Source organism: Malus sylvestris, chromosome 17, assembly GCF_916048215.2.
Source record: "Malus sylvestris chromosome 17, drMalSylv7.2, whole genome shotgun sequence".
Classification (NCBI taxonomy): Eukaryota; Viridiplantae; Streptophyta; class Magnoliopsida; order Rosales; family Rosaceae; genus Malus; species Malus sylvestris.
In genome coordinates, this window is record NC_062276.1 from 15,193,059 (window position 1) to 15,243,847 (window position 50,789).

Genomic DNA, 50,789 nt, shown 5'->3' on the forward strand with positions numbered 1-50,789 from the left:
TAAAACCTGATGGGACAATAGAGAGGTACAAAACACAGCTGGTTGCGAAGGATTATAGCTAGATATAAGGGGTTGATTACAGGGAAACCTTTGCCCTCATGGCCAAATTGACCACTATCTGTGTGCTTCTTAGTGTGGTAGCCTTGCGAGGATGGCACTTGCATCAACTAGACGTCAACAATGCCTTTTTACATGGTGACCTAGACGAGGAAGTTTACATGATCTTGCCTCCTGGATTCGGATGAAAGGGGGAGACTCGAGTATGTAAATTAAACAAATCCCTATACGGTCTAAAACAAGCTTCGTGGCAATGGTTTCTTAAACTATCCAATGCACTCAAGGCTGCTGGGTTTCACTAGTCATGGTCTAACTACTCACCGTTTGTCCGCCGTCATCAAGGTAATTTTATCGCCTTTTTGGTTTATGTTGATGATGTAATACTAGCAGGCAATAATTTGCAAGAAATCGAAGAGACCAAGTAGTTCCTTTCCAAACGTTTTAAACTGAAGGACTTGGGTAAGCTCAAATATTTCTTAGGGATAGAGGTTGCACGATCAAAACATGGGATCTTTCTATGCCAATAGAAATATGCATTAGACATATTGGATGATGTTGGGTTCTTAGGTGCCAAACCTTCACGATTTTTGGTTGATCAAAACATCTCTCTAACACAAACGGAAAAGAAGCTACTCAGTGATGCATCTCCATACAAACGGCTTGTAGGTAGACTAATCTACCTAACCATAACAAGGCCTGACCTAGCCTATGTGGTTCATATGTTAAGTCAATTCATGGAAAAACCTCGACAACCACACCTTAAGGCAGCATATAAGGTCCTTAAATACATCAAAAATGCACCTAAGCAAGGTATCCTCCTGCCTTCTATGGGCACATTACAATTGAAGGCATTTTGCGATGCCGACTGGGCTAGATGCAAGGATACCAGAAGGTCGATAACAGATTATTATGTTCTTCTTGGTCAAGCATCGATTTCCTGGAAAACAAAGAAACAAACTACCGTATCTCGCTCCAATGCAGAGGTTGAATATCGTTCTATGGCCACTACATGTTGCGAGATTACATGGTTGAAGAATATCTTGAACGATATGAGGGTGAGTCACCCACAACCAGTCATGTCGTTTTGTGAAAATCAAGCGGCACTACATATTGCTTCGAATCCCATATTTCATGAACGCACAAAGCATATAGAGATCGATTATCACCTAGTAACAGAGAAAGTCCGAGGAGGGATGATATGTGCAGCTTACATACGAACAATTGATAAGGTAATTGACATATTCACAAAGCCATTGAGTTGGACATAGTTTGAGACATTACTCAGCAAGTTGGGTGTCAATAACATACACTCCCACTTGAGGGGGAGTGCTAAGGAAGTTATCTCAGATTGGTTATGTCAATATTGTAATTTGATATATAGTTATTCGCTTACTTATTTAGTCTGATTTCCCTTGTTTATAGGCATTAGTATAGGATTATGATTGTATAGCCTCCTTATATATTTGTAACCCTCGAAATCTGCGTGGTTTCTTCTGCTATATCTCTTTAGCTAGTTATCTGCAATATACGTGCACGCCATACATTTCTTAATTTTTTCGCTATATTACCAACTAGCTATTAGCGTATTTTTCCTGCTATCAACTTACGTGCACATTTCTACTTTTCGTTTTCTCCATATATAGTTGCACAAGTATTTTGTTGTCTTCAAACTAGCACATTTCTGGGTTTTGTGCTTTCATGACTCTCCATACTTGCTCCTACATCTTTCTTACTACACAATTAAGCATACAATTGAGTTTCATTAATTACTGGCTTAAGTGGTTGAACAATAGAGAAAGTTTGATTTGGACATACTACGTCACCATGGCCATCAATTGTTAACTGGTTCTTTATCCATGACATTGACAAAATAACAAATGAATTTTTTTTTTCATTTTTTTATTAGCATTCTGCTTATTGTTTGATACACTCCATATAAAAATTAATTATTCCAACTTATTTAGCCTAAGACGTATTTAAGCCATATTATTATAACTAATTCATTGTGTAGCTTAGCTCAATCCCTCATTCATTAGTGTAAATAATATCGTTGTATTACAACCAAATGACTTATATATCTCAATATAAAATGATAACTTAAGCCCCACAAAACTTACAAAAATAAAATTATATTTATAAACGCAACCCAAATTATGTTCAATGTATCTTATTTTTCTTCAAGCTCTACTTCTTGTTACATAGTTGTCTAGTCAATGCTGACCCAACGGAAAAATGCAATTACCAAATCTGCATTTTGAAAGCCAACCAATTCGACACCTTCAACACAAATAAATCATGGCAACCGACATCTTTGATTGAATCATGTCTACCCAACAACATTTAAGTGACGTTGGCGACTTGGCATAGTTCATACATCAATACTAAAACCCCTAATTAACAGAAACCCCCAAATTGAACACTAGACGCAAACCTAGGTTTACAGAAAAATCTAAGAATTATTTAGGCTAATGATATGGAAATTGAATAGAAATGGGAAGAAAATTTCGTTTCTCTTGTGATGAGATGTTTCATATTCATGTTTGGGATTATTCATCCGTATTCGTTAGATGTTTGATTAGTGTTCCTGTATTTACTTAATACTCGTATTGACTAGTTCTTTATAACTAGTTTTTATTATAGTACATGACAATGACTAATTGATAAAGTCATGTGTTTGGTTAGTACTAGTGTTTATGCATTTACTTAATACACAAATTATTTAATAGTTATATGTACTTAAATAGGATATATTCTTTGTTTTTTGGTTGCATACTTAATTGTTAGATGTTAAATATATTAAATAAATGTCACTTAGTATTACGGTTTAGTGATATTTCTCTTCACTTGTAAATGAGAGATCTTAGGTTCGATTCTCGCCAAAGGCGAATTTGAACCATATTATTGCTAGCTCATTGTGAGGCTAAGTTCACCCCCTCTCCTTAGTGTGTGTGTGTGTGTGTATATATATATATTAGATAAATGTGTGTACCATAGTTAGTCCCATATTGTTGTCTCTCTATTTCCAAAGAAAACAAAAGGTTGAAACGAAGAGGTGGAAATATGATGAGGGACCATTTGCACCAAATCTTTTTTCATTTTGGTTGTATTCTTTTTGTTTATTTTCCGAGTATAGTTTGACTTTAACAAAAAAAAATACAAGTTGTCTTTTTGGTTTTTTCCACCATAAGACCAACTCCACCCCTTAGAGTAAAACCTATAATTTCCTTTATATTCCCCCTCCCAATCCTTTCCAACCCTAGTTCTAATTTGAAGTTAGAAGCTAAAACCGGAAAAAAATACCAGATTCCGGCCAAGAAATAGCCCAAAGAAATGTGTGGGGTCCACCAGTGAGAGTGGAAATGGGCGCTTGAATGCCAGACGCAAAGGTCGGACGCTCACATGGGAGCAACGCGCCAAGGGCAGGCAACGGCATGGCCCAACCCACATGGGCATGTCAGCCACTTGCGTCAGCAAGTAACAACTACTTTTTTTATCGAACAGCTTGAATCAATTGGGCCTTTGGATCAATTTTTTTTTTCAGTTTTATATTTATATATTTATTGAATCCAACAACTACTTTTTTTACCCAGTTTCCGACGAGTTTTTCAGTTTTGCCACTGACCAGTTACCTTTCAAGCTATTTTCCGGCAACCATTGGGCTTCCAACAGGTATATCTTGTTCTACACTTTCCTATCTTTATTTTGATATATTATGGGTTGAATTTGGTTCAGAAACGATTGAGTTACGAAGCTTTGAAAATTGCCCAAACTTCCGGCCAAGAGCTCTGGGACACTTAACGGAGGTTTTAACGGAATGAACATAATAATGGATGGTGGATAAACTCAGGGACCATTTCTACTGATTTTCAATCTCAGGGACCAAAGTGATGTGTTATGCAAATCTCAAGGACTATTTTAGCTAAAAGCCTAAAAAAAATTATTTAACTCAAAATTCATCTAAAAACTCTATAAATACCTATGTATTTATTCAAACATTCACACAAAACTCACTTTTCTCCTACAATTCTTCCAATTTTCTTTCTACCATTTCTTTGCATTTTCAAAATTTTCAAGGTGGCAAAAGATCATATTAGAGGTCGTAATTGGACCTTTAAGGAAGATGTTGCTTTATGCTTGGCATCAGTTTCTATTAGCGAAGATAGTGCCGTTAGCACAAATCAAAATAAAAAGGTTTTGTGGGGTAAATCATTGATAAGTTCAATGAAAACTCCAACGCTGGCCGAATGGAAGGTGGTGGCGTTTACGATCAGTGGAAGGTTATCAACAAAGCGTGCACTTTATGGAAGAGAAGCTTGAAGAGAGCCGTGGTTGACATGGCTAGTGGAAGGAGTGCCACAGAAGTTGTGAGTTTCTTTGTTGAAATTTTATTTATCATGTACATAATATTATTTTGCAACTAATTGTTTTTATGTATTTCTTGCATAGGGTGACAAAGCAATGACAATTTACAAGATAAGAACTACACCAAAAAAATCAAGCTTTTAAGTTGCATCATGCTTGGAACATTCTCAAGGATTGTCCGAGGTAGGGAATTGATGCGGACCAACAATGGAGAAAATTATTTGGTAGTGAAGCTGCACAGACAAATTATGTCAATATTAGCTTTAGGTGGCGGATATTAGAAACATCATATCGGATAAATTATATTCGACACATCATTTAATTAGTGGCGGATATTAGAAAAATCCTGTCGGTTATATCCGACATAAATTCCTAGCGGATATTTATTGGCGGATATCAAAAATATCTTGTCGATTATATCTGACACTATTTTTTAATCCTTTTTTTTTTAATATTTTTGACAGACTCTGATGGTTTTTAAGTTAATGGTAGCGGTTATAACCGACAAAATTTGACTATTTTATTATTTTACTTTCTGGCGGTTATTATTTTAGTATTATGGCGGTTATAACCGACAGAAATAAAAATTTTATTATTTTAAAATATTATATTGATTATAAATAAATAAATAAACACATTTTTAAAATAATTTTTTTTTTCACTCATGACTCTATAGTCTAATGAACCCAATTCCCACAAGCCATAAACTTTATGAGAGAATAATAACAACATACTACAATCTGAAGCTCTACCATTTTTGTAATAAGGATTATGCTCCTCTCATAGGCAAGCAAGATACGAAGAAATTCAAACAATTTTTTTCAATCCGTCATAAAGCACATTGTCTGGCACATAAACATACATGAACATCTAGTGTACTCTACCATGTCTGATTGTATTATTTTAAAATGTTATGTTGATTAAAAATAAATAAATAAACACATGTTTTAAATATTTTTTTTTCACTCATGGCCCTATCGAATATAACCGACATGAACAAAGCAAAATTTTGGACGGTTCTCTGAATGTTATTTTTTTGCGATTTTTTACACATGCTATCTCGGAGTATATACAAATATATTTAACAGTTGGATCGTTGAAAGAATGCATAACCTGTCAAATTGATAGATTTAACAAACATTTAAGAGTTAATGTTATACTTCCATGAAGTATAAAATTTTTAAATTGAAGATGAAATTCATTCATTGCATTCTTATAGGGTCGAAGAGTGTAGCTATAAAAAATGATCAAAATCAGAGCTAAAATAATCGTTAAATTGTGATTTTTCGTTTATAACCATGGAAAACTTTTGTTCCGTTACCTAATATCTGAATGTTTGTTTTTTGCGATTTTGTACATATGCGATCTCGGAGTGTGTACAAACAAGTTTGACGGTTGGATCGTTGAAAAACGTTTTGTAGCATGCGTATCACATCAAAACAATAGATTAAACAAACACGAGTTAATGTTATACTTCCCCATCAAGTATAAAATAAGATTTTGTGGTATCCACTAGTTTAAATATTTTAAATTAAAGATCAAATTTATTCATTACATTCTTATAGGGTCGAGGAGTGTAGCTGTAAAAAATCATCACAATCGGAGCTAAAATAACCATTAAATTGTGGTTTTTCATTTTTAACCGTCGAAATTTTTTGTTCCGTTACGTAATCTTTGAATGCTTGTTTTTTACGTATGTAATCTCGGAGTGTGTATAAATAAGTTTGACGGTTGGATCGTTGAAAAAAGTTTCGTAGAATGCATATTGCGTCAAAACAGTAGATTAAACAAACACTTAAGAGTTAATATTATACTTCTATTAAGTATAAAATAAGATTTTGTGGTATCCACTAGTGTAAATATTTTAAATTAAAGATCAAATTTATTCATTACATTCTTATAGGGTAGAGGAGTGTAGCTGTAAAAAATCATCAAAATCAGAGCTAAAATAATTGTTAAATTGTGATTTTTCGTTTATAACCATCGAAAACTTTTGTTCCGTTACGTAATATCTGAATGTTTGTTTTTTACAATTTTTTACGTATGTAATCTTGGAGTGTGTACAAATAAGTTTGACGGTTTGATCAGTAGTTTCGGGATTGGTCAAGTATGGTACAAACAGTGGTCCCCTAAGTTCCCGAGTGAGGGAAGCTCATCGGTTGGGGACTTGCAAGATCCAAGCCATTGAGTAATCACGAAACTTCTAAGTACTGAAGTGTGGTATCATTTTTACTTACCTTATCTGTCTCATACGGTAGATGTGGTATCTTCTCTGGAAGTACTTTTCCTCCATCCATGGGTGGTATCTTTAATCGATGAAGATGCACAAGGTAATGTATCAATTTTACTTGAAGCTTACTTGTAGTTTCGGGCTTGGTCAAGTGCGATACAAAACCCTATAGTAGGAGTCCCCCAAGTCGCCGAGCTAGGAGATTTGCCGAAAGAGGTAACAGACAAGGTAAGCAATCAGACTTCCAAGCAAGCAACCTGGATCGGAGGTTTGACTTCGGCTTCCGGTTGATTGTTCTCTTTCTCATTGTGTCGTAAACAGCAACAAGGATAAGGAGAAGCAAATGGAGAAGAGATGATATGAGATACTTTTGCTTTTGAAGAAGTAACTTTCCACAGGCTTATTCTTGAATTGGGCTGGAGGGTTTTCTGGTTTCCTCCAGAGTATAAGGCCGACTCAAGAATTTGAGGGTCAAAACAAGTCCATCAAATCAAGAGTGCGTTCAACCTTGATGATATGGGATACTTTTGTTGTTGACGAAGTAATAAATGAATCGGCATGTGTTCTGTTGTGCTTGTCTCCACATGCTTCCTTGTATCCTTCTCACTCGCCCTATCTGTTCCTCAGACATATGTGGTATCTTTTCTGGAAGCATAAGATGTTGAAGATGAGTACTCGAGAGCAATGCCAGGTAAGTAATTAGGCAAGGGGTTCCAGGCAGTCAGTTCTTGACTGGAAGCTTGATTCCAAGTGCTGACTGATTGCTCTTTTTCTCCTTGTCTTGCAGGTAAGAATAAGGGCAAAGGAAAAGACAGGGAGAAAGCATGATATGGGATACTTTTACTTTTGACCCTGATGATATGAGATACTCTTGCTCTTGTGTGGCTGGTTTGCATAGGTATTATTAGGAGGGAAGAAAGCTGAGTATTTTGAGAGGCTTCATTGGGAGTGCCCTCTCAGATATGAGGAAGGGTTGAGCATTTTTGCAAGTTTGCCTGTCCGTGGAGGATGGAGGTCGACATATATAGGAGTCTCCCTAACAACAAGTAGTAATGCTATTCCTTTACCCTTCTTGGTCGTAGAAATGTAGTGGGAGCTGCAAGCTTCACGTGTTTTAACTTTATTAGAGCACTTTGAAAAAGTGTGGTATCTGGAAAGATGATGTTGCATGTGAAGATTGCAGACAAGCTTTATCCAAGGAAATCTGGCTCTCGAAGTTCGGAGAGCGATGCCTCTTCGGTTTTCAAACAAGCAATCTTGTCGGGGATCTGGCTCTCTAGATTCGGTGGGCGGTGCCTCTTCGATTTTTGAGAAAGCAATCATGTTGGAAGTCTGGCTCTTGAGATTCAAAAAGCGGTGCCTCTTCGATTTTTGAGAAAGTAATCTTGTTGGGAGTCTGGCTCTCGAGATTCGGAGGGCGGTGCCTCTTCGATTTTTTAGCATGTAATAATGCTATTCCTTTACCCTTCTTGGTCATAGTAATGTAGTGAGAGCTGCAAGCTTCACATGTTTTAACTTTGTCAGAGCGCTTTGAAAAAGTGGTCTGTGGTATCTGGAAAGCTGATGTTGCGTGTGAAGATTGCAGACAAGCTTTATCCAAGGAAATCTGGCTCTCGAAGTTTGGAAAGCGGTGCCTCTTCGATTTTTGAGAAAGCAATCCTGTTGGGAGTCTGACTCTTGAGATTCGGAGAGCAGTGTCTCTTCGATTTTTGAGAAAGTAATCCTGTTGGGGATCTGGCTCTCGTGATTCGGAGGGCGGTGCCTTTTCAATTTTTGAGCAAGCAATCTTGTTAGGAGTGTTTTCTCGAATGTAAGTAAAGGTTGGGCATTTTTGCCAGTCTGCCTTGCCACGGAGCACGGAGGTTGACACACATTGAGACTTTCTAGTTATCAAGCAGTGGTGCTGTTCCTTTACCCTTATGGGTAATAGTAAGGTAATTGGACCTTCAAAATTTATGTGTCTAAACTTTGTCAGAGATCTTTGGCAAATTTATCTGTGGTTCCCGATGAGGTGATGTTGTGTGTGGAAAGTGGTGTCTCTTCGAAATCCGGAGAGTGGTGCCTCTTCGATTTTTGAACCAACGGCCCTGTTGCCCTTTCTTTTATAAGGGTACCAATTGTGTGCAAAGAGTACATTCAGAGAGTTATTGCTTGTAGGAATTTTCCCCCTTAAAGATTTATTGCACCTCATTTCTCCTTCATCATTTATGAGAATGTCTGGCCCATCCGACCGTCGTTTTGACTTGAACTTTGGTGAAGAGGCAGCCATGCCTTCTCAAGACAACATATGGCGCCCATCCTTCTTATCCCCTACTGGTCCTCTTACCGTTGGGGACTCTGTGATGAAGAATGATATGACCGCTGCGGTGGTGGCCAGGAACCTTCTTACTCCCAAAGATAACAGACCACTTTCCAAACGGTCTGATGAGTTGGCTGTTAAGGATTCTCTGGCTCTCAGTGTTCAGTGTGCAGGTTCTGTGTCTAATATGGCCCAACGCCTATTTGCTCGTACCTGCTAAGTTGAATCATTGGCGGCTGAAGTGATAAGTCTCAAATAGGAGATCAGAGGGCTCAAGCATGAGAATAAACAGTTGCACAGGCTCGCACATGGCTATGCTACAAATATGAAGATGAAGCTCGACCAGCTACAGGAATCTGATGGTCCGATTTTACTTGATCATCAGAGGTTTGTGGGTTTGTTCCCAAGGCATTTATTACCTTCGTCTTCTGGGGCTGTTCCGCATAATGAAGCTTCAAATGATCAACCTTCGGTGCCTCCTCCTTCTGGGGTTCTGCCTAGTACTGAGGCTTCGAATAATCACCCTCTGGTGTCTCCTCTTTCTAGGGCTTTGCTGACTGCTGAGACTTCTCCTGAGCAACCTTTGTGAAGGCTCCATCTTGTTTGTTTATTTTGATTCATGTACATGTACATATTTGTAACTTATCGAAGATATCAATAAGCAAGCTTTGCTTCATTTCAACGTATTGTGTTAAATACACCAAGGCCTTCTTCACTAAGTTCTTTGAATTTTTCCTTTTGTTGAAGCTTGTATGTTGAAGCTTTGTGAGTGAAGCATGTAGGTTGAGGTAGTGCTCCCTTAATTTCCCGAGTGTGTAAAACTTCTCGTTTGAAGACTTGAAAAATCCAAGTCACTGAGTGGTCATGTGACTTCCAAGTATCAAGGTGCAGTAGCATATGGTAGGAGTCCCCCAAATCTCCGGTCGAGGGAGTTGACGAATGAGGCATTTCCTTTCTAAGTGGTAGCCCAAAACTCCTTCTTCATATATTTGTTATGAAAGCTGTTAGGCCCAAAGAAGAGGAGGCCTAGGCAATTTTTTTTTTTTGAAATTTTTTTTTTTATTTTTCGAATTTTCGAATTTTCGAATTTTTGAATTTTCAAATTTCCGAATAAATAGAATTTTCGAATATATATATATATATATATATATATATATATATATTTTAAAGCTTTGTAGGTGAAGTTTTGGTGTTGAAGCTTTGTAGGTGAAGCTTTGAGATTAAAGTTTTGTTGGGCACCATGAATTGATTTTGCTTCACACTATCTTGATCAAGATAGTGTGAAGCTTTTGTGTTGAAGCTTTGTAGGTGAAGCTTTTGTGGGTCAAGTTTTTATGGGTCAAGCTTTTGTATGTGAAGCTTTTGTGGGTGAAGCTTTTGTGGGTGAAGCTTTTATGGGTGAAGCTTTTGTGGGTGAAGCTTTTGTAGGTGAAGCTTTTGTGGGTGAAGCTTTTGTAAGTTAAGCTTTTGTGGGTCAAACTTTTATGGGTCAAGCTTTTGTAGGTCAAGCTTTTGTGGGTCAAGCTTTTATGGGTTAAGCTTTTGTAGATGAAGTTTTTGTGTTGAAGCTTTTGTAGGTGAAGCTTTGGAGTTGAAGCTTTGTAGGTGAAGCTTTGGAGTTGAAGATTTTGTTGGGTACCATGAATTGATTTTGCTTCACACTATCTTGATCAAGATAGTGTGAAGCTTTTGAGAATTTGTAGTTGTCCTCCGTTGATGAAGCTTTGTTGAATTTCCCTTTTTTTTCTTTTTTTTGGGAAACTAGAAATTTGAAAATGTGGGAGTGACAACATATACAAATTTTTCTTCCACACTGTTGAGCAAGAGATTGTGATGCAAGCCACACCTTGTAGTAGTCGAAGGTTTGGATGAACCATATAAATTGAATTTGCTTCGAAGGTCTGAGAATTATAGTTGCCCTCCATTGATGAAGCTTTTGTTGGCACCATAAATTGGTTTTGCTTCACACTGTCTTGATCAAGAGTGTGTGAAGCTTTTGAGAATTATGGTTGAACTCCTTTGATGAAGCTTTTGTTGGCACTATAAATTGGTTTTGTTTCACAATGTCTTGATCAAGAGTGTGTGAAGCTTTTGAGAATTATGGTTGCCCTCCATTGATGAAGCTTTTGTTGGCACCATAAATTGGTTTTGCTTCACACCGTCTTGATCAAGAGTGTGTGAAGCTTTTGAGAATTGTGGTTTGCCCTTCATTGATGAAGCTCTTGTGGGCACCATAAATTGGTTTTGCTTTATACTGTCTTAATCAAGAGTGTGTGAAGCTTTTGAGAATTGTGGTTGCCCTTTATTGATGAAACTCTTATTGGCACCGTAAATTTGTTTTCCTTCACACTGTCTTAATCAAGAGTGTGTGAAGCTTTTGAGAATTGTGGTTGCCCTCCATTGATGAAGCTTTTGTTGGCACCATAACTTGGTTTTGCTTCACACTGTCTTGATCAAGAGTGTGTGAAGCTTTTGAGAATTGTGGTTGAACTCCTTTGATGAAGCTCTTATTGGCACCATAAATTGGTTTTGCTTCACACTGTCTTGATCAAGAGTGTGTGAAGCTTTCTACGAGTTGTAGTGTTACAGAAGGGAAATGTTTGAAGTAGATGTAAGAGGGCTGAATAACTTGACCTTCGTATGCCATACACTAAAGTTGTTGTTGGCTTGTAATAAGACTTTGTTGGTGACTATAACTCTTGTTGGGCATAAGTGCTCCCCTAGTTGAGTTGTCAAGCTTGAGGGTTTTTGATTATTTGTGAATGCTAAGAGTTCACATGTACAAGTTGTACCACTCGTCTTCTGGTAGGTGGAATGAATGGTGAGTTACTTTCATCACTTGGTTGGTGGTACGAAGGTGAGTTCCTTCATCACCTTTCATCACATTTCATCACCTGGTTGGTGGCACGAGGATGAGTTCCTTCTTCCCCTGGTTGGTGGCATGAATGGCAAGTTGCCAAATGATATTAGAGTACGGATTGTACATTTCATCACCTGTTTGGTGGCATGAAGATGAGTTCATTCTTCACCTGGTTGGTGGCATGAGTGGCAAGTTGCCAAATGATATTAGAGTACGGGTTGTACATTTCATCACTCGGTTGGTGGCATGAAGAAGAGTACGGGTTGTACATTTCATCACCTAGTTGGTGGCATGAATGGCAAGTTGCCAAATGATATTAGAGTACGGGTTGTACATTTCATCACCCGGTTGATGGCATGAAGGAAAGTACGGGTTGTACATTTCATCACCTGGTTGGTGGCATGAAGATGAGTTCCTTCTTCACCTGGTTAGTGGCATGAGTGGCAAGTTTCCAAATAATATTAGAGTACAGGTTGTACATTTCATCACCTGGTTGGTGGCATGAATGAGAGTACGGGTTGTACATTTCATCACCTGGTTGGTGGCATGAAGATGAGTTCCTTCTTCACCTGGTTGGTGGCATGAGTGGCAAGTTGCCAAATGATATTAAAGTACGGGTTGTACATTTCATCACCTGGTTGGTAAGAATAAGGGCAAGGTGTCTAGGCACATTGTAGCAAGTGTCGGATGACGCAAAATATGTTGAACCCTTTCAAAGCATAGTTAGCTTATGTATGAATGTGTTGGAATATATGATTGAACGAATATACTATGAAGCTGTTCGTTTATTTTTATAGTCTTGTTGACATATACTTAGACTTTGTTTCATGTTGGAAGCATTCATGTTGAAGCTTTGAACCCGAGTGTTTCATTGCTAGGAATGTAAAAGGATTAAGATTGAGTTGTTTGAATCACCTCTTTATGGAATTCATGCCAAATAGTCTTCGTTACATAGGATGCTGAACAGCTGAAGCTTAACACTTGTACAATGTGAGTTTACTTGTAATAGTACTTCAAGTGATCAGCGTTCCAAGGATGGCCAAGGGTCTTGCCATTGGAGCTTCTAAGCTTGTAGGAGCCAGGGCGACTGATGCCAACAACTTCAAACGGTCCATCCCAGTTTGGACTAAGTGTTCCTTCACTCGGGACTCTGTCACAGAGTAATCTTTTCTTCAATACCCAGTCCCCACTTTGAAAGAACGAGGTTTCACCCTTGAGTCATAGTAGTTGGAGATGCGCTGTTTGTAGGCGACATTCCTCAAGTGAGCCTGGTTTCTGTGTTCCTCGACTAGATCTAAGTTGAGGGTAAGTTGTTTGTCATTTTCGCTTTGCACATAGTTCTGGACTCGGAACGTTGCTTGCTTAAGCGCAACTGGGACAACTGCCTCTGTACCAAAGGCAAGTGAGAATGGGGTTTTTCCTATTGATGTCTGATACGAAGTGCGGTATGACCAAAGAACTTGGGGTACAAATTTTGGCCAACAACCTTTAGCCTTGTCCAAGCTGGTTTTCAAAGTTCGCTTGATTATTTTGTTGATGACTTTAACTTGTCCATTAGACTGAGAATGAGCTGGGTAGGCAAAACATAAGTTGATGTTGAACTTAGAGCAGAACATCCTGAACTTATTATTGTCGAACTGTCGCCTGTTGTCAGTGACTATCGCATTGGGAATGCTGAATCTGCAAAGGATGTTCTTCCATACGAAGTCTTCTATTTTTGCCTCAGTAATGGTTGCCAAAAGTTCTACTTCGGCCCACTTTGTGAAGTAGTCAACTGCAATGATTGCATAGCGAACCTTGCCCTTCACTGCAGGCATTGGGCCGATCAAATCAAGTCCGCATTGGGCGAAGGGCCAAGGGTTGATCATACGAGTTAACGGCTCGGGAGGGGAGTAAGGAATAGTTGCGTAACGTTGACACTTATCACATGAGCGGGATATTCTGATGGCATCTTGGTGGAGTGTTGGCCAGTAATATCTTGGCGAAAAGCCTTGTGTGCTAGGGATCGAGATCTAGCATGATCTCTGCAGACTCCTTCATGTATTTCCCGAAAGACAATTTCTGCCTCTGCGGGCATAAGGCATTTTAGGTATCGAACCCGCCAAGTTGAATCAGTAAGGCTCTAGATGTCTTTTGAAGTTACCGGTTCCTTCATGTCGAGGATTACTTTGATCTTCTCAGGATTAGCCTCAATGCCTCGTTGGCTTATCATGAAGCCTAAGAATTTGCCAGAGCCTACGCCGAAGGCACATTTGTTGGGGTTCAACCTTATTCGATACCTCTTTAGAATGGTGAAAGTTTCAGATAGGTTGGTGATGTGTTGGTCAGCATGTTTGCTCTTGACTAGCATATCATCAACGTAAACTTCCATGCTCTTCCCAATCTGGTCGGCGAACATTGAATTGACCAGTCTCTGATAAGTCGCTCCTGCATTATTTAGGCCGAAGGGCATGACTTTATAGAAATATAGTCCCCTGTCAGTAGTGAAGGCTGTGTGTTCTTGGTCCGGAGGGTTCATGAGGATTTGGTTGTATCCTGAGTAAGCATCCATGAAGCTCAAGAGTTCACACCCTGCCGTAGAGTCTATAAGTTTGTTTATGAGAGGAAGAGGAAAGTTATCATTCGGGCATCCTTTGTTTAAGTCGGTGTAATCAACACACATTCTCCACAAGACCTTTTGGAGTAGGAGATTTTCCTTGGTCGGATTCTTCTTAACAAGGACAACATTTGCTACCCACGTTGGATAATTGACTTCACGGACAAAGCCTATGCCTTTGAGTTTTTCAGCTTCTGCCTTGCCTCGTACCGTTCAGCATCATAAGATCTTTGCTTCTGTCTCATTGGCTTGGTCTTGGGGTCAATACTTAAGTGATGACAAATTATATCAGGAGAGATGCCTGACATGTCCTCGTATGACCAGGCGAAGACCTTAGTGTTCTCTTGCAAAAAAAGAGATCAATGCCAACCGAATGAGTGGTGACAAGGTGGTACCAATCTTCACCATGCGATCCGGATAATCTTTTGAGATAGAGACTTTTTCCAACTCTTCAGCGGGTTGTGCTTGTTGGGTGAAGAGTCATCTCGAGGATCGTCGGGTTGACTGTTGCCACCGTGAAGATCCAAGTTGGCTTCATCTAGGCTGGTCTTTATGACTTGGTCATGTATAGAAAGGGTTTCCTTGGGCACATGCAGATGCTGTTGCTTGACCGAAGTGTTGTAACATGATCGTGCACTAAGTTAATCTCCTCTGATGTAACCATTGCCATAAAGGGTTGGAAATTTCATCAACAACATATGTGTGGATACCACGGCCTTGAAATCATTGATGCATGTGCGTCCGAAGATAACATTGTATGCCGTTGGGCAATCAACCACCAGAAAGTTAGTGGTAATGGTAGGTGTGTAAGGGCATGTACCAATGGTGAAAGGTAAGTGTATGCTCCCCAAAAGTTGCACGATATCGCTGCAGAAGCTTATCGGAGGGGAAATCGAGCGGTCGAGCAAGTGTTCAACTACATTAAGTGCCCTGAAAACTTCAGCAAACATGGTATTGACCGAAGCCCCCGTGTCTACCAGGATTCGTCGTACTTCAAAGTTGGCTATATGAGCTTCCACGATCAGTGGGTCGTCGTGAGGGTAGATGATACCTCTTTATTTCTCAGGGTAGAAACATATTGCATCCCAGTTAGGCTTTTGATACTTACCTCCCCTGATGTCTTCCACGTGAAACACCTGGTGGCCAGACCTTAAAGCACGTTCACTATTTTTCATGGCCCTTTTGGAAGATTTAGATATGGGTGTGCCACCACTTATGGAATATATCACATTTACCTGGCGTTGGTTACGGTTACCCCTTGGAGGGTGAAGGAGGAATTGATCAATTTTTCCTTCACGTGCCAAAGCTTTAATATGATCACGAAGGGTGATACACTTCTCGCCGTCATGGCCGTTATGCTCGTGGTAGCAGCAAAATGTGCCCATGTTCTTCGTGAGCTTGTAATCCGGGTGCCTCGGCTTTGGCTTCGGTATCAAGTGTGCTATGCTGGGGTAAATGGCCACGCATGTGGCGTTCAAAGGTGTGTATGCCTCATACCTCGGGGTAGGGGTTGTCCTGACACGTGCTTGACCCACTGTGTTAACTGCTTGGGGTCGGGGATTATCATGGCGATACCCTTGGTTATTGCAGTAGTAAGGATGAAAATCTTTCCTTTTGCCCTGAGGTTGATATGTCTGTTGACTTGGCAAAGTATTAAGTAAGGCAGGGGGAGGCACCGCTGCCGTTTGGAAGGTCGAGGTCTTCTCATTTGGTTGGATCTGGTTTCCACTCCCTGCTTGCTGATAAGGGGTGGTTGTGGGGGGTTTCCCTTGATATGTCATTGCCTCGGCGGAGGCATGGTTGTAAGCATGTGCCATCACCTCAAAGTAAGTCTTCCAAGTGTTAGCATTGATCATGTACTTGAAGAAACAATCACGTAGGCCTGCCGTGAAAGCCTTGAGGGCGGTCTTGTCATCTGCCTCAGCGCAGCGAGACTACTCATGGCTGAAACGACCAGCATACTCTCGAAGTGACTCGTCCAGCTTCTGGCGAATTGTGTACAAGTCATCTGCAGAATGCAAACGATCGGTCTAGAAGATGTGTTGAGAGACAAACAGTTTCCTCAGTTCCTCAAATGAGTCTACTGTCTCAAGTGGAAGACGGCAATACCAGTTCAGAGCTCCGCCAGAGAGGGTGGAGGGGAAGAGAAGACATCGCTCTTCGTCGATGTGCATCTGATATGCCATGGTGGACTCAAAGAGGTTAAGGTGTTCAATTGGGTCCTCCTTTCCAGTATATAGTTGTAAACTAAGCTTTTGATTTGTCTTCGCTTGAAGGGGGTGTCAAGGATCCTCCTTGTGAGAGGGCCAGGCCTGGGTTGGTTCCAGTCAGGTATCTCGGCCTGACGTTCGACCTTCAACTTGTTTACTTCCTCAATGAGCTGTAGGACAAAGGGGTCTTGAGTGGAGTCATGTACCACTGGGATTTTCTTTCGTAAGTCTCCATCGCCTCTTGGAAGTAGGAAAGTTTGAGCAAAGGCGTGTGATTTTTCCTTGGACTCGCCGTACTGACTTCTAGTGCGAGTCTGTCGAAATACCTCAGAGTCCTCTGTACCTTCATGTTCCTCTAGGACATGTCGTTCCTTCCCTAGATTGGTAGCTGGCCTGGGTCGTGAGAGGGGACCGAGCCTTTCAAAAATCCTTGGGTAATTGATCTTCGAGTATATGTGAAGGGGATTCTCTCGACGTTGCTTTAGGAAGTCTCGACAGTCACGATAAACGGCTTTCGAGCCTTCCAACCCTTCTGCAAGGAGGTGTCTTCCTCCATTTCTCCTGCTTCGGGTCGAAATAGCTAGGTTGAGAGAAGTCTCATGTTGATCAATGTTTTTATGATTAGCTCGCTCCTCATCAAGGATACCCATGTCGAATGAAGGTGACCCTCCGTGTTGGGAGGCACCCAGATGATGGTTGATGTCTACAGTGGCAACAAGCTTGTGTGTTTGAGTATGTATAGTTTCGTGGAGCGTCTCAAAGAGCTTCTCATACTGCTCCTGGAAGACCTCATTCTTCATTGCTATCTTGTTGTTTTGAGCTTCTAGCTCATCGACTTTAGCTTGAAGAGCAACCTTCTTTCCTTCCTTCTTTCGTTGTTTCGCACTAAGTGTAAGAGGGGTGTCATTCTGTGTGTTGTGGCTTCCTTCGTTCCCCATGTTGGAGAGGGATGCCTGGTCAAAAGAGAGTGTACGAATGGTGGAAACCAGCTTGACAAAGCTGAAGAGAGTGGGAATAAGTGTCGTTCCCACAGATGGCGCCAAATGTTGATGCACAAAATCAGTGAGGACTTTGTTACAACAGAAAGTGTTAAGTTTGTGACCTTCGCTAGATTGCTTCGGTTAGTAGTGTGGATAAGTATGTAAATGAATAGGGACAGGGAAGCAAACACAAGATGTATGTGGTTCACCCAGATTGGCTACATCCACGGAGTAGAGGAGTTGTCATTAATTGTGAAGGGTTTACACCAGTATATAGGTTCAAGCTCTCCTTTAGTGAGTACTAGTGAATGATTTAGTACAAATGACATTAGAAAATATTGTGAGAGAATAATCTCTATTTATAGAAGAGAGTTTCTAGTTTCATAATGACATTGATACGTGTCGTGTTGTGATTGGCTTCTGATGTTGACACGTGTTGCGCTATGATTAGCTTCTGATGTCGACACGTGTCGTGCTGTGATTAGCCTCCTGGTTGTAGGGAAACTCTTCTGGGTCCTTGAGGTATAACGTTGACCAGTGCTCAGTAGTTTCGGGATTGGTCAAGTATGGTACAAACAGAGCTTTTGGACTAAATTTGACATATTATGCTTTTGAGCTAAAATTCAACCTTTTATATTGAAAATTTAGGCTTTTGGGCAGGCTGCCAATCTGCAGCCCAATCTGTTGTTGGACTAAAATTTGAATCTGTGCACAAATCTGCCAATATGAATCTGCCAATCTGAATTTGTGCAATCTGCCAATCTAAATATGTGCACAAATCTGTGCACAATAGCATCTGTGATCTGCCTATTCAATTTCTACTACACATGCATGCAATAAAAATAAATTAAGTAACAAATCCAAAAGCAAAAAAAATTAGTTACAAGCCAAGGTTTTAAAATAAATAAAGTAACAAATCCTATTCCTCTCCAAATGCTTCCTAATTGAAACTGCCTTCTTGATAAGATGGTACAGATCCTCAGGAATTTCAAGAGCAAGAGCTAACCAACAACGAACAATATTATGTATCGTCTACATAAGTAGGCTATTATTTGGTCAGTGCCAAGGAAACTGAAAAGGACAGTACAACGGGCCTAATTGATAATCATAAAGAACTCCTAATCTTCTTCATTTTTTCACAGAACATAAAAAACTAGAGAATCTTACATACAATTACAAACAAAATACAATTTTTTTAACTATTCATGACCAAAGGTGGGATTGTGTAACTAATAGTATCCGTGCAGCAAGCAACAAGAAAATCTTGCATACAACTAGAAATATATACCTTCTTCCTATCTTCTTCACGCTCATTAAGTTAGTAGGACGATGGCAATGTAAAATGGATGCATTACTAGGATGACTCACTGCAGTAAAGAGAATTTGTTATTTTCTACTTCAAACTTCAAAGTACTCAACATAAACTACTCAAACCGACGATCGAAACCACGATTTCAATGTCACCAATGCCCTAAAGAATTTCAAGCCCCTTACTCCTCCTAAACAAAACTAATTTGACCTACTTAGCAGCAATTCATGACATTGACCAGAGCAATTCTGTTTTAATTGCAAATAATAGTTGAATAAAATGCTCATAAATCACCTTCTGCGAGTTGGTTTTACAAGGAACAAAGAAAACGTTTTACAAGGAACAAAGAAACAAAAGTAAAATTCTAAATATAACCTCTCCGTCGCTTCAAATTCCCTCCCCCCTTTTAGAAAACATTTAAGTTAGGCTCCCTCCCCCCTTTAACCTCTCATTCCCTCTATAACTTCTCCGTCGATTCAAAATCCCTAATTCCAAAAGCCCTAATTTCAGAAATTCCTAATTCAGAAACCCAAATTCAAAATCCCTAATCGAATTTGGAATCAAACAATTTGTATGAACTTTGGTTGAGTTTATTACAAGAATTTCTTACCTTTTGCAGTGAGGAGGAGTGCGGACTGAGATCGAGAGCTCGATTTAGGAGTCGGGTTCGGGTGGTATGGACAGTGGGTGAAGGTGCGATTCAGGTGAGGAGTGAGGACTAAAAGGAATGAGGACTGGTGTGGGTAGATTCGGGATTTAGGCGACGGATGTGGGAGGCGAGACAAATCGCAGATCGGCAAAGAGAGTGGTACTGAGGTGAGGTGAGGTTTTGACTTTGAGTCTAAGGAGGTGAGCGTCGAGAGACCGAGAGAGAAAGTCAAAGGCTAGGTTGATAACTTTGATTTATATTCAACGGTTGAGATTAAATCTTAACAGAATCCAGCGGTTATTAAAATTCTAAATATATATTTAAAAATTAAATAATATATATATATTTTCGGTTCAGTTTGGGATTACCGAAATCCCAAAAACTTGAGACCGATTCCTGTACCGAAATTTCGGGATCGGTTCCGTATTTGGTAACGAAATTTTCTGGAATTTTGGTTTGGGATTTTTTTGGTTTGGTTTGGGATTTTTGGGATTTGTTTCCAGCCCTAGGTAGATTAGTCTACCTACAAGTGATAGGAGCATATTTATGCGCCTTAGTTAGCTAGTTCTTATGCATGTTTGTTATGTTTTCTTAGTTTAAAGTAGTCTTTTAAGCTAGTTTCATGTGTTTTCAGGTTTTAAGGGCATATTACATAAAATGATGTAATTTGGAGCCTTTTGGAGCAAAATGGAGCTTGGAATGGAAGTCACATACTTGGAGCCAAGGGAATGGACGAGAATGAAGATTTGAAGATTTGAGGATTCCTAATTAAAGAAGGATTCCTAATCAACGGAGGAGTCCTAGCTAAGGATGGATTCGTAGTCAAAGATGGATTCCTAGAAGGATGAGGATTCCTACTCAAGCAAGGTTTCCTACTTGACGAAGGAGAATTAAAGTCAAAGAATCAGCTCAAGTGAAGAAATCTTATCCAAAACATCATCCATAACCTTATCTTATCCAAACAAACCTTATCCTATCCTATCTTATCCAAATCTGAATCCATTGATACTTTAGCTGAGAAGGGGGGTTCATAACTAGATTAGAATGCTTAAAACTAGATTTCTAGAAGCCCTATCCCTGCACATATAAGGTGCCGCACCTATCCCCTTTCTAGAACTTGTTTTCCTTGCCTTGCAAGGCATTCTAGAAGGCCTATCCATATCCTATAATTCCTGCCGCACCTTGGTGAACCTTTTCCCTTGTGGATTCTGGTTTCTAAGCCTAATTCCTTGTGGATTTGGGTTATTCAAGTCCATATCTGATTCCCCTAGGGTTTTAAGTGCCTATATATACTCATATAAACCCCTAGATCAGATCACCACCTCTCATACACAACCATTCACGCCATAATTCAATCCTTGATTTCTGCCGCACCTTTCCATCACCATAGTCCCTAATTTTTGCCCAAAATCATCCCTAGCCATATCCCCCATCAACCCTAAATACCATCACCCATTCCCCATCCATTCTCCACCATTTAAAGAACCTAAAGAACCTGTCCAAAGTCCAAGTGTCGTGGCAAAGAGAAGGAGGAACCTTGGAACGTGCATGCCATTCAAGTCCGAGTTGCTGGGAGTTTTAGGTGTTTCCTTTCCTTTGATTTCAATGTTTAAATTCTATACTCTTTGTTTCGTACGTATGAGGAACTAAACCCCCCTTGGCTAGGGGGGATTCGAAACCATGATTATGCTTGCTATATGATTTGATTACTTCTAATTGCGTTTCATAAGTTGTGGATTCAATTTATTTATCTATATGAATTAAAACTGATTTGTGTATGTTGGTTGAGAGTGCACGCTTAATTTTCATGCATAAGTTTGATGCTAGAATGTAAGGGAGTTTCACCTAATAGTTATGAACTTATATTCATAAGTAGTAAAAGTTGTTGATCACAATTGCGTTAAGTGAATTCTTGGCATAAGTTTCATGCGCTTTCATAGTTACGAGTGCCTCGTCAATGCTTATGACTTCCATTGAACGTAATGATCTTTGATTGTATCTCTATTATGCGCTTTCATGTAGGGAACTTTTGAGGAATAATTTGGTTGCGATGCGCCTTTTCCGTCCAATTCATTGATATAAGGGAAATCTGAAAGTTAATTTAAGCGGACCTAAATAACTTGGAGTGTTGAGTATTCATGGTTTATTGAATTGCAATTAGAAATCGTTTTGTATGCGAGTATAACAAGAACCCTTTAGCTAGCTTTCCATCCATTCTCTTTCACCAAATTCGTTTTAAAATCTACTCTAGTTTACAAGTTTTGTTTTGTTTTTAATTCGTCCAAAATCAATCCCCCTTTATTTTGTTGAGTCATAGTAGTTAGAAATCACTTTAGTTTGTGTTTTTAAGTGTCTTAAGTCAAGTTAAAACCAATTTTCGTCCAAGTTGTGTTCATTGTTCAAAACTGCCCAGATTGTGGTTTTAAGGCAATTTTGAGTGTTTCTGGGCTGTTTTGAGTCTTTAGGTTTGTTTTAGTGTTTTAGAGTTTAGTTTTGCTTTCTTTGAGTCTAGTTTAGTGTTTTAAACTTGTTTTGACGTATTTGAGTCAGTTTTCAAGTGATTTAGCAATCCCTCCTAATCCCCGGTCTAGAACAATCCCTACTTACATACTTTGCTACAATTGATAAAAAGAGGGTTTAATTTGAGTGCTAGTTAATATCATATCAACAAGCCGTCTTTATGGAGATGCATCATTGAGTAGCTTCTTTTCCATTTGTGTTAGAGAGATGTTTTGATCAACCAAAAATCGTGAAGGTTTAGCGCCTAAGAACCCAACATCATCCAATATGTCTAATGCATATTTCTCTTGGCATAGAGTGATCCCACATTTTGATCGTGCAACCTCTATCCCTAAGAAATATTTGAGCTTACCCAAGTCCTTTAGTTTAAAATGTTTAGAAATGAACTGCTTAGTCTCTTCGATTTCTTGCAAATTATTGCCTGCTAGTATACATCATCACCATAAACCAACAAGGCAATAAAATTACCTTGATGCCTTTGGACAAACAGTGAGTAGTCAGACTATGACTAGTGAAACCCAGCAGCCTTGAATGCATTGGATAGTTTAAGAAACCATTGCCACGAAGCTTGTTTTAAACCGTATAGGGATTTGTTTAATTTATGTACTCGAGTCTCCCCCTTTCTTCCGAATCCAGGAGGCAAGGTCATGTAAACTTCCTCGTCTAGGTCACCATGTAAAAAGGCATTGGTGATGTCTAGTTGATGCAAGTGTCATCCTCGCAAAGCTGCCACACTAAGAAGCACACAGACAATGGTCAATTTGGCAACGAGGGCAAAAGTTTCCCTGTAATCAACCCCTTCTATCTGGCTATAACCATTCGCAACCAGCTGTGCTTTGTACCTCTCTATTGTCCCATCGGGTTTTAGCTTCACTTTATAGACTCATTTGCATCCAATGGGTTGTTTGTGGAGTGGCAACATCATAAGAATCCAAGTGTGATTTGCCTGAAGAGCTACAATCTTATGTTGCATGGCAGCATGCCAATGTAGGTCTCAAACAGCCTGCTAAAAGCTTGTGGGTCGTGAGGTTAGCTGTATAGGTTTTATGGTAGGGTGAAAGACGAGTATACGATAAATGGTGAGATAGTGGATGAGAGGTACCTGATGACTTAACCACGTTTGTTGAAGATGTCGAAGCAAGCCTTGATGGGAGAGAGGTCTCGACGTGAAAGTCCTACAAAAATGAGGAAAGCTTTGTGGGACGTGTACCACGGCGGGGTGGTAAAGGTGTAGGTGCAGGGATGGGTGGGGTGTTGGTGGGTGCTAAGGAAATAAAAGTGGTAAGTGGTGTTTCTGGAGAAGGCAAGATCATGTTCAGTATTTATAACGGTGATAAAGGTGGTTGTGATATTTCTGGTGTTTGTGGGGTGTCATGGGATTCAAAAAATAAATTGTCAGATGTGATGACTTGAGGAATGGTGGGAGGGAAAGAACTTTTGTCATGGGGCGTTCATTTGTGTAGTGTAATAGAGAAGAGTGTCATGACTGGATGATGAAAGATTATTTCATCGAACGTCCAAGATATCCTCCTCATGATTTTCGAAGGCGGTGTCAGATGATGAGAGAACTTTTCGAAAGCATATTAATACAAACGACAATTAATAAACCACATAAACTTAATACAATCGATAATTAATAAACTACATAAACTTAATAATGATATCCACCATCTTGAATTGGTGGTGGACTTGGGATATAGCCTTAAGATGAATCATCATCTTGAAAGATATTCCTTGTGGCATGCCTTCGCAAAATTTCTTTTTGCTTATCACGTAAGAACTTTTTCCCTTCTAAAGTGTATTTGTTGAGGTCCTCCATCATGGGATTACATTCGAACCTTCTTTGTTCCCTATTCCCTTCCTTCATAAAGGCCAATTCATTCGAGCCGCTTCTTCCTCCCGAGAGCTATGGCTTTTGGTCAATCTTGCAAATCCGGTAGAAATTTGTGCACTAATCGAATCTTCGAACTTCCCTTTTCTCTTTGCTTCCTTTTACTTATCTCTTCTTGGAAACCTTACAAAAGAAGGAGTTAGGGTCAACGAATCAACACCTTCATTTACAATCCTTGAGAACGTTCCAAGCATGATGCAATTTAAAAACTTGATTTTTTGGTGTAGTTCTTATCATGTAATTTGCCATTTCTTTGTCACCCTATGCAAGAAATACATAAAAACAATTAGTTGCAAAATAATATTATGTACATGATAAATAAGATATCAACAAAGAAACTCACAACTTCTGCGGCACTCCTTCCACTAGTTATGTCAACCATGGCTCTCTCCAAGCTTCTCTTCCATAAATTGCACGCTTTGTTGATAACCTTCCACCGATCATAAATGCCACCACCTTCCCTTCGGTTAGCGTTGGAGTTTTCATTGAACTTATCAACGATTTACCCCACAAAACCTTTTTATTTTTATTTGTACTAACGGCACTATCTTCGCTAATAGAAACTCATGTCAAGCATAAAGCAACATCTTCCTTAAAGGTCCAATTACGACCTCTAATATGATCATTTGCCATCTTGAAAATTTTGGAAATGGAAAGAAATGGTAGAAAGAAAAATTGGAAGAATTGTAGGAGAAAAGTGAGTTTTGTGTGAATGTTTGAACAAATACATAGGTATTTATAGAGTTTTTCGATGAATTTTGAGTTCAATAATTTTTTTTAGGCTTTTAGCCAAAATGGTCCCTGAGATTTGCATAACACATAACTTTGGTCCCTGAGTTTGTCCACCATCCATTATTTTGGTCATTCCGTTAAAAACTCTATTAAGTGTCTCGAAGCTCTTGGCCGGAAGTTTGGGCAATTTTCAAAGCTTCGTAACTCAATCGTTTCTTAACCAAATTCGACCCATAATATATCAAAATAAAGATAGGAAAGTGTAGAACAAGATTGGAAGCCCAATGGTTGCCAGAGATGGCCAGAAAATAGCCTGAAAAGTGACTAGTCCACGACAAAAACTGGAAAACTCACCGGAAACTGGGTAAACTTTAAACATTCATAACTTCTTCAATACGCAACAAAATTGAGTGACTCAAAAATAAAAATCATACTTCTCGACGAGGCGAAGAGAATGGTACCTTTATCGATGGCTAAATCGCCGTGGTTTGGTTGGAAAATGGTTCGAAAATGGCTAACTTGAGACCAAGATAGCCACTTTCAAGCCGTTTTTCTGGCCAAAACATGATGATTTAGCCATCAATAAATGTTCCATTCTATTGGTCTCGTCGAGAAGTATGATTTTTATTTTTGAATCACTCGATTTCGTTGAGTATTGAAGAAGTTATGAACGTGTAAAGTTTACCTAGTTTCCAGCGAGTTTTCCAATTTTCCCAAGGACCAATCACATTTCGGACTATTTTCCGGCCATCTCTGGCAACATTGGGCTTCCAAATAGGTATAATCTTGTTCTACACTTTTCTATCTTCATTTTGATATATTATGGGTCAAATTTGGTCGAATTTGGCCAAGAGCTCCAGGACACTTAACGAAGTTTTTAATGAAATGACCAAAATAATGGATGGTGGACAATCTCAGGGACGATTTCTATTGATTTTCAATCTCAAGGACCAAAGTGATGTGTTAAGCAAATCTCAGGGACCATTTTGGCTAAAAAGCATTCTTTTTAATTATTTTAGCCCTTGGATTTAAATTTGGGCCGTTAGAATTTTTTTTACCGTTAGATTTGATTATATTCAATCTCAGTTGTTGGATTCAACAAATATATAAATATAAAACTAAAAAAAATTGATCCAAAGGCCCAATTGATTCAAGCCCTTCGATAAAAAAAGTAGCTGTTACCTACTGACGCAAGTGGCCGACATGCCCATGTGGGTAGGGCCATGTCATTGCCTGCCCTTGGCGCGTCGCTTGCATGTGAGTGTCCGACCTTTGCGTCTGGCATTCAAGCGCCCATTTCCACTCTCACTGGTGGACCCCACACATTTCTTTCGGCTATTTCTTGGATGCAAAGGTTGGATGCTCACACGCAAGTGACGCGCCAAGGGCAGGCAACGGCATGGCCCCACCCACATGGGCATGTCAGCCACTTGTGTCAGCAGGTAACATCTACTTTTTTATCGAACGCCTTGAATCAATTGGGCCTTTGGATCAATTTTTTTTTCAGTTTTATATTTATATATTTATTGAATCCAATAGTTGAGATCGAATATAATCAAATCTAACAGTAAAAAAAAAAATCTAACCGCCCAAATTTAAATCCAAATGCTAAAATAATTAAAAAGAATGCTTTTTAGCCAAAATGGTCCCTAATATTTGCATAACATATCACTTTGGTCCCTGAGATTGAAAATCAATAGAAATGGTCCTTGAGATTGTCCACAATCCATTATTTTGGTTATTTCGTTACAAATGTCATGAAGTATCTTGGAGCTCTTGGCCAAATTTGACCCATAATATATCAAAATGAAGATAGGAAAGTGTAGAACAAGATTATACCTATTTGGAAGCCCAAAGCCACTTTCAAGCCATTTTTCGACCAAATCACGGCGATTTAGCCATCGATAAAGGTACCATTCTCTTCGTCTCATCGAGAAGTATGATTTTTATTTTTGAATCACTCGATTTCGTTGAGTATTCAAGAAGTTATGAATGTTTAAAGTTTACCCCATTCCAGGTGAGTTTTCTAGTTTTGCCACGGACCAGTCACCTTTCAGGTTATTTTCTTGCCATCTCCGGCAACCATTGGGCTTCCAATAGTCATAATCTTGTTCTAGTCTTTCCTATCTTTATTTTGATATATTATGGGTCGAATTTGGTTAAGAAACGATTGAGTTACGAAGCTTTGAAAATTGCCCAAACTTCCGAACAAGAGCTCCGGGACACTTAACAGAGTTTTCAACGGAATGACCAAAATAATGGATAGTGGACAAACTCAGGGACAATTTCTATTGATTTTCAATCTCAAGGACCAAAGTGATGTGTTAAGCAAATCTCAGGGACCATTTTTGCTAAAAGCCTAAAAAAAATTATTTAACTCAAAATTCACCCAAAAACTCTATAAATACCTATGTATTTGTTCAAACATTCACACAAAACTAACTTTTCTCCTACAATTCTTCCAATTTTTCTTTCTACCATTTCTTTCCATTTCCAAAATTTTCAAGATGGCAAAAGATCATATTAGAGATCGTAATTGGACCCTTAAGGAAGATGTTGCTTTATGCTTGGCATGAGTTTCTATTAGCGAAGATAGTGTCGTTAGCACGAATCAAAATAAAAAGGTTTTGTAGGGTAAATCGTTGATAAGTTCAATGAAAACTCCAACGTTGGCCGAAGGGAAGGTGGTGGCGTTTACGATCGGTGGAAGGTTATCAACAAAGCGTGCACTTTATGGAAGAGAAGCTTGGAGAGAGCCGTGGTTGACATGGCTAGTGGAAGGAGTGTTGCAGAAGTTGTAAGTTTCTTTGTTGATATTTTATTTATCATGTACATAATATTATTTTGCAACTAATTGTTTTTATGTATTTCTTGCATAGGGTGACAAAGAAATGGCAATTTACAAGATAAGAACTACACCAAAAAATCAAGCTTTTAAGTTACATCATGCTTGGAACGTTCTCAAGGATTGTCCGAGGTGGGGAACCGATGCGGACCAACAATGGAGAAAATTATTTGGTAGTGAAGTCGCACGGACAAATTATGTCAATGAAGGTGTTGATTCGTTGACCCTAACTCCTTCTTTTGTAAGGTTTCCAAGAAGAGATAAGCAAAAGGAAGCAAAGAGAAAAGGGAAGTTCGAAGATCTTATTAGTGCACAAATTTCTACCGGATTTGCAAGATTGACCAAAAGCCATAGCTCTCGGGAGGAAGAAGCGGCTGGAATGAATTGGCCTTTACGAAGGAAGGGAATAGGGAACAAAAAAGGTTCGAATGTAATTTCATGATGGAGGACCTCAACAAATACACTCTAGAGGGGAAGAAGTTCTTACGTGATAAGCAAAAAGAAATTTTGCGAAGGCATGCCATAAGGAATATCTTTCAAGATGATGATTCATCTCAAGGCTATATCCCAAGTCCACCACCAAGTCAAGATGGTGGATATCATTATTAAGTTTATGTAGTTTATTAATTATCAATTGTATTAAGTTTATGTGGTTTATTAATTGTCGTTTGTATTAATATGCTTTCGAAAAGCTCTCTTCTCATCCGATACCGCCTTCGAAAATCATAAGGAGGATATATCGGACGTTCGATGAAATAATTTTTCATCATCCAATCATGACACTCTTCTCTATTACGCTACACAAATGAACGCCCTGTGACAGAAGCAGAGCTGTCTCTGAGATTTTGGGGGCCCTATGCGAAATTTATAAAAGCACCCCTCCTTAAGATAAGTCTTAAAAAATGTAGGACAATGTATTGACGCTAGAAAACAATCACTTAAATCAAAACAAAGTTTAGCACTCACTTAATGCAACTTTAAAAATGTCATTAATAATAAGTAAAAAGAGCTACAAACATAACGTTCACTAAATAATCAAAAGCAATTCAATCTTAAACAACCAAACAAGAAAACAAACTTCAAAAACTCTAACTTTAAAGTTTCACTTGAATATGTAACATTATTATATAATAATATTGAAAAAATACCGTCTTAATGGTGTATTATTGGCACTCGAAATATCTTATTGTACTCTAATTTTTTGTATTTAAAAAGAAAAAAAATTACGCTTATAAGGAGTGTAAGATGAGATTTTAAAGTGCTAACAAAATCAATTTTTGAATATAAAACATTATTTCATAACAAAAGTAATTTTAAATATAGAATATTATTAAATATAAATATTAGGTGACAAAAATTTGGAGGCCCCTTCAAATTTGGGGCCCTATGCGACTGCACCTTTCGCACCCCCTCAACGCCCCCTCTGACTCCTTCCCTCCCACCATTCCTCAAGTCATCACATCTGACAACTTATCTTTTGAATCCCATGACACCCGACAAACACCAGAAATATCACAGCCACCTTTATCATCGTCGTAAATACCAAACAGGATCTTGCCTTCTTCAGAAACACCACCTACTGCTCTTATTTCCCTAGTACCCACCAACACCCCGCCCAGGCCTGTAGCTACACCTTTACCACCCCACCGCGGCATACGTCCCACAAAGCTATCCTCCTTTTTGTAGGACTTTCACGTCGAGACCTTTCTCCCCTCAAGGCCTACTCCGACATCTTCAATGTACGTGGTTAAGTCATCAGGTACCTCTCATCCACTCTCTCACCACTTATCGTATACTCGTCTTTCACCCCACCATAAAACCCATGCACCTTTCGCACCCCTTCAACGCCCCCTCTGGACAGAACCATAATAGCTAGATTCGGCATGGTGCTCATATTGTATAAGTGAGTTTGCAAATTCGGCTTCTTCGTTGTTCATTTCTGCATTCACCGTTATAAGGCTTGCTTGGTATTGTGCCATCTGCATTGCCAAGCTACGCCTTCTTTTATCACCCATTGATGAGATATTGATGATTTTGAGGAAACAAAAACACTTTGAAAGTTGGATGATTGGTGAATATGTTGTGTGAAGGTTAGATATTCAACCTTTGCTTATAGAGAGGATGATTGAAGGTTTGCGTTTCATGTGTGTAGGTTTGTGTTTCATGTGTTTCATGTGTTTTGTATGTATTTAGTATGTGTTTCGTGTATGTCATGTGTTTCACATGTTTGGTGTGTTATATACATCTCTATCATGTGTTTTGTATGTGTTTCATATGTGTTCTGTGTGTCTTGTGTGTTTCATGTATTTTGTGTTTATACATCTCTATCATGATTTTCATATTCTTCCATAGTTTTTCATGTATCGATTTAGTAATTTTTCAATATTTATCGGAATTTAAATATTTTTAGGTTAAAATGTTCATATAATTAATTTAGGATGGTCTACATATTTTTTTAAGTTAATTTTAAATACATAATTTTTTTTTTTAAAAATAGCCTAAATTCATTATTTAATAATTTGGGGCTAAAAGTTTAGGCTATAAGGGTTGGAGTAGAAAAACTGTTTATGAGTTAAAACCTAAATTTTCTGGACTAAAAATTTTAGGTTTTACCCCAAGATTTGGGGATGGTCCAAGATTTGTCTTTTTTAGTTGAAAGTTACTTTCCTTAAAACAATCGGTATTCAAAGGAGACTTAAATTCAGGAGCTTTTTCAATATTGAAAAAAATAAATAATAGATAAAAATTAAATCATACTCCCACCAATAAGTAATAGACTAAAAATTAAAAGGAAAACTGATGGAAATGGCTTGAAAACTTTGAGTTTTAACGATAAGGAGAAAATAAATGATAAAGTGAATAGTATCAGGATTGACTTTTTAGTGTAAAAATGTGGTTTTTCGTTAAAGTGAACAGTATCGGAAGTTTTTCGTTAAAGTTCCCAAAATTAAATAATACTCCCACCAATAAGTAATAGACTAAAAACTAAATCATACTCCCACCATAAGACTTGTCTTTTAATTATGTTGAAAAGTGCTTTTTTGAAAGCTATCGGAAATTGAAGGAGATTTAAATTCAGGAACTTTTTTAATATTGAAAATATAAGTAATAAATCGTCTACTTGCTCCACAAATAAATCGAACTTCTTTATCATAAGATTGTGCCATAGAGGGGTTTAATCTATAGTTAAGTTTTTTCCTATGCCTTGTCACCAAGGACTATGTATTTTCTTTGTATATATGCCAAGAGACAATCCTAAACTAATCGGATCTTAGTTTGCAACTGCAAAGTAAATTGAAAGATAAAAATTAATGCAAGTAATGATACAAAGGAAATACAGGGAAGAAAAGGATGGTTAGATGTTCACCAAACGTTAATTAACAAGAAAGTAAATTGCATATAAGGTTAATAATTTGAAAAGAAATGACAAATACAAGTATTTAGGCAAAGTTTGAACCTATTCAGGCAAAATTGATCACAAATTAAGCAAATTCTTGCAAGCAAGGAAATTTATTTTAGAAAGAAAGTTAATACAAAAAAATCAATTCTACAAGTGATATAGCAAAGCTATAAAGAAAATAAGTGTTTGAATAACAAAAAGAATTTCTAAAAAGTAGGTTTGCAGAGCTTTGAAGTTTTTTTGTGTTAAGTAAGTGTCATTTTCTTCCTCTTTATGCTGCCTTTTATAGAATAGACTTTTCCTTTTAATGTAAGCCCTTCCCCCTTAGTTCATTCCTTATTATCCAATAACTTGCTGATTTGACTGCTGTCAGATGATGAGTTTTCATCTAGTAGCTTGAGCTTTTTCCCTCTAAAACTACAATTTTTCCACCAGATAGCAACTGTCCTCTGTGAAAATAAAAAAATCAACTGAATTACCTTCTTTTAATGTGAAAGAGGGTATCTTTGCCGTCCGCATTGCTACCTCATAAAGTACTTTTAAAAACCTGGATCGCACACTGTTCACCTGTAACATAACTAAATACTCACTAAGTCATTAGTTAAAGTTCAGTGGCTTGGGCAGGCCTAGAACGTGCCTAACAAATGTTTTCAGTCCAAACAACTTGGCCTTAAGGTGCATGACTAATCTGGGTGGTAACATAAACTGTATTATTTAGTAGTAAAACGACAGTTTTTCAAGATATCAAACAGTATTGTCCTATGTCCTAGTGATAACAACTAATGGAAAAACAGAAAATGGGAACTTTTTGTTGGCAATGTACATGACGAATGTATCTATTTTTATCCTTGGCACCTTTCTCTATAGCAATTGGGTAAACTAAAGCTGAGGAATAGGCTTATAATAGCCTTGGATATTAACTTGTAAACCTAACTGGACCGACCTTGAATTCCAACTCACATATTCACCCGAGTTTCTCCTTAACTATAAGATGAGAAATAACTAGACTTGACATTCGTGTCATGTTTTCTATGTTCATATCGTTTTCGTGTCATATTCAATATTTTAACGAGTCGTGTCATGTAATGTCCGTTAAAATAAATGGGTATATAACATGACCAGAAATTGCCTCGTTAATATTAATGCTAGGAAACCAAAATTTTAAATTAGATTTGCAAATCAAATGATATGGTTGTTGATGAATGGTTCATTACTACAGCGTTGAATAACGTGCTTATTTTCTATTAGTGACACATCATTTGGTTTGCAAATTTGATTTAAAATTTTGGTTTCCCTAGCATTACCCATATGGATAATAGTTGTAGAAGCGGGTTTCAAACCTGAGACCTCTAGTTTTTAGCTTTAAGGAAGCCTCGTAATCCTCCATTTACCACTGAGCCACCAATTTGTGGTTTATAATAAAAATTAAGAAAATTTAAAAATGTAATCACAATAAATCGGCTCCATGGACCAGTAAAAAATTAGGATCCACAGGTTTCTATCAGAATGTGAAATGAGAAATAATTAGACCTGAGATTCATGTCGTGTTTTATGTATTCCTATCGATTTCGTGTCATATTTTAACAAGTCGTGCCGTGTAAGACCCATTAAAATAAACGGGTATATGACCCGACCAGAAATTGATTCGTTAATTTTAATAGGTAATATGACATGACCCGTTACTTGTTAAAGAAAATATATTTTAAGCCAATAAATAATCAAATGAAAAATATAATACTAAATAGTATACACATACCACATTGTCACATAAATATTACTTCAAACATAAAAATACATTTGTCTTTCAAGCATCACATAAATATTAATTAACGTAGAAGTGTGAAAAATATTGAAAAAAAAATATTATATAAACGCTCGTACTAATTAACAAGCTTTACAACTTTCGTGAAGGGCTCAACTTTCAAATTTGCCACTATAATCACTTAAACTATAGATCGAAATTTAACTATTGATTGTCGTTTACATTTATGCTTCTCACCAAATTTTTCTTTTCAGATCTTCTTTTTTGAAAACATAATCTTTTTTAGGATGCAGAAAGATGAACGGTTTAGGTCGCTGATATTACATTCAGAGTTTACTGTTAGTAAAAACATTGCTTGGAGTTTATAAAGTGTCTAGAAACTATATAACATCAACTCATATTTCAGTTAAATATAAATATTAGAACATGATATCAATGATTCGAACTATTCATTTTTTATAAATGTGCTAAAATATCATGTTTAAAAAAATTTGAAAAACAAAATTCAATGAGAAGAATAAGGCGTAAACAACGATTGAAGATTAAGTCTAAATCTAAGATTTATGGATTATGGTGTTAGATTTTAGAGTTGACCGCTTCACAAAGTTGTAAAGCTTGTCATTACGAGTAATTGTGTGTGTGTGTGTGTATATATTTTACATTTTTCACATTCTACAATGATTATTATGAATTTTATTAGTTTTGCACTCAAATAAAAAATACTATTCATGAGGGTTTGAAAGGTTTTAAATCTAAACGCCGATGTAACCATTGTCTATGCGTGGAGGATGCAATCCCAATTGTCTATATATTCTTTCCCTTTTTTACACTTGTACATTAATTATTATGATTTTTTTAATGTGTATGGTATTTTAAGATTATTTTAATATTTTTATTTTTTAATGTGTTTTACAATATTTTAATTTCACTTTTAAGAGAATAAAACATTTATGAGTATGAGTGTATGAGAGAGGGTAAAACAAATTTGGGTAAAAAATTTTTGGGTAACAAATCAAGTAAAAATCTCACAATAAAAATAAATAAATAAAACTTAAATTTTTTAAACTTATATAGAATAATAATACGATAATACATATTTAACATACAATATATACATTATGGTTGTTGTATTTTATGGTAAGTTTTTATTAGTAGTTTAAGTTTAAAATCATCAAAATAATATTTTTCTTAATAGTCGAAACGTGTTACCTACAGGTTACCCGAGTGTAAATCCGTTAACGACCCGTTTTTAACGGGTGACCTGATAACAACCCGATTAGTTGTTATGTTGATCCGAAACTCGTTATTTTCGTGTTATTTTCGTTTCATATTAACAGATCGTGTAAGAAACTATCAGGTTTTATAATAACATGCATGCATTTGTGTCAAAATATATAAGAGATTCCATCACACACAATGTTGACTAAGAAATTAGAAGAAGAAAAAACTTTGCTAATAGGCGAGGACCATTCGATCTTCAAATCCTGGGAATCTGCGTGGTTTTCTTGTGCTATATCTCTTAGCTAGTTGTCTGCAGTATACGTGTCCGCCATACATTTCTTAATTTTTTAGCTATATTACTAGCTAGCTATTGGCGTATTTTTCCTGCTATCAACTTACTTGCACATTTCTACTTTTTGTTTTCTCCATGTATGTGCACACACTAGTGGATCCATTAAGGGGCATGGGGGGTCAGGTGACCCCCCGAATTTCAATGAACATCCATAGATACCTTACGTGCTGATCCTTCAAACCTCGGTGAATGTCCATGGATACCTTGAGTGTTGCCCTTTTGAAGATTAGAGTTGGCTTCATACTTGCCCTCCAAACGACTTCAGGCCTACCAAAACCCGATGAATGTCCGTGAATACCTTGGGTGCTGCCCCTTGCATACATTAACATGTCTATAGTATACATTTTCAAATGACTTTAGGCCTACGAAAACTTGATCAAATGGCAATATGCATGCTATTTATGGTATAAAAAAATTTGCGCACTATGCGCTCTATTTTTACTGACCCCCCTAATATTATTTCCTAGATCCGCCACTGGTTGCACATGTATTTTGTTGTCTTCAAACTAGCACATTTATGGGTTTTGTGCTCTCATGATTCTCCATACTTGCTCCTAAATCTTTCTTACCACACAATTAAGCATGCACATGCAATTTTCTTTCCATAGCGGCTAACACACTTACAATACCACATTATTCTTGAATTGAGTTTCATTAATATTGGTTTAAGCGGTTGAACAAAAGAGAAAGTTTTTTCGTTTTTATTTTATTGTTTAACTTATAAAAAAAAAAAAAAAAAAAAAAGAATAGAAAGTTTGATTTGGACATACTACGTCACCATCACCATGGCCATCAATTGTTAACTGGTTCATTATCCATGACATTGACAAATTAACGAATTAAGTTTTTTTTAGGGTGAATTACATTTTTCCACTTATGGCTATTGCAACATCATATAACATCATTAAAAAAAATCACTTTCATACCTCACGTACTATTTTATTTCAATATAATATCTCCGTTCCATTTTATATCCATTGCTCCGTTAAGAGCTGACGTGGCAGTCCACTCCTTACAAAATTAAATTAAAACAAAATGAAAAAGGGTCAATCCCCTCTTCTTCCACCTGAACACAAGGCCTCCATCTCCTCCAATCTCCATAACCACCAGTGCACCACCCCTCCCAATCCCTAAACCCTCATTCTCTAATCCTCCAAATTCTTCTTCTTCCCCAAATTTCCGTAATAAATCTCTCTAGTTTCATTCTCAAGCCGAAAAAGAAACCCCCAGAAATTTCATAGATTTCGAAATTTTATTTCCCAAAATTCAAAAACCCCAAAAAATTCAAAAGATCATGACGTCGACAGAGAACCAGCCGCTTAGGCCACATACAGCGAAACCAAGGTCACCGAAAGACGCGATCTTTGAGAGGCCGCCGCTGTGGGGGGAGAAGTTCGCCAAGGACGAGCCCTCCTCAAATGGGTCGTTGGTCTATGATCTGATGGAGATTTAAATTAAACCATCGGTATTCGAAGGAGATTTAAATTCAGGAACTTCTTCAATATTGAAAAAATAAGTAATAGATCGTTTGTTTACGCCACAAATAAATCGAACTTCTTTATCATACGATTGTGCCACAGAGGGGTTTAATCTATAGTTAAGCTTTTTCCTATTCCTTATTGATGCGATGAAAGTTAAGCACTCAAATTAAACCCTCTTGTTGTCAAATTGTAGTAATAATGCAAGTAGGGATCGTTCTAAACCGGGGATTAGGAGGGCTTGCTAAAACTTCTAAACTAACTCAAAAACATAAAAACAAAGTTAAAGACGATTGAATAGACTTAAAGAACTCAAAACAGGTTCACAAGACTCAAAATAACTTAAAGACACTCAAAACTGCCTAAAAACACAAACTAGGCAGTTTCTGACTCTAACACAACTTTGGACGAAATTTGGGTTTTGACTTGACTCAAAACACTCTAAAACACAAACAAAACAAATTTTAAACACTTTGAAACAAGAAAGTAAAAGGGGGATTTTAGTTTTGATGAATTTGAAACAAACAAACAAGTTATAAAACTAGGCAGATTGTAAAACGAATTTAAGAAATAAGATGATGGATGGATTAGTTAGAGGTCCGCTCTTCACACATGACACACTTGTATATGAATTGATTTCCAATTGCTTTTCAATAAACTATGATGCTCAACACCCCAGATTAACCGTGATGCACAAATTAACCCTCAGATTTTCCTTTACTCATTGAATTGGATGAATGCATGCGACAACCCAAATCATTCTCTAAAAGTCCCCTATATGAATGCATAATAGAGATACAATCAGAGATCATTACGTTCAATGAAAATCATAAGTGTTGACGAGGCAATTATAACTATGAATGCATGATACAATTGCCAAGAATTCAATTAACGCGATTGTGATAAAATACCTTCGCTACTCATGACTATAAACTTGTAACGATTAGGTAAAACTCATTTATATTCTAGCATCTAATTCATGCATGAAAACTAAGTATGCATCCTTAATAAACATACAAGAATCAGTTATGAATAAAATAGATAATTGAATTGCAATCACAACTTATCAAATCACAATTGGAAGAAATCAATTCAAATCTCAAGCATGTTCATGGCTTCAAACTTCCCCCTAACTAAATAGGGGTTTAGCCACTCATAATTGCAACAAAATTAGACAATAACAATGTAGACATTGAAAGCAAGAACGAAGTACACCTAAAACGCTCCAAAGTTCCAAGCTTGAAACGCCAAGGACCTTTGTTTTCACCACCTTGTTGTAGCACAAGTGTCTAGGATATGTATGGATATATGGATGGAATGGATTTGCACGGCTAAGAGATGAAAGTGTATGGATTGGTGAGATGTAGTATGGCTAGATGAATGGATGGAGGTCACTACAAGGAAATTGTGTTTGTGAATGAAGCTCTTTTGATGGATCAAGATTGTCCTTAGGAAGGGGAATGGTGGATGTATTTATAGGCTAAGGAGAGGACCACTTCAATTCCTTGCATGTGCAGTTTGTATGGGTGTGTGATGTCCATGTTTCCCTTTACATTTGCACACACATGACCTCCATCATCTCAGCCACAAATCAACCCATTTTATGCCCATGTGTGTGTGTTTCCTTTGCCCATGTGTGTGTGTTTTTCCTTTGCATTTGCACACACATATTCTTCATTATTTCAGCCAACAATCCACCCATTTTCTGCCCATGTCAAACTGTCCATGCCATGCCTTTCTCTTTGTGTGTGTGTTGTCCATGTTTCTTCCATGTGCCTTGTTCATCTTCTGGCTGTGCATTTCCACTTGCTCCAAAGCCAAATAAGTGCAATCATAACCCCATTTGCTGCTGAGTGTTGATGACAAAGCAAAACACAAAACAAGTGCCTTTACTTTCTCACTTTATTAGCCAAATCTGCTTAGCCCTTTTCTGAACCTTTCAGTGTTACAATGCCCATAACTTCTTGTAGAAAAATGATATTAACAATCCGTAAATTGCTCCAGAAAATAGACATCTGTAGCTTTCCAAGCATATAAGGCTCATTCTCTCATTCATTCTGAGCTGTTTGTAACATGCTTCCAAAGTCAGCTAATCTGCACAGGCAGTTTTGACGAATTTATTACTTAATAACTCACTTGTGCTACTTTTCTTTTCTTTGCTTGATAAATCACACAAAACACAAAAACATAGTAAATAGCTCAAAAATATAAGGAACTAACTAAGAAAAGACAAGTGAATTTTATGTAAAATATATATAAATATGAGCTTATCAAATACCCCCACACTTAGCTTTTGCTAGTCCTCGAGCAAAATAAAGAAAACAAAACACAAACTAAACCTTCCAACGTTTGCCTCAGGGATTTCCAACGCACATGACAAGTTAAAAATCATCATTCCCACAGATTTTAGTCAACTTAAAACTTGAGCACATACTTAATCACAATCACCACTTACTAGTTCACATTTAACCAATTAAAACGATGTTTTGAATGTAGTAACATGCCTTAGAGAATTTGCCCAATTCCTTACAAGATATGCACTCAATTTTCACTTAGATTTTCTGACTACACACCCTACACTAGGTACATGTGAGAAGATTGATGTAAACATGAAAACTAGTACTCACATATATGTATAACAAGAAAGCATTTTCTGGTATTAATAAGCATGTTTAGATATGATCTCATGAATGGAATGCTACTACGTAGATGCGAACCAGTGACACCATATGCTCATACCAAATTCGAACTCCACAAATTGAAACACATAACACTCAAGATAGAAGTCAAGGGTTGTAACGGGGTTTGGGGTATTGGCTAATAAAGAAAGGATAGGAATAACAATTGTTCTTAAAGCGATAGCAAGCAAAGCAATGAAATAGACACTTTGGAATTCACTTTAGAATGCAAAATCAACTTTTAAATACAAAGGGAAGATTCATGCAACACTTAGGGCTCTTTTTCACAACTTTTCTTCTTTTCATTCTATTTTCCACGAATTTTTTTTTCTTTTTCTTTTCTACCCGTGCCTTATTAAGGACTTTGGCACACACACACACACAAGAATCACTTCCCCCACACTTGTTTTTCTGCAAAAGTTCAACAAAAGGAATTCCTTCTAAATTATGTTTTACTATGCTTCAAGAACAAGGGTATGGATGGTCCTAATCTAGGCTAGGTGAGGATAGTGTGGGTTAACAAAGAACATAGGCTACACAAGGCTCAATGGGGTTAAACTTAAACACATAACGAAATAGGGCACGGCAATTTGGCTGTGGTGGTCACTACACAACTTCATCTTGAATATGTATTATGCAAATCAATAACATGCTTTGAATGAAATAGGCATGAGTTCTAGCATTTGGAACTAATTGATGAAACGCCTTCTAAGTAGCAACCAAGCAAAGAATAATGAGATCATGCAACGACTTTAGAAAACAATGATGCACAGATTATTAACTCTCCAAATAAACGTTTAGGCTCAAGTCTCACAAGGTTGTAGCGTACATTTGAGTTCCTTCTTTCAAGCATGTTACAAAACTGATTTTTTTCCTTTATGATTGCATGTGAATTCATAAATTATAACCACAACCAAGCATACACCAAAGAGTAAATCAAAATTTCATCCATGTTTATAACTTTCTTTAACAATCATGCAATTAAAAACCAAATCCTCATCATTGTGTTGGAAGGTACCCTAAGACACAAATTAACATACAAAAACAACTCTTTTTGGGTTTTTCAAAACAATTTTTCAAATTTTTATGTCAAAACACACTGAAACACTCCAAAACAGCTTTAAAACACTTAAAACAGCAAGGTACAACACTAGAAGTAATGGGTGATAAACTCCTACGAATTTCATGCAAAATGGTTACCCCCCCCCAACACTTAAATCAAACATTGTCCTCAATGTTTCAAGCATAAACTCACATAAACAAATAACGAATAAACATGACAAGTATGGCAAAGTAAAAATTAGACAGAGTAGAGTTTAAGAACGCAAATCTGGTTTTGGAGATAGATGATCTTGTTATCTTTCCACAGCTTTGATCTCAAACTGGTTTGGAATTTTGAGCGAGGAATATGAGAGTTCCTTGGTTTCAAATCAGACTCCTTCTGCTGGGTTGATTTGATTGTGCAGTCTGCATTCTTCTCTGCTTGTTTCTTTTGCACGGCGGGCAGGTACGAGGTAGAGGTGTTAGTCTATTTCTTTCTTCAATCTTTCCAAGTGCCCACCTCTTGCTTTCTTTCTCATTGTCCCTAGCTGAGGATGAATTGGTAAATTGTCTCCACATGCTTCGAGGTATCATTTTTACTTCCCTTATCTGTTCCCCAGGCAGATGTGGTAGACGAAGAGGAAGCATAAAATGATGAAGATGAGTACTCGAGAGCAAGGCTAGGTAAGCAATCAGGAAGGGGTTCCAGGCAGTCGGTTCCATATCGGAAGATTAATACCAAGTGCTGGCTGATTGCTCTTTTTCTCCTTGTCCCAAAACAACGACAAGGAGAAGGACAGGGAGAAAGCATGATATAAGATACTCTTGCTTTCAACCTTCATGATACGAAATACTTTTGCTTTGGATGAGTTGTTTGCAGAGGTACCCCAAGGAATAAGAAACACTGAGTAACTCGAGAGGGTTTGTTGGAAAGGCATTCTCAGGGAAGAAGAAAGGTTATGTATGTTTGCCTTGCAATGGAGGGTGAATGGTGACATTTATAGGAATTAATAACCGATACTATTCTTTCACTCTTGTCAGCAACCGTTGGATGATTTAATAGTAAACTTCACGTGCTTTCTACTTCACAAGAGATCTTTGACAGATTGCCCGTAATTTTTGCAAAGCTGATTGTGCGTGTGACAGGCGCTGACACATCTGGAAAAGCAAGTGCCTCTTTGATATCTGGAATCAGTGCTTCGACAAACTGCCTGTGATTTCCGCAAAGTTGACTCTGCATGTGACAGATGTTGACACGTCTAGAAAAGTAAATGGTTGGAATCGACGCTTCGACAAATTGCCCGTGGTTTCTGAGCAAGCCCAGCTTTTGAGAAAGCTAGCGCCTCTTCGATTTTTGAATTGGCCTCTTTGAATTCTGAGCTCGCCTCTTCGATCTCTGAAATCCCGTCAAATGCTGATTTAAATAGAGGCACACAGTTCGTTTTAAAGCATACTTAAATTTCTGCCTGTTAAAAACTTTCTTCTTGCACTTCTAAGATCTTGACTTGTCGGACCTCTTCTTTCTTCAACACCTTTGAAAATGTCTGGCCCCTCCGACAGTCGTTTTGACTTGAACCTTGGTGAGGAGGCTGCCATGCCTTCTCCAGACAACATATGGCGCTCATCCTTCATTTCCCCTACTGGTCCTCTTACCGTTGGGGATTCTGTGATGAAGAATGACATGACCGCTGCGGTGGTGGCCCGGAACCTTGTCACTCCCAAAGATAACAGACTACTTTCCAAACGTTCTGATAAGTTGGCTGTTAAGGATTCTCTGGCTCTCAATGTGCAGTGTGCAGGTTCTGTGTCTAATATGGCCTAACGCCTATTTGCTCGAACCTGTCAAGTTGAATCATTGGCAGCTGAAGTGATGGGTCTCAAGCAGGAGATTAGAGGGCTCAAGCATGAGAATAAACAGTTGCACAGGCTCGCACATAACTATGCTACAAACATGAAGAGGAAGATTGACCAGATGCAGGAATCTGATGGTCAGATTTTACTGGATCATCAGAGATTTGTAGGTATGTTCCAACAGCATTTCCCTTCGTCTTCTGGGGCTGTACCGTGTACTGAAGCTCCAAATGATCAGCCTCCGATACTTCCTCCTTCTGGGGCTCTGCCGACTTCTGAGGCTCTACCGACTACTGAGACTTCTTCTAAGAAACCTTTGTGAAGGCTCTCTCTCTTATATTTTTCTACCTCCTGTTCATTTTCAATGAATTTTAATGTAAAAATACCTTACATATCTGTCAATGTTTCAAAAATAAACCCACACCCAAAAATAATTAAATAAGCAACAAATAAAAATGACAATCATGGCAAAATAAAAATGCAGAAAATGGAAGGTTTTTAGAAACGCAAAACTGATTGTGAAGCGATTCATAGATCTTCCTTATTTGAACACATGGGTTGCCTCCCAAGAAGCACTTTCTTTAACGTCTTGCAGCCGGACAATACCTCATTTTAAACTCCATTAGGGCTCACGGCATGGAGGGGTATTTCCTCCACCATATGCTCCTCAAACAGGTCGTAATAGGGCTTTAAACGATGCCCATTCACCTTAAATTCATGACCGGTTTTCATGCTTTGGACTTGGACTGCACCATGGGTAAAAACATTAGTAATAACAAATGGTCCAATCCACTTAGAGCGTAACTTACCGGGGAATAACCGAAGGCGAGAATCAAATAGTAGCACTTTCTGCCCCTTGGAAAATGTCTTTGTACGAAGCATCTTGTCGTGATACGCCTTGGTCTTATCCTTGTAAATCCGAGCATTCTCGTATGCCTCGTGCCTAATCTCCTCAAGTTCATTTAATTGGAGCTTTCTATGCACCCCGGCGGTATCTATATCCATGTTGAAGGTCTTTACAGCCCAATGTGCCTTGTGCTCTAACTCGACGGGAAAATGACATGGCTTACCATAGATGAGCCGAAAAGGGGACATGCCAAGGGGAGTTTTGTAAGTCGTACGATAAGCCCACAATGCATCGTCTAAGCGCAAGCTCCAATCCTTCCTTGTTGGCCTCACAGTTTTCTCAAGGATTTGCTTGATCTCTCTGTTTGAAACCTCGGCTTGCCTATTGGTCTGAAGATGATAAGGTGTTGAAACCTTATGTGTAACGTTGTACTTTTTGAGCAAAGCCTCAATGGTTCGATTACAAAAGTGGGAGCCTCTATCACTAATGAGAACTCTAGGCATTCCAAACCTAGCAAAAATGATAGTTTTCACAAAATCTGTAACAACCTTAGAATCGTTAGTACGAGTGGCTTTTTCAACAGCTAGCAAGATATAAGTGAAACCATAAGATGGAGGGAAATGACCCATGAAATCAATACCCCAAACGTCAAAAATTTCAACAAAAGATAGGGGTTGCTGCGGCATTTGATCCTTGGTACCTATGTTTCCCATTCTTTGGCACCGATCACATGTTAGACAATAAGTTCTAGCATCTTTAAACAACGTGGGCCAATAAAATCCACATTCAAGAACCTTTAATGCCGTTCTTTGAGTTCCAAAATGTCCACCACAAGCATAAGTGTGACAAAATCTTAGGATCGAAAGAAATTCACAATCATGCACACATCTACGTAAAATCTGATCAGAGCAATACTTCCACAAATAGGGATCATCCCAAACATAGAAACGTGCATCTTTTCGAAGTTTATCACATTGGTGCTTGGTGAGAGTGCTAGGAACTTGTTTAGACACTAAGTAATTCACTAGATCGACATACCATGGTTCACTCACCTCAATGGACAGTAGCTGCTCATCGGGGAAAGTTTCAGGGATAGGCACGTCATGCTCATGCTCCTCATGGACCATTCGGCTTAAGTGGTCAACCACCACATTCTCGCTTCCTTTCTTGTCTCAGATTTCGATGTCAAACTCTTGAAGAATAAGCATCCAACGAATAAGCCTCGGTTTTGCTTCCTTATTTGTTAGTAAGTACTTTAAAGCTACATGATCAGTATAAACAATCACTTTAGTTCCAATTAAGTAAGATCGAAATTTATCTAAAGCAAAGACAACATCTAGAAGTTCTTTTTCCTTTGTTAAGTAGTTCAATTGGTCATCATTGAGAGTCTGAGAGGCATAGTATATAACATGCGGTTGCTTGTCTTTTCTTTGCCCCAAAACAGTGCCTAATGCATAGTCGGATGCATCGCACATAAGCTCGAAAGGAAGGCTCCAATCGGGAGGAACAATGATAGGGGCCGAAGTGAGCTTCTCCTTGAGCTGCTTGAATGCTGATTCACACTCCTCATCAAACTGGAAGGGCACATCTTTTTGAAGCAATCGGTAAAGGGGGTTTGACATCTTGGAAAAATCCTTGATGAAACGCCTATAGAACCCTGCATGGCCAAGAAATGAACGAACCTCTCTAACCAAAGTAGGAGAGGGTAAGTGACGTACAAGGTCTATTTTTTATTTATCAACTTCAATTCCTTTTTCTGAAACAATATGGCCTAAAACTATACCTTGTTTAACCATAAAGTGGCATTTTTCCCAATTCAACACAAGGTTAGTTTTAACACATCGTTTCAAGATCAAGGTCAGATTATCCAAACAATTATCAAAAGATTCTCCAAATACACTGAAATCATCCATAAATACCTCAATTATCTTCTCAACATAATCGGAGAATATACTTACCATACACCTTTGGAAAGTGGCAGGTGCGTTGCATAAGCCGAATGGCATGCGACAATAGGCAAAAGTTCCAAAGGGACATGTGAATGTGGTCTTCTCTTGGTCATCCGGTGCTATCACAATTTGGTTATATCCAGAATATCCATCAAGAAAACAATAAAACGCACGACTGGCTAACCTTTCAAGCATTTGGTCGATGAATGGCAAAGGAAAGTGATATTTCCTTGTTGTAGCGTTTAGCTTCCTATAGTCAATACAAACACGCCATCCGGTTTGAATTCGTGTAGGTACCCACTCGTTCTAATCATTCTTGACAACGGTAACTCCAGATTTCTAGGGAACGACTTGAACTGGTGAAACCCAATGGCTATCGGAGATAGGATAGATCATGCCACAATCTAAGAGCTTGATTATTTCCTTCTTCACAACTTTCATCATAGGAGAGTTGAGATGGCGTTGAGCCTCTCGGGATGGTTTAGTCCCCTCTTCAAGAAGTATGCGCTGCATGCAAGTGGTAGGGCTAATTCCCCTAATGTCGGCTAAGGTCCACCCTATGGTTGTTTTGTGCTCTCGTAGCACCCTCACAAGCTTTTCTTCCTCATGTGCCGTGAGGCTTGAAGAAACAATGACGGGCAATGTCTCGTCATCTCCCAAAAACACATGCTTCAAATGGTCCGGCAATGGCTTAAGTTCAAGAGTAGGTGCCTGAACAATAGAAGGTAACATCTTAGTAGAAACTAAACTTGAAATTAAGAGCGGAACCTTACCATATTGTTGAGGAAGTGACTCAAGGACAGCCCAAATCTGGCCGTGGGTTTGCATTGCCCCAAGTTCGCGGTTTTTGAATTATATGCCCTTCGTAATGGCTATTTCAAGGGCATCCTCGTTCAATTCCTCCAGATACTCCTGCGCCAAAGAATCAATAACATCAATAGAAAAGTAAGAGTGATCATCAACGGGATATCTCATAGTTTCAGAAATATTAAAATCGATAACTTCCCCATCGAATTCCATCGTCAAAATTCCCTTGAATACATCAATCTTTGTACAGGCTGTCTTCATGAATGGCCTACCAAGGAGAATCGGCAACGAGGTGGAATGGACTGAATCTTCCATGTCTAAAATGTAAAAATCAGCCGAAAAGATCAAATGGTTCACCTGCACTAAAACATCCTCCAAAACACCTTTTGGGTATGCGTTAGAACGATCAGCCAATTGTTTAATCACACCATCCTTTTTCAATTCACCCAAGTTCATAGATGCATAAATAGAGTAAGGCATGACATTTATAGATGCACCTAAATCTAGCATTGCATTTTCAAATCGAGTATTGCCAATCACACAGGGAATCGTAAAACTTCCTGGGTCTTTGCATTTAGTGGGCAGTTTACGTTGCAATACGGCTAAAACATTTTCACTTACCTTAACTACCTCTTTGTTCGACATTCTTCTCTTGGTTGTGCACAACTCTTTGAGAAATTTGGCATATTTCGGGACTTGCTTAATTGCATCCAAAAGTGGTATATTGACTTGAACTTTTCTAAATGTTTCCAAAATATCCTTTTCAGCCTCCTCCTTCTTTGATTGCATAAACCTATGAAGAAAGGGTACATTTGGAGGAACAACGTTAGAATTAATCAAAATTGGAACTTTCTTACCTTTGTTGGCTGAATTGGATGGTTTAGGAGCATTTGGGGCCTGCGGCAAAGGTGTTTCCACCCTTTCCGTAGGGGTGCTTTGCTCCTTCTCTTCAATTATCAACTCTTCAACCTCATTGGAACGTGATTAGGAAGTTTGGGGATCATATCCAACTGGTTTTCCACTTCGCAAACTCATGACTTTGGCAGATTCGAATCCTCCCTTCGGGTTGACAACGGTTGAACTAGGCAACTTACCTTGCTCCCTAAATTGTCCCACAAACTCCGCAATCTACCCAATTTGCTTCTCCATTTGGTCCACCCTTTTGTCTTGGTTTTGCATTGCTTTGGCTTGATTTTCTTGCCCCTAAGACAAATTGGTAAGTAACTTAAGAAGTATCTCATTATCTAAAGATGTACCTGAGGTATTTTGGGCAGGTTGTTGTGGGGCTTGTGTTGGTGCGTATTGCTTGGTATAGAAGCCTGGAGGTTGCTGCCTAAAGCCTCCTTGTTGTTGGGGTTGTTGGGGCTCCTTCCACTTGAAATTTGGATGGTCTCTCCAACCTGGATTGTATGTATTAGAATATGGATCGTTCCTTGGCTAGTTTTGGCCTTGAAATCCAATTGCATTGGCGCTTTCCCATCCACCATTTTCAATCAATTGAGGGAACTTTTCAGAGGCATGTTCTTGGATAGAACACACACCACATACACTTGGTTCTTTAATCCTCATTCCTTCGGCCATCTGAGACACAATGGAAGTAAGATTAGCTAATTGCGATTAGATGTCGAATGTGGAACTTACCTCATTCACTTGATGCCGTGGGGTGTCCCTTTGACCAACGCCTTTATATTGTTGAGCATTCAATGCTCGGTTAGCAATTAAGGTCTTGGCAGCCATGGGCGTTTTGTCCACCAAAGCTCCTCCAGCTGAGGCGTCTAGCATTTGGCGTTCAATTGGTAGAAGCCCTTCATAGAAATATTGAAGAAGAAGCTCCTCCTTCATCTGATGCTGTGGACATAAAGCAACAAGGGTTTTAAAACGCTCATAGTAAGTGGAAAGGATTCACCTTGGTTTTGTTGAATGCCACTAATCCTTTTGCGTAGTAGAATGACTCGAGAAGTTGGAAAAAATTTCTCCAAAAATGCCCGTTTCATACTCTCCCATGATGTGACAGTTCCGGGGGCTAGCTCATACAACCAATCTTTAGCCTTTTCTAAGAGAGAAAAGGGAAAATCCTTCATTTTCAGAATGCTCCCATCAACGTTTACAGGGGTCATGCTCGAGCAAACAACCTCAAACTCTTTCAAGTGTTTATTAGGATCTTCCATGGACATCCCGTGGAACTTAGGAATGTGATGCAACAAACTTGATGTCAATTCGAACTCATCCGTCTTCCCTAAGGTAGTCATGGGGTATTGGATGCATAGGGGAGCAGCATTGTCCAATCCTGAAGCGGAAAGCTCCTTGATTGTTCGATTGTCCACTGCCATGTTGGAATCTTCCTTTACAACGTGTGTCGTGGGCTCCTTTTGCACTTCTACTTTGTCTTCTCCAAGATCTGGTGCAGGTTGAGATGGTTGGGGTTCTTGTTGAGTCCTTGCTCGTCTCAAAGTTCGTTCAAAATTGTCGTCAAAGTCACGGATGTGCTTATGAATAGGTTGAGAACTTCGAGTCATAAACCACCTAAAACAAGAAAACAAGTAAAGTCATCAACTAGGAACACAAACACATGAAAATAAACAAAAATAAATAACAAGGGATTAGCAAAATTGCTAATCCCCGGCAACGGCGCCAAAATTTGATGCGATGAAAGTTAAGCACTCAAATTAAACCCTCTTGTTGTCAAATTGTAGTAATAATGCAAGTAGGGATCGTTCTAAACCGGGGATTAGGAGGGCTTGCTAAAACCTCAAAACTAACTCAAAAACATAAAAACAAAGTTAAAGACGTTTGAATAGACTTAAAAAACTCAAAACAGGTTCACAAGACTCAAAATAACTTAAAGACACTCAAAACTGCCTAAAAACACAAACTAGGCAGTTTCTGACTCTAACACAACTTTGGACGAAATTTGGGTTTTGACTTGACTCAAAACACTCTACAACACAAACAAAACAGATTTTAAACACTTTGAAACAAGAAAGTAAAAGGGGGATTTTAGTTTTGATGAATTTGAAACAAACAAACAAGTTATAAAACTAGGCAGATTGTAAAACGAATTTAAGAAATAAGATGATGGATGGATTAGTTAGAGGTCCGTTCTTCACACATGACACACTTGTGTATGAATTGATTTCCAATTGCTTTTCAATAAACTATTATGCTCAACACCCCAGATTAACCGTGAAGCACAAATTAACCCTCAGATTGTCCTTTACTCATTGAATCGGATGAATGCATGCGACAACCCAAATCATTCTCTAAAAGTCCCCTATATGAATGCATAATAGAGATACAATCAGAGATCATTACGTTCAATGAAAATCATAAGTGTTGACGGGGCAATTATAACTATGAATGCATGATACAATTGCCAAGAATTAAATTAACGCGATTGTGATAAATAACCTTCACTACTCATGAATATAAACTTGTAACGATTAGGTGAAACTCATTTATATTCTAGCATCTAATTCATGCATGAAAACTAAGTATGCATCCTTAATAAACATACAAGAATCAGTTATGAATAAAATAGATAATTGAATTGCAATCACAACTTATCAAATCACAATTGGAAGAAATCAATTCAAATCTCAAGCATGTTCATGGCTTCAAACTTCCCCCTAACTAAATAGGGGTTTAGCCACTCATAATTGCAACAAAATTAGAAAATAACAAAGTAGACATTGAAAGCAAGAACGAAGTACACCTAAAACGCTCCAAAGTTCCAAGCTTGAAACACCAAGGACCTTTGTTTTCACCACCTTGTTGTAGCACAAGTGTCTAGGATGTGTATGGATATATGGATGGAATGGATTTGCACGGCTAAGAGATGAAAGTGTATGGATTGGTGAGATGTAGTATGGCTAGATGAATGGATGGAGGTCACTACAAGGAAATTGTGTTTGTGAATGAAGCTCTTTTGATGGATCAAGATTGTCCTTAGGAAGGGGAATGGTGGATGTATTTATAGGCTAAGGAGAGGACCACTTCAATTCCTTGCATGTGCAGTTTGTATGGGTGTGTGATGTCCATGTTTCCCTTTACATTTGTACACACATGACCTCCATCATTTCAGCCACAAAGCAACCCATTTTCTGTCCATGTGTGTGTGTTTCCTTTGCCCATGTGTGTGTGTTTTTCCTTTGCATTTGCACACATATATTCTTCATTATTTCAGCCAACAATCCACCCATTTTCTGCCCATGTCAAACTGTCCATGCCATGCCTTTCTCTTTGTGTGTGTGCTGTCCATGTTTCTTCCATGTGCCTTGTTCATCTTCTAGCTGTGCATTTCCACTTGCTCCAAAGCCAAATGAGTGCAATCATAACCCCATTTGCTGCTGAGTGTTGATGACAAAGCAAAACACAAAACAAGTGCCTTTACGTTCTCACTTTATTAGCCAAATCTGCTTAGCCCTTTTCTGAACCTTTCAGTGTTACAATGCCCATAACTTCTTCTATAAACATGATATTAACAATCCATAAATTGCTCCAGAAAATAGACATCTGTAGCTTTCCAAGCATATAAGGCTCATTCTCTCATTCATTCTGAGCTATTCGTAATATGCTTCCAAAGTCAGCTAATCTGCACAGGCAATTTTGACGAATTTGTTACTTAATAACTCACTTGTGCTACTTTTCTTTTCTTTGCTTGATAAATCACACAAAACACAAAAACATAGTAAATAGCTCAAAAATATAAGGAACTAACTAAGAAAAGACAAGTGAATTTTATGTAAAATATATATAAATATGAGCTTATCACTTATCACCAAGTACTTTGTATTTTCTTTGTGTTTATGCCAAGAGACAATCCTAAACTAATCGGATCTATTGAAAGACAAAAAGTAATTCAAGTAATGATACAAAGGAAAGACAGGGAAGTAAAGGATGATTAGATGTTCATCAAATGTTAATTAACAAGAAAGTAAATTGCATGTAAGGTTAATAATTGGGTAAATTACATTTTACCCCCTCATGTTTGGGGTCGATTTCAATTCTTTACAACATCTTTAAAACATTTCACTTTCATACCTTACCTACTATTTTATTTCAATATAGTACATCCGTTACATTTTTCATTAATTGATCCGTTAAGAGCTGACGTGACTGTCATATTTGTGCTGACATAATTGCCAAATTTGTGTCACGTGGCAATTTTTTTTTATTCATTTAAAATATTATAATAATTTACCCTATTTATTAAAATAAAAAAAAATAATAAAAAAAAAACTTGAGGGGGTAAAAAAAAAAAGAAGATATATTTTGTCCTTAAAGAACAGTGGGCCTCACCCCTACCACTTTACCCAATATACACGCTATCCTCAATTTGTACTCGTGTTGCGTTATTTGCAATGAATATCTAATATCGTCTTTCTCTCAAAAAAAAATTATTTGGTAATAGATCAAGTAAAATTTATAACATTAACGATAATAAGAAAATCTCACAATTAAAATAAATAAATAAATAAAACTTCAATTTTTTAAACTTATATAGAATAAAAATACAATAATACATATTTAATATACAATATATACACTATGGTTGTTGTATTTTATAGTAAGTTTTTTATTTAGTAGTTTAACTTTAAAATCATCAAAATAATTTTTTTCTTAACAGTTGAAATTTGTTACCCACAGGTTACCTGAGCGTAAACCCATTAAGGACCCGTTTTTAATGGGTGATTCAATAATGACCCGATTAGTTATAATTTTGACTCGAAACTCGTTATTTTAGTGTCGTTTTCATATCGTGTTAACGGATCGTGTAAGAAACTATCAGGTTTTATAATAACATGCATGCATTTGTGTCAAAATATGTAAGAGTTTCCATCACACACAATGTTGACTAAGATAT

General features: G+C 38.0%; 2 long non-coding RNA genes and 1 other non-coding gene across 3 annotated transcripts; 1 reads left to right on the forward strand and 2 right to left on the reverse strand.

Annotated features, from left to right (window-relative positions):
• The first annotated feature begins 3,117 nt into the window (after positions 1-3,117).
• Positions 3,118-4,942, forward strand: LOC126609775 (uncharacterized). Its single transcript, XR_007618272.1, has 2 exons — positions 3,118-4,421; positions 4,504-4,942. It is a non-coding gene; the product is annotated as an uncharacterized LOC126609775 (long non-coding RNA).
• A 27,437-nt stretch (positions 4,943-32,379) lies between these two features.
• On the reverse strand, positions 32,380-32,484 carry LOC126612744 (small nucleolar RNA snoR2/U65). Its single transcript, XR_007619306.1, has one exon. It is a non-coding gene; the product is annotated as a small nucleolar RNA snoR2/U65 (small nucleolar RNA).
• A 4,295-nt stretch (positions 32,485-36,779) lies between these two features.
• On the reverse strand, positions 36,780-49,308 carry LOC126609776 (uncharacterized). Its single transcript, XR_007618273.1, has 2 exons — positions 48,679-49,308; positions 36,780-37,008 (listed from the first exon to the last, which is right to left on the reverse strand). It is a non-coding gene; the product is annotated as an uncharacterized LOC126609776 (long non-coding RNA).
• Between the last annotated feature and the right edge of the window lie 1,481 nt (positions 49,309-50,789).